Genomic DNA, 72,089 nt, shown 5'->3' on the forward strand with positions numbered 1-72,089 from the left:
ATTGAATCAATGAACTGAAGCATAATTCGCTGTTATGGAAACTCCCAGCGTACAGGGAGGCTGCTCTCCCACCAGCGAGCAGCAGCCAAATGGAAATAAAAAAGAATCTTGTGTAAAATTTGTAAACTTAATTTAAAATTGTGCATTTGGGGGGTTATTTTGCCATAGCTTACTTATACTATATACAACTCTTTTAATGTGCATTTTGCAATTATTTTTTTTGGTTAAAAAGAAAACAAAATACCATAAGCCATCTATGTATATTGGTTGGAATTTATTTTCTTATGATGTCATCTACTTCTGTATGTATTTTAGTATGTACCATTGTAAGCTATAAATACATACGTTTCAAGTGTCACTGGTGTTTGTAGTTGTTAATTATTATACCTGTATACCATGTATGTAACACTTCATTATATATTTGTTAATCTTTTAAAATTATAATAGAATTTCCTAACCCAATACACAATTTGTTTATAATTAATTGTTCGTGAATTCCTGTAATCATGCATTTTCTCTGGTACTCTTTGCTCGCCTCCATGATAAATAAACTCAACATGATTAGAAGTAGGCACTGAACACTTGAAGTATTATATGAACATTGTATATGCATACAGACTTGTGAAGGTGAAAGTGTGCATTGTACATAAAGTGTGTGTGTGTGTGTGTGGGGGGGGGGGGGTCTAACAACATTACGAAATACATTTAGGCAAAATCCATGTCAATGATCTCGATCACATTCCATCGCTGTGTGTCCTTGACACCTGTTCTTCATTCTTGTGTGGATAAGACACAGGTGTTAAAGCCAACGACACATTGCAAATCCGCAATCACCTAAGGAAACTTTATTGTAACATCTAATATGCCATTTTCTATACCAAGATTTCAGTTGTATAATTTAAATAAAATCTACAGTAGAGGTCAGCTGCCATACATTTGCAGAATTCAGACAGGCTATAGTTGCATTGATAATTTTTTTGTAGTAACATTGCAAATAATGATATATAATTTTAGCAATACAACAAACGTTCTGTAAGGTTACAAATTGTTAAAATGAGTGAATAAATCTCATTCATAAACACAAGTATAGAAAAGGCTAAAATATTTTCATAACTGCAAATATTGAATCATCTAGGTAGTCTGTAAGAAATTAATTCTGGTCTGTACTGTCAGCGTCACAGCCAGTCTGTTAAATTTACGTTTCAAGGTGAGTTATGAAAACCCTCTTTTTCTAATGCAAATTAACTCCTGATAAATTCTGACAATTAACACGGATTTGCTTTTAAATTCCCATGCAAATAAATGAAATAGTTGCATGAAGCACTGCTCGTTAAGATATGAATATTATTTTGTAAATCAACATAATTTCAGAAATCACATTAGGACGATTATTTAATAACGAAATTTGCATGACGTCTACTTGAAAATGCCAAAATGAATGCTACATACCGATTTCTTGATTAACACTGGAGTTCTCATTTATAGACTTTTGATAATCCTGCCCATACAGGCTTGTTATTTATTTTTAAAAATAATAAAACATTATCACATTACCAAATTCATGCTGCAGTAGCACAGCATATGCATCATTTATAACACTGATAATTAACTACGTAAATATGATCACCAAGCCCTCTACCAACATGCAAAGGTGAATTATATTCCCTCAAATATCTCACAGTCCTTGCATGTGTTGGCTCATCAATACAGAATGCATTCCCCTTGACAGGTTGCAAAATGCATACAGAAAGTAGAACATTCTGGAGAGCTTCTCTGACCAAATCCATTGCTTCTTTTGGAGGAAGAGAATATAACATTTGGTAGCCACATGTCAATCATATGTTGGTACAAGTGTAGCATTTCACGTATGCATATAAGTGTGTACAAAAGTAACACTGAAGCAGAGCAACTAATCTATAGTATCCTTCACCTATGTTAGTATAGTAGCCTATATTTAAAGTGTTTTTAATTGTTTTAAATGCAATTTATCAAGCATTTCATCCAGATTGATTACTATTTGGTGATCTAACATGTATTCAACAATTTATTGGGAACTAGAACTAAGCTGTTCAGGTGTATAATTTAAGTTATAACCATTTGCATTAGACAAAATTAATTACCAGTTTTTGGACCAAGTTGTCAAAAATGTCTCATTGAGCAATTGCAAAGTATTATTTCAGTATGTAAAGAAGATGTCAAAGTGAACTTGTGCATCTCAGAAGTCTGTGTTGTTAAGAGTTTGGAGAATCTGTGATTTGCTTGCAGCATACTGTGAATTTTTAAATGCAAATTTACCGAATGGGGTTGTTTAGTTACCCAAGAATAATAACCCATCAAAATAATAATAATTAAGCATAACCAATGTGTAACCAATCCATGACAGAATCCATCCATATTGACTGAATGACCACTGGAACACGTGGGGCCTCATTTACAAAAGTGCACTAGATTTGGAGTTAGCGTGCACATAAATTAATGAGCATAACGTGCACGATAAATCTAAATTTACTGCCCCATTTACTAACAGAGAACACATTAATTTCCATGCACAGTATTTGGCTAATTTACATACCATACCATATACACTACATGTAATGTGAGCAATAACTTAATGTGCATGATGATGTCAGAGACTTATCCGTGACCATTGTGATATTAAAAGCCCCAGCAGTCTTGTCGTATTTTTTGGTCAGTAGCTTATTGTTAAGGTGGAGGTGGCTTACAAGACTGAAAATTAGCGACCAACAGACACAACATTCAGCAGCAGGACAGGAAGAGGCAACGTAAAGTGAAACTGCACTGCTTACCTTTTACTTTTACCATGTATTCCTTGCCTAATTTAAAAAAAATCCTTTTCCTTTCTCCTTTAATGCATATGGCCTGCCCATTAGTTTCTAAAATTGCATTGTAAAATTCTTCTTTAAAACAACCTGCCTCTTTAATACAACATGCGCATTCAACATGTGCAGTATGCATTGTATGAGTGAAATTCCCATTAGGCCAATCACAGCTTACCGAGGTAATAAAATAACCAATCAAATATAACACAGGACCCATTTCCTCATGCACACAGCACACATAATTTTAATTAAGGCAGCGAAGCAAAGGCTTGTTTAAACTATTTATTTTATTTTGTGTAAAATTTAAAATCAGTAGCAACAAAGTAGTTGGAGATGTCATGGAAGCAAAAGGTGGAAGCAGAACACAGAATATTCCAAAATCATTAGCCAGGTGATTATTTGTTCAATGAATAATTTGATGTCAAGGCAATATGTCTGATTTGCAGTGCAACGGTTGCACTTATGAAAGATTAAAACATATGTCACTATGATACGCTGCACAATGCAACATATCTTTTGTTTTATTCTGAAAAGTGCTGTGGATGCCATGAAAAACACAACTACAGGACAAGACTTTTTAACTTCAAGAAACCATGGAAAGTGCAGAATTACCTTGGAAGAAAGTAAAGCAAAGATATAATACTGCATACAAGAAATGAACAGTAATTTCAATTATCACGGACCATACAGTTTAGTGCCCATGGCATGAGGCCCATGGTATGAAAAATGTAGTTTCTCTTTCCTGTTGGCAATTCCAGCAATGGTCAGGCTGAAAGTTATTTTATTTGTTTATATTTATTTATTGCTCATGATGGTTCAAGAGGCTTATTGTAGGTAAAAAAAGAAGAGGAGTAATGGTGCATCCTTCCATTTTTCCAATTTCTAGACATTATCACGAAATCTTCAGATTTAATAGGAAATCAAACGAAAAGCAGCCATATTCCTCACCGCTTCCGATTTTGGAAATTGCTAGGAGCTATATTTTAATTATGTCATTTTCTAACCCAGTCTCACTAGAGAAACGTTAACAGATTAACATTTCTGCTTTCAGGGGGAAAAACATTTTCACTTTCAACCACAATGTTTCGTAGCAGCTTTTGTCAAAATTCTCCTTTTATATTTATTTTCTGTGAACATTAGTGTATGAATAATCTTGTTTGCTTTTAAACCAATGAAATTGTTATAAAAAAAATGCTATTCTTTAGTCCATTTATTTTAATTCCGTACGTGGTCTTCTTGTACTAGTGTTCAAATATACACTGCCTTTTCTCTTTATATATTTAAGCAGAAATGTTAATCTGTTAACGTTTCTCTAGTGAGACTGGGTTAGAAAAGAAAATTAATGAGATAATTAAAATATAGCTACCTAGCAATTTCCAAAATCAGAAGCAGTTAATTTCCCAAATAAGAATATGGCTGATTTCCATTTCATTTTATATTAAATCGGAAGATTCCGTGGTAAGAACAACCATGGGCATTGTGGTAGCAGCAGGAAAACATGCTCCCAGGAATGTAAATTGGAAGAAAAGGCTCTACTGAGTCAAGGCATTTCTAGTGATACCAGGTTGGGCTTTCACTAAGTTTGTTATTGTCCTCGGTACACTGAAAAAATAAAATGCTACCCAAAGAAGTTCATGTGGTACTGAACCGTATGCATTGGCTAAATCAAGGAATGTCACATGGAGCTCCTTCCTGTCCTTTTTAGCTGTTTGAATTTGCTGCCAGATCACACTGTGCTCTAAGCATCCTGAGAAACCGGGAATACCAGCTTTCTGTACTGAACTGTCAATTAAACATTTCTTCAATGGGTAAGCTGACAATCTCTGACTAACCATGCTGAAGAAAATCTTTCCTTCCATGTTTAACAGGGAAATAGGGTGAAACTGACTGATACTTGTAGAATGATTTTCTTTGGGTATAAAGACCCCACCTTCTCGGCGCCATGCTCTTGGTACAACCTGTTTTTCCCATGCTACTTGCATCAATTTCCACAGGATTTGTAGAACACCAGGGGCACTCTTGTACACTCCGTACAGAACTCCATTAGGCCCAGGAGATGATGATAACCTTGTCTTTTTCACAGCTTGCTCTACTTCTTTCCACTTAGGTGTGCAGTCTCCATATGGTATTCTGATAGATTGATAGGTGAGATATCTGAAGGAATCGACATAGGCTCCTACCTTTTTGAATCTGTGTGAATTTCCTCTAGATATCTCTCCAGCTCAGACTTAGTTGCTTTAGTGTGCCATTTTACTCCCTGGTGAATAACTTCTTTGCAAATTTGAATGGGTCTTTATAAAAGTTATTTCTCACACTCTCCTTCTTTTTGCAGCATTACCGTAGGCGCTCAGCTCGCTGAAATTTTGCAAGCTTATCTTTTTTGACCCTTTGTAATAGATTAAGTGCCTCCTCCTGACTTTGTTCTGCTCACCTCCACTGCTTCCTCAGCTGCTTCCTTTCTCTAACTAAACGCTCAATCTCCTACTGCGGTCTAGACTTTACAGGAATTGTTTGTACTTTTTCCTTTCTTTTTTCAAAGTGACAAAATATGTAACCTTGAAATGACAGAAAATTTGAAATAAAAAATAAATTCTGGAAAATGAAAAACAAAAAAGTGAAAGTCGAGGTGACTTTTTAGACTATGTATGTGCTAATGAGAGGTAAGAAAAACAGTTGGTTACCTCTCCTTTAAAATCCCTTTACAATAAAATTGAAGTCATTGTTGTCTACAACCTTAAATTAATGTACAGTAATTGTTGTAAATCCGAACACCTGTTTTATGTACATGCTGGACATCCAGTGAGAACTCAGTACATTAATGTTCCAATCAAAAAAAAAAAAAAAAAAAAAAAAAGAAAATCTGAATGGCTTAGCCTTTAGAGGCCCAAGTTAAACTCTTTGAAATGTCCCCAGTAGACACTAAATATATTAGTCCAAGTCTTTGCTTGAATCAGACTGTATGCTATTTTCTGTCCCAGCTGTCTACATGCCTGATGACAGACAATGGTATTGTCTGTCCTCTCCACAAATAAATACTTAAAAAACAAAAATAAATATTGGAATTTTTCTCTCTGCTGCATTTTCCTCTGGGGAAACATGCCATATTTTGATGTATTACTGACAGCTGATTCTAATTTTGTTTCTCTCACACCTCCAACTTGACAGATTCCCATTAAGGTAACAGTGTTTCAGATTCTGTTTGGAAAATACACAGGTCTTCAGTGGTGACCTAGTAACCTGCTTTTTAAAAAAAAAAAAATATACACCTGCCACTTATCTAAAGCCACTGTACAGGGAAGTTTGTGAATGTTCAATGCATGGTCATGACTACAAGTTAATCAGGTGCTACATAATGTAACTGATATTTGACATTGTTTTAAAACTATGTATTAACAACAACTCCTCAGTCTATCCTGAAGCTTTGGTTAACACACACACACACACACACACACACATATATATATATATATATATATATATATATATATATATATATATATAGAGAGAGAGAGAGAGAGAGAGAGAGAGAGAGAGAGAGAGAGAGAGAGAGAGAGATGCAGCTGATGCTTTTGTGATCATCTTAGAATTAAAAAAAGCCTTCCACTTATAGACTGCATCATATGACAAGCCCAAGAGAGTGGCTTCCATTGATTGGGATGACTGCTATGCAATAAACAATTTCCATAGCACTCACAGTAAAAAGTGTAACATTGCTAATCTGGGTAAACTGCTGTCTGAATATTCTTATTATAATAACATTAACAGTGTTCTTGGAGAACAAGTCTTTCCACAAAAAAGACTGAGTTATTACTTTAAAACACATCTTTACAGTATGTCACATGTGTATAAATACTGTACAGTTCAATTAGATGTGAATGAAACATAGAAAGGGAGAAGGTAATCCTTGGTGAAATAAAGAAAGGAAAATGTGTTTGCTGTTACAATGGTAAGAATGATATGATGCAGTATAAATAAATACAGCAACAGGGAAGTGGTTACATATGTTAATGTAGTCAATTTGTGAGTAAACAGTGTCATGTTCCTTTGTTGACAGAGTATCAACAACATGAATAACTAGAAAGAAGATATTTGCATAATAGCAACACCCCTCCTATAATGTTGTTATAATGAGAAATTAAGTTCAAATATTATGTAATGGCACATACTGTAGAATGTTACAACATGGTTTATACAAAGCCCAATGTAAAGCTCTACAGCTTAGGGGCAGTGTTGGAATCCTTCCTTTAGCAAATAAGTTCAACATGAGGGTTTTCCTATCATTCTCAACAAATCGTGATGATTCACCCCTCCTGACACTATAAAAAGATATGCATTGTATACTGCTAACTGAGAACCCATGCTGTTTGTATAAGCAATTCCCCTTCTTAGTCTTAGCTCTAATTTACCTTAGTCAAAAATTGCAATAAATATGTTTATTTTTATTTCACTCACCCCTGTCTTTCAACCAAATAAGACCGATTTTACAATCAAAATCAAGCATTAACACTACAATTGTAAACTTGAAAGAAAATAACATGTGTTTTTGTAATTGTGTATAAATCATCTTTTTTACAGTATTTTGAATATATGTATGTATTATTAATTCCCAAAAGACTTATTGTGTGCTTGGGAGGTATTGGTTTAGCAATCCCAGCCATCCTCAAAATAATCTGATTTCATGTTAGGATTCAATAGAACAGTCATTTTCAACCTTATTTTAAAACTGTACCCTTTCTTTCAGCTCAAGTATCCCTTTACAATTTTCCTTCTACTTTATGGTATGTGACAGAAATATGAGTTCTGGTGATGAATCTTCCTCCTGACCTGTGAGGGCGCTAAACAACGAGAGGAGAAGTATCTGGAAGGGCTGGCCTGACAGTTCATTTCCGGGTCAGGGAAGTGGGTCAGCCTGGAAAGAAGCGAGACTCTGTTGTAAGACCATATTGATTTGAAAGGTAAACGAGAGGCAGCTGCAAACTTTTACCTAGATATCATGCAGGATTACATATAGGGGCCAGGGTAACGCTGATCTTTTCCTTCGTTTGGGTTAAACAGTGGGAGAGAGAAGGATTGAGAGAGGAGCTCTCAGTGTAAAGGATTTACGTGTTGTGTGTTTATTTTTGTCTGTGAGTCATTGTCTGTCTTTTGTCACACTATTAGACAGTTAACGCCCACCTCCGGAGCTGTCGAAAGGAAAGCACTATCCGGAGCACCACTGCACAGAGCACAAATCTGTGTCTACACCGAACACCTGCACGTTTGCACGCACCCAGGACTGGTGACCGCGTCTTGTGTTTTGTTTGGGACTGTGCCCCGTTTTTGTTATCTCCGTGCTATACACATTGGTGTGTATAGCCGGGGAGTTATTATTTATCGGTCACCAGACCTGGATTACGAATTAAAAAACCTTGTTCACTGAATCTCTGTTGTCTGTTCATCACTCCTGCACCGCTTCACCGCTACACCTGTTCCCCTTACCAACCACTTTGCCACATGGTACCACAGTTACAACAAAATAATCTGATTAACAAATTATTACTACCCTGTTTATTTAATATATAATTATGTCACAACAGCTTGGGACTGACAAAATTCTGGTTTAAGATAGAATACCAAATAGTAATTATTGAAACTAATTGCAAGTTTTTGGCTCATGTCAACATTTGCTTCCCGCCTCAGCATAATTATGTGTACCATTTCAAATGATATCAAAAAATATTAACCTCAAAAAAAAAAAAAAAAAAATATATATATATATATATATATATATATATATATATATATATATATATATATATATATATATATATATATATATATATATATAAATAAATAATGACACACTTTTCATTAAAAACAAATGTAAATTATCCAAGGGGACTCTCTATAAATTTCTGTTGCTTGACGTTTTCTTTGCTCTTTTGTGTTTTCTCGAGAAATGATACACAGGATAATATGGATGTGCTCTACCAAAACAATTCAAAACAATTGCTGTTTTACAAAAATGCTGCTGCACTTAATATCAGAGTGGAAGCCTGCTCAATGGAAATCATTCATGTGTACAGGTGGATGAGAATTTTCAATCACTTTATAACAAAAAATTTATATTTATGCATAGTGGTTTCGAGAAAATATATAATACTGCGTACCCTATATGACCCTTAGAAGTACCCCCAAGAATATGTGTACCCCCGGTCCAGCAGCAATAACATACAGTGGTCAAACCGACATTGTCCATCCCTTGCATGTTTTGTCACTGCTTATTTCTGTCCAACTATTACAGATAGTCCTCCTATACAGTTGCAGTGCATTGTTGTATGCAATCGTTCCGCATTGCTTTCCACACTCTCCCATTTTGATAATCTACACACAACATGGTTTTGTCAGTAAAGATAATAGGCCCTCAAAGTTCACATGGTCCCTGTCAAAGGTTACACAATTCTAATTTTGTTGAGTCTATTTTCCAAAAGCATTGCCTTTAAATTAGTCTTTATTTAAGATGCACTGTAAATGTCCAATGCTATTTCAATTAAGTCAAGCCATGTAATTAGACATAAATCTAATGAAGCATGATATCATGGTCAACCAGCTTGCATTCTTGGAGCCTGCTACCTGCATAACTCCGTTGAAACACATAAAATAGGTTGTTATTTATTGTTAATATCAAATATTTGTGTTTGCAATGTAGCATAACATTATCTCAGTGGTACACATGTTTGAATAACACTGTCAAAAGTCTAAGGAACTAATTGACAAATTAGTTCTGATTAACAGGAATGCAGTACCAGGGAAAATAGATGATTTACCAATAAACACAAAGGCGGCAGAAAATGAGGAAGTTACAATGAATATGTATGTGGTGTAAATTACATTCTCAATCTAACTGACTTGCAAAGCATTGTAAGTAGTTTCCTATTTACCCACCCACTGCAGAGATGATGAAACAGTTATCATGTTGTAATTAATTAATCACTGCTAAAATGTTGCCACATACTGTTGCCTAAAAATTTTACAATTCTGGTATTGGTTCTTGCAATATGTATAGCAGGGGACCCCAACCCTGGTCCTAGAGGAGCCCCAATCCTGCAGATTTTATAAGTGTCTTTATGTCAATGGTTAAAGATCTGGAACACATGTAAATCTTGACTAATTAATCCAATAATCGGTTCAATTAAGTAACTGAGAGCTCAATGAAATGTAAACCAGACGACCCTGTAGCTCTCCATGAATAGGGTTGGAGACCCCTGGTGTATAGCATAAACCCTGCTGAAAATGTTAGCAACTGCTAGTGAGCTCCCTACTGGCAACAGTTAGGAATTGGAACAAATATGGATTGGTTTCTACTGGATACTCAGCTGGTACTTTCTGATATTCAAACAAATTCAACTTGATGAAAACAAATATGATGGACGGGATATAAACTGCATTATGCAGCAGTAGGCAAACCAGATGCAGACGGAGAAAAACCTTGCTAACTCTACAGTATGAACTTCAAAAACATTTCCTGTTATTTATTTTTGTTATTTATTTATTTACACATGCTGTATCAGCTATATTTAAACAAAAAATATAAAGTCATATTTACTATCCAAACTTGCCTCACTATTTACAGACTCAGCCATAGTAGAAAATGAAATGCCCCTTGGGTAGACTCGGGCATTATAGCCCCCTGTCGGTAACAACAGTCTTCCCTCGAGTCAATAATTTTCTACTATAAACCTCCTCTGCAGTTCATATTAACTATATTAACAAAAGTGGCATTCTTGGTATATGTAGTAGTGTTTCAGGAAGGCAAATGAATATTTCATGCTCCAAAAAATGTTCGTAATTTTTTTACAAAAATAAATAAATAAAATAAAAAAAAAACATGTACACTGTGACCCCCCCCCCCCCCCTTCCCCTCCTCCCCCCTCCCCCCCCCTCCCAGCACATGTTTTGCATGCTTTCACAACAAGCTGATACTGTTTAATGGCCCCTAATGAAGAAGATGTATCTCAAAGACTGCTGTGTTGATGGTTCCTCCTCCCCACACCAATTGGTTCTCTATCGCTAGACATGAGATTGACAATCATCATTTAATTCAAGTCTTTTCTTTGGTGGCCCACTGACAGGCTTCTAAAAGCTGTCTTTAAAAAAGAAATGTCAATTCCGGCAGGGAGCAATCAGATTTCTTTATTTACTATGTACTGTCAATCTGCCTCAGCTGAACCTGTCTTTCCTCCTCACATCTCAGTTCAGCAAACCAGGATTTTCAGTGGACGCGCCATCCCTGTTGTGCACACTTCCAATCCTGCTCCTTCTACTTCAGATCACTAGCCTATTATTTTACCTAATCCTTTGTCTTCTCTTTATTCTTTCTTCAATCTGCGTCTCCAAATCACCAATGACATAAAGCAACTTGTTCAGCCTCTCAACTCTGCTGTTTCTTCAGTCACTGACTGCCTGGATGTGCTTGATAATAGGATTACTAGTTTGGAACCAGCAGTCCCTGCTCCCACATCAGCCAATCCAGCCACGGCTGTCTCTTCTGCAACTCCTGCCATTGATCTGTTAGTCTTCACTCTCACTTCTGCTTCTAGATCTGGCACCTCCTTTGCTTCAGTGGTCCACCTGTACTCTCCTCAATTTAGACGCAATATTATTAAAGATACAAACGTTAACCTGATTTCCATTCTCATTTCTACATCATATTTTCTAGATCATATGGTCCTCGACCTGTCTGTCACAGTTAATCCCAGGATCCTCAGCTCCTAAAAATGTTTACACATTTTCTGTTGTCTTTGATTTTCTTTGTGAAGTTTACTCCCACTGATGGCAGGAGCTGGACTGGACTAGATATTGTTGTCAGATACGATGGCACCATTTTTTATGAATATCATAAAGCATTTTTAACCAAAGCAGCATCTTGTCTTGCATTGGATAAAACCTACATAGACTGGTCCCAAACCCAATCTCTTCAATAGATTTTTCAGCGGCCTTTGAGCAAATGCTTGTCGTGTATGCACTTCCACTGCCCACTCTACTTTGTTCCTGCCCCAAAGCCGCCTCCTTATCGGTTTCTACTCCTCACCCGCTCTCAACATGCCTCCCTGCTTAAAGAACTGCTTCTCTGCTGCAATTCCTATCCACTCTTCAGCCCCTCCTGCTACTTCAGTTCTCAAAGATATCCATGAACGATCCATTCAATTATCTAGTGGCATTTAGTTGTGTAATAATTTCAATTTGTCCTTCTGCTCAGTCAGACAGTATTGTTTCATTCATATTTACAGCTTATGCGGTGACGCAAATTCCTGTTCTATCTGCCCACTTTTCCTGTTCTATCTGCCAACACTCCTAATCGCGTCTTGTCTACAGGTCTCCCGGGTCAGACATCTGGTTCCATCAGCTCTTCTTTCCCCATGCCAGTTCCCCAGTTCAGTGATCTGATATTCATCTAAGGTCATCCTTCTGCTCAGGATTACATGGCCACTGCCCTTGCTCCAGTCACCCGCTCGTCGTACGCAGCCTGCTGGTCTGCCTTCATGACCTTCTGCAAGCAAAATAGGATCTTTACCCTTTACCCTTCAATCAGCATGTCACTCTGTTTTTCCTTTTTCATGCAAAAGGTAATCTACACCTCTCCCTAGGAACTCTTAAAACATACCAAGCTGGCATTCAGTACCACTATTGTCTGTTCTTTATTTCTTCCCCTAATTTATTGTCCATCCTTGCTGTTTATCTTCTCTTTCAGGGGATTTATTTATTTATTTTAGCATTTGTTATAATGCCTTTAACCAAGGCACTTTTCAAGTTTTTAGAACTTTGTACAAACTGAAAAAATGAGTAAGAATATTGGGGTAGGGTGAAGAGATTAATAGCTATATGAAAGCAAGGGCCAGAGGCTAGGTCCATGTCGGGTAGGCAAGGTCATAACAGGAGTTCGGGGCCCAGCAGTAATGGTAAGTAAGCAACTTAAGAGTTTTAAGGGAGGAGCGAAAACTAAGTAGGTGACTGTTTTATGTTGTGGGTGTTTATTCCAATGGATGGGAGCAAGAAGAGAGAAGGAACGAAAACGGGATGGGCACAGTACAAGGGTGGGAGAGAAAGGGACAGTAATGATTGGGAGTATAAGGGACGAGGAGGAATATAATAGGAAATGGGTGCAGCCAGATAAGGTGGGGCAAGGCCATGGAGAGATTTATATACTAGTGTAAGGAGTTTGAACAGGCAATGGTGGTAAACAGGGACCCAGTGTAGCTGGAGGAAGAGAGGGGAAGTGTGGAAGTAGTGGGGGAGATTAAATATAATACGGGCAGCAGCATTTTGGCAAGGGATGGCAAGATCCCCTCCTCCTACTCTCTCCTGTTTCCCCATTATTATTGATATTCTCTGTCAGCTTATATAATCCTCTGTTGAAGTTGTTTTTCTCCTTTCTCACTTCTCTCCACTGTTTGAGTTTGTTGTCCCCTGTCCTTCCAGTTTTCCCTCCCCGGGCTTCTCCCTTGTCCTGACTCACTATCTCCTACGCTTCTCCAAAATGGGCCAGCTCTGCCAATGCTTGTAGCTCTGTAAACTTAACTCCTATTTGTCCTTGTTCCTCTCTGTCTCACTGTCTTTCCTGTCACAACCCTTCCAACCCCTCTGATCTCCTGTTCATCTAAGTTTCTTTTTTTGTATTATTATTATGAAATAGTATTGGTCTACAAAGCTGAGCCTGAAGGCAAAGTGAGTTTGGGTGTGTAATGTTATGTTTTAATTGGCATAACAGTGACATTGCAAGGGCATTAAGCAATCAATAAAGGGGTTTAATTATTTGTTACTATTATTTATTTCTTAGCAGACACCCTTATCCAGGACGACTTACAAATGTTACAAAATATCACAGTACAAAGTATTGTATTACAAAATATAACATTATAAAATATCACTTTACAGAGTATCACATCATATTACATTGCAGAATATCACATTGCAAAATATCACATGACAGATAAGAGCAGTTATAAAGTACAATACAATCAGTAGCAAATAAGATCAAATTCAAATAAGAGCAAAATTAAAAATACAGTTAATAATTTAATATAAGAGCAAGTTTGACTAAGAGCAGTTAACTTATATTAAGTATGATAAATGGGTGAGAACGATTTCAAATAAGAGCAATTACAAAAGACGTGAGTACGGATCCCTATAAGAGTAAAATCAAGTATAAGAGACAGGAAGCAGTTATAATTAAGAGCAGTAGCAGAATATGACAAGTTATGGAGCAGTTCAGTGCAAGTACTCGTACAATTGGGTGCCATATAGTCCAGTCTAGTGGAGAGTTGTGCGGTTTACAGATGCAATGTTTTGAGGGTGGTCAGGGACTGAGCAGTCCTGATATCCATAGGTAGGTCACTCCACCACTGAGGGGCAAGGTAAGAGAAGGAGCAGGCTCTGGAAGCAGGGGAGAGGAGGGGGGATAGAGCTAATCTGCCGGTGGTGGAGGAACAGAGGGGGCGAGAGGGGGTGTAGGGAGAAATGATGGTCTAGAGAGAGAGAGAGTGAAACTGTGCATGTCCTTTTACCATCCTCTTTCTGGCATTAATTGACCAACCAGCTGCTTCCCCATATAAGTGAGATGCTTTGCAGCCCATGGCATGCTTTGATATCAAAGACTCTGTTCATGGGAAATAACCTAGCAAGTGAAAAGTAGGTGAATACATGAGGTGAGTTTTTTTTTTTTTTTTGGCATAGTACTATAACAGATACTGGGTTTTCCCACTTTATTTAGCAATTTACTACTGTATCAAGACGACTATGCAATATTTTATCAACTGTAAATAAATTGTGTTTCTATTACAGATTTGCGTGCTAGGATTTCTTCAGGTTGACTACTGTGTGGGACCATATTGGAAGAGTATTTTTATAATAAAGAGTATTTTTTTTAAATAAAGTGTAGCCATTAAAAAGACAAGTGTTCATATTGTTCTCTGGTTTCATTTCAGACTGGCACTGTTGATTAAGAACAGAATAAAAAGAAAAACAGAAGGGACGGGCTACAGCACAGTAGCTTTTCAAATTAGAAATACCCAATTATAACGATGACCTGGCACTAGTTAAAGTCACTCTGTGAATGAGTGGGGTACTGATAAGTAGCAATTAGCTGGTTTATCACACAAATAAGCTCCATTATGACTATGAAGTGAAAATGTACCTGCATTGAATTTTCTTTGAGAGGGAAAGATTACAAACCTCCCAAACTGATTTCTAATTCTAATTGAAGCAGCAGTTACTTATTATTTGAATAATAATATATAATGAATTGGTTTAATTTGAAAACATTCATTTATAGTTTAGTCTTGTATGTAAGTGAATCTTGTTGAAAGTCTGATTTGATTAAAACAAGTTTTATTTGTAGAGAACATTATTGCTTCCAATAATGTTCATAGGCATGATCATGCTTCTGTTCAAAGATAAATGTCATTGGAAAACTCAAGAAGCAATCTTTATAGTGTTTTTATATAACATTTTCATAGGAAACAACAATAACACTATACTCATATAAGCAGCAAGAAACCATATTCTGATTTTAGATTTTATGATAAATAAATGCAGCTATACAGTTATAATTTCTGATACTGCACATCTCCACATATGTTTTCATGAACAAAGTGCTTAAACACATCTTCATTACATCTTCTGACTGTTGCAGCAACATCCAAGTATAGTTATTTGGAAAATGTATATGTAATGTGTTTTTATTTGACAACATCATGATTGATGACTGAAAACTGTTTTAGAAAATGCTGTTCTACTGGTATACTAATTATGTAGCATTCACATATTTTCAGAAAGCACAAATATTGATTTAGTATTCCTGTGCAAACCTATGATCTGTGATAGAACTCAAAAGGATAGAAAGTATTACATGAAAAATCTATACAGTAGATAGTACTTAATTAGTGCACATCTTTTATCATATATAATATAGGTGTGTGCAGATCCAAAGTTGCAAAAAAAAGAAATGTATGTGAGCTTTATATACACTCACCACCATTTTCTTTTCACACCAAGTGTGTTGCATTAAAGCATCAGCATCTGTTGTATTTTGACAACATCAACTTGCTTTCATACCAAAGGTGTCAATCAATCTGAAGTGCTGTCACTGAACTCAACATTTTCCTTAACAAAACAGAATTATATTTTTGTGTCTTTCAGTACTAAGCACTGTAATAGAAGTACTCTCATGATAACTAAAAAATAAAGCTCTGTGTATTAAATAATATAAAAATTAAAATATGTTAAGAATATTTACAGCATTTGATTAGTCTGCAGTGTCTGTTATCTTTGCTGCACAATATAGAAGCCTTCAGTGTTGAAAGTGAAGTGCCTTTCCATTTGACACAGACATAGAAGGACAACAATGAAATTGATGAACACTTGATTTCTACCTGCTGATCCCGCTGTTGAAATTCAAACCACAAGCTAAGTTTCCATCATCAAGATTAATACATTTCCAGCGAACGTGAAAAATTTTGCTCAAAAGTTCATGCAAATCTTGTAGTACAAAAACCGGTTTCCATCAAACTGGATTCTAGCGAACAAACAGCTGTACGTAATGATGTCACGAGTTAAAAAAAAAAAAATATCGGATCTTCTTTATCTGAATATAAATAAAGTTTGATGCATTTCCATCCATTTTTTCTATTTGCTTACAAGACTAGCGTATAATTTGTTGCGGATAAGCTACTTCGCTGAGCATTCTGACTGTAGCTGACTGTGCAACTTGTCTTTACATCACGTCTGAAAATGGACCAAGAAGGAACGACGTATTTTCAACAATGAACTGAACTTGGTCAAATGTAATGTAAGATAATGAAGCTTTACTGTCTCTGTACCCCTCATATGAAATTTAATTTATTGTTGTAATAATAATAATACTAGCAGACAGAATGGCAGTCCAGTATCAGATAACTTCCTGACTGGCTTGGATGGGGCAGTTAATTCAACTTAAATAACATTCATCATATGATACACCTGGGCTTCTCCAGCAAGTTTATATATATATATATATATTTAAAGAAAAACTCTGATTCTGGGATTTTATTAATATATTTTGTAGAAGACAGCAAGAGGAATCCAGGGACATGTGAAATGTCTTTTTTAAGTTGAGTTAACTTATGTGTCGGTGCTCCTTCAGCAATTTTTTTTTTTGACATTCCATATATACAGTAATTATGGGGGGAAATTATCAGCCTATAGAATTAACTAATTTTACTTCATAAAGTTGAATGAAACCACAATGTTTCGTTAACATTTGGAATTACATATCACCTTGTAGTTTTCCATATACTTAACAGAAAACTAACAAAAATTGACATGAAATACTGTACTACTATTATGGCTTCTGGTTTCTTTGATTATATGATATTAAATAACATATCTAAATTATGTACATATTTTTTTCTTGTAATTATGTTTCAATACTAAAATTCTAGGTGATACCAAACTTCTGGCCATAGCTGTAATTTAATTAGCATATGACATGTGTCATAAAACTATTATAACTATGTATTTTACTGTATGTTGCAAAGTTTTGTTAGAGTCAGGCATTATAATACCTACTAAAAACCATAACTAACTCAGGACCCCTCGGGTTATGTTTTTCCTCGCTCATTCCACTCAGGACCATCAAACATCCTCTGTAAACATCTCAAATGTTGCTTTTGTACTAAAATAAAATTTGAAGAATGTAATGCATTCGCATTATAGAAAAATGGATTTACCAATTTTATTGAGCCTGCAAAGAAGAAAGCAAAACAGACATTGTTACAGATGAAACAAGACTTTTTTTACCCTGTGGTTATGGAAGACCTTTCTCTAAATTTAGTCTTGCCCTTCACTCACTTTCCCCGTGGTTTCAGGATAGTGATGAACTGCTGCCAGTAATATTTTCTACGCTTAGCAAAAGAAGACTTCATTTGATAGTCTTGAAAAATGAAGTAATACAATCTTAGTGCTGAAATAAACATATGCACACATCTATTCATCACTGTTTGGATGAAATAGAAGGCTGCACAGCAAAAATAATCAGTGGAATTTCAAAGTAATTTATCAGTCTATTTCAGAACCCAGTTTTGCATTGCTTCACAAAGTGCTCAATGACTTCATGATTCATAACATTAGTAATTGGTAACCTGTTAAACTGTATGAAATGAAAACCAAGTCTCCTAATAAGAGTTCACTGTTGCTTTTAGAATCAGCCCTATCTGTAAATCAGCCCTATTTGTACATTTATTTTATCATCTAGTGTTTTTTTAATGTCACTGGCACACTGATTGCAGATCAAATCAAGTGTACACCTATAATTGGTATACAGCCCATTTTAATTCTGTAATTTAAGTTTCAGTCAGGAGCTAAGTCATTTTAATATATATATATATATAATATATATATCTATAGATATATATATATATATATATATATATATATCTCACAGTCACAAATTGGTTAACCTTGAAATATATAGAAGACTTTTGTTTCCAACAATGGCTGACATTTCAGGATTGCAAATCAGAGGAAATAAAGATCTCCTTTCAGGTTAACTATCTTGTTTTGAAGAAGAAAAATTGAGCGAGGAAACTAACAAAAGCTATCAAACATGGCCATAAGCCAACAGACTGTAGTTGGTCTTTGCATGGCATTGAGATATCGATTCTGCATGGTACACTAAGGAATTGATTCTGTAATGCACATTTTATAGAGTGAAGAGTAGCAAGCCACATAAGTTCAGCTCTGTAGATGTTATACATTATACAGGGGCCAATGCAAAAAATCTAACTGGCAGATTTCTCACAGTGCATACATAATATCAATATCCTTAAATACTAATAACCAAAATATTCAAATCTCTACCATTACTGATTTTACAACCAGCTGTGGGTGGAAGAATGGGGCCAGGTTTTCAGCCTACATCTTGTAGAGAATGACAGACCCCTATTTAAGAAGGCCTAGAGTGCAACAGTCCCCATATGCATGTGTAGCAAACCTTGAAATATACAGAAGACTTGAGTTTCCAACAGTGGATGACACAAATTAGTGGAAATAAAGATCTCCTTTCAGGTTAACCATCTTGGTTTTAAGAAGAAAAATTGAGCGAGAAAACTAACAAAAGCTATCAAACATGGCCATAAACCAACAGACTGTAGTTGGTCTTTGCATGGCATTGAGATATTGATTCTGCATTGTACAGTACTGTAATGCACATTTTATTGTGTGAAGAGTGTCAAGCCACATATGTTCAGCTGTGTGGATGTTATACATTATACAGGGGCCAATGCAAAAAAAAATCCTAAAATACTAATAACCAAAATATCCAAATTCCTATCATTATTGATATTGTAACAATCTGTGGGTGGAAGAATGGGGCCAGGCTTTCAGCCTAAATATTGCAGAGATTGACACCCCCCTATGTAAGAAGGTCTAGAGTGCAACAGTCCCCATATGCCTGTGTAGCAGTTCTGCTTACTCGCTCCTAAATGTGTAAACACGGGCTAATCCTCTTCCACTTTAGTTGATATGCACACCAGCAACACTACTTCAACTGGTGCTTGTGTGTAATACACATAACAGACTTCTTAAAGCAAAAATAGTCTATAAAAATAATTACAATCAATGCAATTAATAAAGACTGTCTGCACTATATAATATGAAGAATCATTTTTAATTAAGGTCAAAGTCAAGTTCCCTCTCCTTTGCAACACTGTCGCTGGTGTATGCCCACTGTTTTTTTTCTAACCCGTTGACCTCTAACATCACCCTCTCTAATCGATACAAAAGGGACTAAATTAACAATGGGATCCTTAAAATTTAATAATGAGGAGTGTGCCCAGGTTGGTTGATTTATCCTTCAACCAACCGGGCCTGGAAACCCAGGAACACTGCACTTACCCCCTGACAAGCTACAGGATTATACATATGAATTAAATGCATACACATATTTTATCACGTGTATCTGTGTATAGCAGATACAGTATATGTTTAGTCAACTTTCCTCAAGCCTATATCTGTATTCATCTTTAGATAACAATGACTACCAAAGATGAGACTCAATGACTCAAAATACAACAATAATCTTAAATGTGTAATTACAGGATGCTGTTGTACTGCAGTGTAATCTCACATACATGACAGCAAGTGTGTGCTGTTTCACTAAATTCATTCATGCACTGTAAATAGACATTTTTTTTTTTCTAAACATGCTGACACATTAATAGTGGTATTAAATATTGCATCTATTCACACTGACTTAATCGCACAATATATGTCTTACTTAATTGTATTACATTTATTGGTCTTTTACTATTTGGTCTTGCTTTAATAAAGATTATACAATTCAAATATAAACTTGTGAGCTGCATGGGAATCCATTCACACCCAAGTGCATTTCTTTTCTTGACAGTTAGACACTGACCTTTGTAACCCTATTGCCCAATCCTGATTTTGCTTAACTGAAGGCAAGCTGCATCCTTATACTGTATTATTCACTGCGTCAGCAGTGTTATTCCTTTCTATAAACTGGAAAAGACACAGTTCACACTCAGGGGACCCACTTAAACATTTTACAAAGCATGGCAACCCTATCTTTCCAGTGTGGGCTAGTGCACTCTTTTCCTTTATTTATCAATCATCTTGTTTTCATTGTTCTGCTGCAGTATTTTGCTGCATTATTGTTTGACTATTTTTGTGTGATATTGATTTTGTTGTTTTCTTTTAGAGCTGCTGTTGATAACCACTACTTCAGACAATGGTGCTCAATTAAAAAAAAATGGCATCACAGTGATGAGGTGTGTAACAGAGAAGACTGCCTGGGTCGTCACTGAATAATAATGAGTCAGACACAGGTGTGCAGATTTAATAAACACTGGTGCTGCCACTAGGGTGCCAATAACGGTAGCCCTAGTGTCAGATTTAATAAAGAAAACAAAACAAAGTTAGAAATAAGTTTGCCACACAAGGCAAGATGTCCTGCTCCAGGAAACTACTACACTATGTTATCCTCTTTAAACTGGTAGGGATCAACATCCACTAAACATACCTACTGCTGTTGCTCCTGAAGTCCTGGCCTCTCAATGACTCCTGGTCTTTATAACAGTCATGGCTGGGCAGAGCCTTCACCAGCACTATCTTGCAGTTGAACGGTTCCGTATTAGTTAATCCTGTGGAGAGGACACTCTCCTCCTCAAGAAGTTTTTCGAGATTTACGATTATACTGTAAATTTACAGTATAATCGTAAATCTCGAAAAACTACTCACATCTAAATCTTTTGTAGTCATTTTTGTATTACTTTAGTATAAATACATGTTAATTTGGATTCATATGTTGTTTTTTTCTGACTTTATGTGAATGAAAAGACACAAATTCGCCCGTTTTCTCATTGGAAATAGTGATATTTTGAAATTTACCTGTCCTGGTCACAAAAGCAAAGTTTGTGGGGAATAATAGCCGTTTTCTATACTTTTGAGGCATAAGCAATTAGGAAATAACACTTACTACCCAGGAACAAAAATTGTGTTACATAGTGTTGTTACCCAAGGCCACCAAATATCTTGTTTTAAACATATTTTTGTATAATTCATACTTTTGAATAGTATCCATCACAGTAAATTTAATGTACACTTTTCTGTTCTGTTCTAATTTAAGCTTAGCAATTGGGTCTTAGTATCAGCATCAGACTCACCGTGTTTTGTGACATTTAATAATGTGTTAAGAATGTAAATTTATGAAGTTCATAAAGTGTTATTTTGTGTTATTTAAATAAATGTTCTTATATTTGTTTAATGACTTTCTGTGTGAATGCAATCTAGCAGAAAATATGACTAATTAGAAAACCTAGCAGGATGGAGCCACAGTTCACCGGATGTTTAATAGTAATTACATTTATCAGCTTTTTTTAAAAATTTTGTTTTGAATTCTTGTTCTTAAACTATGCAGTCATAAGAAGCAGTGGTTTCTATGGCTCCCAGTTTATTGCTTTATTTTATTGTGCAATGCTTCACTGAAGGAATTTGCCCTGGGTGCAGTTTCTCTCTTTTAGCAATTGTGTTAATTCTGCAGAAGTAGAAGCAGAGAAAAAGCCCCCAAAACATAAGAAAGAACATAAAAAAGTTTACAAACGAGAGAAGGCCATTCGGCCCATCTTGCTCGTTTGGTTGTTAGTAGCTTATTGATCCCAAAATCTCATCAAGCAGCTTCTTGAAGGATCTCATGGTGTCAACTTCAACAACATTACTGGGTAGCTGGTTCCAGACCCTCACAATTCTCTGTGTAAAAAAGTGCCTCTATTTTCTGTTCTGAATGCCCCTTTGTCTAATCTCCATTTGTGACCCCTGGTCCTTGTTTCTTTTTTCAGGTCGAAAAAGTCCCTTGCGTCGACACTGTCAATACCTTTTAGAATTTTGAATGCTTGAATTAGGTCGCCACGTAGTCTTCTTTGTTCAAGACTGAACAGATTCAATTCTTTTAGCCTGTCTGCATATGACATGCCTTTTAAACCCGGAATAATTCTGGTCGCTCTTCTTTGCACTCTTTCTAGAGCAGCAATATCCTTTTTGTAGCGAAGTGACCAGAACTAAACACAATATTCAAGATGAGGTCTTATTAATGCATTGTGCAGTTTTAACATTACTTCCCTTGATTTAAATTCAACACTTTTCACAATATATCCAAGTATCTTGTTGGCCTTTTTTATAGCTTCCCCAAATTGTCTAGATGAAGACATTTCTGAGTCAACAAAAACTCCTAGGTCTTTTTCATAGATTCCTTCTTCAATTTCAGTATCTCCCATATGATATTTTATAATGTACATTTTTATTTCCTGTGTGCAGTACCTTACACTTTTCTCTATTAAATGTAATTTGCCATGCGTCTGCCCAGTTATAAATCTTGTCTAGATCATTTTGAATGACCTTTGCTGTTGCAACAGTGTTTGCCACCCCTCCTATTTTTGTGTAGATTAGGAATAGCAGAGGACCTAATACTGATCTAGTACTCCACTGGTTACCTCGCTCCAGAGGTTTCTCCTCTAATCAGTATTTTCTGTTTTCTACATGATAACCACTCCCTAATCCATGTACATGTGTTTCCTTGAATCCCAATTCTCAGTTTGAGAACTCATCTTTTATATGGGACTTTGTCAAAAGCTTTTTGGGAATCTAAATAAACCATGTCCTATGCTTTGCAATTATCCATTATCAATGTTGCATCCTCAAAAAAATCAAGCAGGTTAGTTAGACACTATCTCCCTTTCCGAAAACCATGTTCTCTATCTCCCAGGATACTGTTACCATAAAGGTAATTTCAATTTTGGATATTATTATAGTTTCCATAAGTTTAAATATAATAGAAGTCAGGATTATTGGTCTGTAGTTACCTGGTTCAGTTTTGTTTCCCTTTTTGTGGATCGGTATTATGTCTGCAATTTTCCGGTCTGTCGGTACAACCCCTGTGTCAAGAGACTGTTGCATGATTTTGGTTAGCGGTTTGTAAATAACTTCTTTCATTTCTTTGAGTACTATTGGGAGGATTTCATCTGGTCCAGGTTATTTGTTTATTTTAAGATCTCCGAGTCCATTTAACACTTCTGCCTGGGTTTTGCTAAAGTTACTTAAAACTGGATAGGAACAGGTTGACATGTGGGGCATGTTGTCTGTATACTCCTTTGTAAAAACTTCTGAAAAGTAATCATTTAATAATTAGCTTTTTTTTTTTCTTTGTCTATGATTTTGCCATTTGTGTCTCTTAGACATTTTACTTCCTCCTTGAATGTTCTTTTGCTGTTAAAGTAGATGGGGATACAAGCTAACAGAAGAATATATCTCTAGTATTTGGCCTTGAAAAATGATGATACCGCTTGAGGGCTTTATTAAATCATATTATTCATGAATTAGCTAGATATATAGATAAGATAGCTTGATACTTTAAGGTTATCCATATAACTAGAAATTCACTGAAGAAATCACAGTAGTAATGTTGTGTATATACAGTGGCTTGCAAAAGTATTCAGACCCCTGACCAATTCTGTCATATTACTAAATTACAAATGGTACATTGAAATTTCATTCTGTTTGATGTTTTATTTTAAAACACTGAAACTCAGAATCATTTATTGTAAGGTGACATTGGTTTTATGCTGGGAAAGATATTTAAAAAAAATAAAAAACTGAAATATCTTGCTTGCATAAGTATTTAACCCCTGTGCTGTGGAAGCTCCCAGTTTGCACCGATGAAAGAAATTGCCCAAACGAGGACACAATTACCTTACCATTGGCCTCCACCTGTGAACCATTAACATTGCTGTCACATTTTCTGGATAAAAACCCCACTGTTGAAGGATCATTGGTAAGGCTGTGAATCTGAAGGAAAATGAAGACCAAAGAGCATTCTACAGAAGTTAGAGATAAAGTAATACAAATGCATAGATTAGGGAAAGGGTACAAAATAATATCCAAGTGTTTGGATATCCCAGTGAGCACAGTTGGATCAATAATCAGGAAGTGGAAGCTGCATCACACCACCCAGGCACTGCCGAGAAAAGGCCGTCCCTCAAAACTCAACGCTCAAACAGAAAGGAGACTTGTGAGAGAAGCCACAGAGAGGCCAACAATCACTTTGAAGGAGCTACAGAGTTCAATGGCTGGGAGTGGAGTAATGGTGCACCAGTCAACTATATCAAGAGCTCTGCATAACACTGGCCTGTATGGGAGGGTGGCAAGAAAGAAGCCGTTACTCAAAAAGTACCATCTGAAAGCACGTCTGGAGATTGCCAGAAAGCATGAGAGTGATTCAGCTGCGATGTGGGAAAAGGTTTTGTGGTCAGATGAGACCAAGATAGAGCTTTTTGGCCAAAACTCAAAGCGCTATGTGTGGAGCAAACCTAACACTGCCCATGTCTCAAGACACACCATCCCTACAATGAAGTATGGTGGTGGCAGCATCATGCTGTGGGGATGCTTCTCATCAGCAGGGACTTGGCATCTTGTTACAATTGAAGGAAGAATGGATGGAGCAAAATACAGGAAAATACTGCAAGAGAATCTGCTTCAGTCTGCTAAAAAACGATGTTGTCCAGATGGAGAAAGTTTGGGACAGTAGTGAATCTTCCCAGGAGTGGCCGTCCTGCCAAAATCTCAGAGCAAGGTGTAAAATTGTCCAGGAAGTCACAAAGAACCTTAGACCAACATTTCCAGGGATCTGCAGGCCTCTCTCGCCTCGGCTAATGTCCTCTTTGAATGTTCTCTTACTGTTGTAATATTGAAAAAACATTTTGGAAATGGTTTTAGCCCCCTTAGCAATGTTCATTTCTATTTCTCTGTTGGCCTTTCTAACTTCCTTTTTTGACTTGCGTTTGCAGTTCCGTGTACTCTTCCTGTGTGCTTTGTTTTTGGTCCCTTTTAAAAGCTCCGTAAAGTGACTTTTTTTGCTGAATATTTTTTTTATTTGATCTGTTAAACCATTTTGGCAATTTAGTTTTACATTTAGATTTGTCTACTTTAGGGATGCAATTGTTTTGCACCTCTAATACTAAATTTCTGAAGAACAGCCATCCATTTTCTGTGGATGTTTTCTCTATTTTACTCCAATCTACTTCTGTTAGTCTGTATCATACCTACATAGTTTGCTCTTCTAAAATTGTAAACCTTAGCTTTAGTCATTACTTTTGGGGTTTTAAAAAGCACTTCAAATAAGACCATGTTGTGGTCTGAGCTTGCTAATGGTTCTCTGACCTCTGTTTTAGTTATTGTGTCTTCATTATTTGAAAAGACTAAATCAAGGCATTCCTCCCCTCTAGTCCATGCCTTGACAAATTGTGTTAGGAAGCAGTCATTTGTCATTTCCACCATTTTAATTTCGTCCATCGTGCTACCCACCGGGATTTTCCATTTTATATGGAAGGAGTTGAAATCTTCCATTAGTATGGCTTCTCCTTTGCTACACGCATTTCTAATGTTATTGTATAACAGTTTATTTTGCTCAATGTCTGAATCTGATGGTCTATAGCATGCTCCTATTATTATGCCCTTTGAATTTTTGTCCGTTATTCTGACCCATATTGATTCGGCTTTATTTTCTTTGTCCAGGTTTAACACCTGGGCTTCAAGACTGTTTCTTATGTATAGCGCTACCCCTCCTCCTCTTCTGTCCTGCCTGTCTTTCCTATACAGTGTATACCCACAAATATTATATTCGTCCCCATCACTCTCAGACAACCAAGTTTCTGTAACACCTATCACATCATAGTTACTTGTTAGTGCAGTAGCTTCAATTCTAAAATTTTGTTTCTGATACTTCTAGCATTTATATAAATACATATAAGAACATAAGAACATAAGAACATAAGAAAGTTTACAAACGAGAGGAGGCCATTCGGCCCATCTTGCTCGTTTGGTTGTTAGTAGCTTATTGATCCCAAAATCTCATCAAGCAGCTTCTTGAAGGATCCCAGGGTGTCAGCTTCAACAACATTACTGGGGAGTTGATTCCAGACCCTCACAATTCTCTGTGTAAAAAAGTGTCTCCTATTTTCTGTTCTGAATGCCCCTTTTTCTAAACTCCATTTGTGACCCCTGGTCCTTGTTTCTTTTTTCAGGCTGAAAAAGTCCCTTGCGTCGACACTGTCAATACCTTTTAGAATTTTGAATGCTTGAATTAGGTCGCCACGTAGTCTTCTTTGTTCAAGACTGAACAGATTCAATTCTTTTAGCCTGTCTGCATATGACATGCCTTTTAAGCCCGGAATAATTCTGGTCGCTCTTCTTTGCACTCTTTCTAGAGCAGCAATATCTTTTTTATAGCGAGGTGACCAGAACTGCACACAATATTCAAGATGAGGTCTTACAAGTGCATTGTACAGTTTTAACATTACTTCCCTTGATTTAAATTCAACACTTTTCACAATGTATCCGAGCATCTTGTTAGCCTTTTTTATAGCTTCCCCACATTGCCTAGATGAAGACATTTCTGAGTCAACAAAAACTCCTAGGTCTTTTTCATAGATTCCTTCTCCAATTTCAATATCTCCCATATGATATTTATAATGTACATTTTTATTTCCTGCGTGCAGTACCTTACACTTTTCTCTATTAAATGTCATTTGCCATGTGTCTGCCCAGTTCTGAATCTTGTCTAGATCATTTTGAATGACCTTTGCTGCTGCAACAGTGTTTGCCACTCCTCCTACTTTTGTGTCGTCTGCAAATTTAACAAGTTTGCTTACTATACCAGAATCTAAATCATTAATGTAGATTAGGAATAGCAGAGGACCTAATACTGATCCCTGTGGTACACCGCTGGTTACCACACTCCATTCTGAGGTTTTTCCTCTAATCAGTACTTTCTGTTTTCTACATGTTAACCACTCCCTAATCCATGTACATGTGTTTCCTTGAATCCCAACTGCGTTCAGTTTGAGAATTAATCTTTTGTGCGGGACTTTGTCAAAAGCTTTCTGGAAATCTAAATAAACCATGTCATATGCTTTGCAATTATCCATTATCGATGTTGCATCCTCAAAAAAATCAAGCAAGTTAGTTAGACACGATCTCCCTTTCCTAAAACCATGTTGACTGTCTCCCAGTACCCTGTTACCATATAGGTAATTTTCCATTTTGGATCTTATTATAGTTTCCATAAGTTTGCATATAATAGAAGTCAGGCTTACTGGTCTGTAGTTACCTGGTTCAGTTTTGTTTCCCTTTTTGTGGATCGGTATTACGTTTGCAATTTTCCAGTCTGTCGGTACCACCCCTGTGTCAAGAGACTGCTGCATGATCTTGGTTAGCGGTTTGTAAATTACTTCTTTCATTTCTTTGAGTACTACTGGGAGGATCTCATCCGGCCCAGGGGATTTGTTTATTTTAAGAGCTCCTAGTCCCTTTAACACTTCTGCCTCAGTTATGCTAAAGTTATTTAAAACTGGATAGGAACTGGATGACATGTGGGGCATGTTGTCAGTATCTTCCTTTGTAAAAACTTGTGAAAAGTAATCATTTAACATATTTGCTATTTTTTTTTCTTCCTCTATGATTTTGCCATTTGTATCTCTTAAACATTTAATCTCCTCTTTGAATGTTCTCTTGCTGTTGTAATATTGGAAAAACATTTTGGAATTGGTTTTAGCTCCCTTAGCAATGTTCATTTCTATTTCTCTCTTGGCCTTTCTAACTTCCTTTTTGACTTGCATTTGCAGTTCTGTGTACTCTTTCTGTGTACTTTCTTTTTGGTCCTTTTTTAATGCTCTGTAAAGTGCCTTTTTTTGCTGAATATTTTTTTTAATTGATCTATTAAACCATTTTGGCAATTTAGTTTTACATTTAGATTTGTCTACTTTAGGGATATAATTGTTTTGCGCCTCTAGTACTACGTTTTTGAAGAACAACCATCCTTCTTCTGTGGGTGTTTTCTCTATTTTACTCCAATCTACTTCTGTTAGTCTCGCTGGGAAGACTGCCTCGTTTAACTGCGTTGTTCTGCTGTGCTGTCGGCTCCTCCCCTCGCCCGTGTCTCAAAACGGCGCTGAATTTGAATCAGCTGCTCCGAGTTTCAGCTTGTTTGTTATCAGAAAAACACACGCGGCTGTGTTTCCCCAATGTCCTCTGTTTTCTGATTAAAGCAATTCAAGATGCAATTTCTCCTTTCTGCTTCGAAACTGCTCTGTACTTTTCCACGCTGTACTTCTCCCACTCGCTGTCGCTTCCACTCGCTGAGTTGTCCTTGTTTTTATGCAGTCTCCCTTCTGTTTTTTTATTGATTTCTCCCCCCTTCCTTTCTAGTTTAAATGCTTCTGAACCTGCTCGAGGATCTTTTCTCCAAGTAGATTGGTTCCCTTTTTATTTAAGTGCAGTCCGTCCCGTCTATACAGATAGTCCTTTTTGTAGAATGTGGTCCAATGATCAAGATAGGTGAAGCCTTCTTGTGTGCACCACGTCTTCAGCCATGCATTTAGATTAATTATTTCCAGCTGTCCATATGGTCCTTTGCAAGGTGCCGACAGTATCCCAGAAAATACTACAGTTTAGTCTTGTCTTTTAATTTCCTTCCTAGCTCTCTGAATTTGTTTTTCAGGGATTTTGGTCTGTTTCTTCCAATGTTGTTTGTATCGATGTGGACAACTGCTACCAGGTCATTGCCTGTTCGTTTTAGGAGCCTGTCCACGTTCTCAGTGATGTGCGTGACAAAGGCTCCTAGAAGGCAGCACACTGTTGTAGTGAGGGGGTCCAAACTACGAATTGAACTTGCTGTGTTTCTCAATATGGAGTCCCCAACAATCATGACCTCCCTTCTTTTTGCTGTCTGGTCATCACTGTTAATAGGGTCCTGGATGTTGTTCCTTTTGTTCTCTTGATGTTGGTTTTGCTCATCAAAATTTTGAAGTGGCTCAAATTTGTTAGATGTTTTGATTTCTGGTGGTTGTGTTTGACAAAGTGTCTTTTTTTCCCTGCTTCTGCCTACCTGAACTCAGCTGTTCTGACCTTCTTCTATCTCCCTGGTGGATTTCAGTCTGTTAGGGGTGGTGCAGACTTCCATGAATTGGCAATGTAGAACAATGTAGAAGAATCAACAAGTCAAGTGAAAGTCTGCTTAAATCTTCATAGCTTTGTAGCTATAATGTATGAACATCATTACTTGTTCATTATCTTCAGGGGCTCAGGTTTTTCATACTATTGATCCACAAAAAGGGAGACAAAACAAAACCAGGTACTACAGACCAATAAGCCTGACTTCTATTATATGTAAACTTATGGAAACTATAATAAGATCCAAAATGGAAAATTATGTATAAGGTAACAGTATCCTGGGAGGCAATCAGCATGGTTTTAGGAAAGGGAGAAAGTGTATAACTAACCTGCTTGATTTTTTTTGAGGATGCAACATCAACAATGGATAATTGCAAAGCATATGACATGGTTTATTTAGATTTCCAGAAGGCTTTTGACAAAGTCCCACATAAAAGATTAATTTTCAAACTGAACGCAGTAAGGATTCAAGGAAATGCATGCACATGGACTAGGGAGTGGTTAAACAGAAAGTACTAGATGAGAAAAAAAGAAAACTTGTTAAATTTGCAGACGACACAAAAATAGGAGGAGTGACAAACAGAATTGCAGCAGCAAAGGTCATTCAAAGATCTAGACAACATTCAGAACTGGGCAGACACATGGCAAATGACATTTAACCCTTTGCAGTCCATTTATTCAGTGCTTGTCAGGCGCGTCAGGTCCAATTTATTTTCACACGTACTGTTTATTTTACATGGCTGTTAAAATATTTTTCTCAGAGTAAAACAGATTTAAAAGGCATTGAATCGCAAAAGGACACAAAGTACTGTATCTACAGCCAAGCCCCACCCCTTTTTCACTGTATTTTTCACATACTTCTTTATAGACGTGCATACTGATAAATCTTCTCCTGATCACTCGTTTTATCACCAAACTCCTCAATAATGCGAGCCAAGCCATTTTTTTTATTACTTTAACATCTCCAAAAAGCTCTGCAAATGTCTGTGATATTCTCTGAGTGCTGGATGCAGAAGCAGCTACCTCCTTTGTCATGTCCATGTTATCTCTGTAGTGGATGGGACTACGAGATACGTCCTCTTTTTTCAGTTTCATTTGGCTCCTATCAGTCTGATTTGACCATTGAAAGGTTTTCTATGCTTTTTCCGGAGAAAAAAACGACTAGAGACCTGTGCTTTACGTCTTTTTGATGATGTTGGTCATGGGTCGACATTGGACGGGAAAGGGAAAATTGTAATGTCAGACCTGGTCCGACATAGGACCACAAAGGGTTAAACAAAAGGCAAAATCCCAAAGGGGTTTAGTATATATATATATATATATATATATATATATATATATATATATATATATATATATATATATATATATATATATACACATACATACACACACACACACACACACACACACACACAATGGAGACATGCACTTTCAGGTTGCCTCAGGGACGCTGGGAGGCACGAGACAAAGTCAAGTTCCTCCACCTCCCGAGAAATCTGTATATTGGATGTATACAGGCCTTATTGCATTTATAATCCAGGTTAAACAGTGGATTTGAAAAAATGTTTAAGACAAAAAATGATTAGTTTTTTTTTATTAATTATCATTGTGCCAATAAAGTAGGCTCATTTATAACTTTGAACTATTTACTAAGTTAAGCTGAGTAAATTTATTTAATTGAAACATGTAAAACTAAGTAATTCCCCCCCCCCCCCCACCATTTTGCTATCTTCCAGTTAATGTAATTGTTCTTCATTTAAATTAACATGTATACTTGCTACTTTTGGGATTTTTTTTTTCTTGGAATTGGTCACTCAGTTTTATAGTTACTGTACATTTGTAATTATTTGTACTTTAAAATATGTGACAAGGCTCCAGCTCTCCATATCCATCCAATATACAGAGAGTTGAACCTTGCTGGACCAATCACATTGCTTGTTTTACATTCCATTGCCAGACCTGAATTATAAAGATATACATCTAAGGGCCTTGGGCATGAGGGGCAGCATAAAGGAATATCCACTAAAAAGTACCCTCTGTGGACCAATTTGTCTCAAATATATATAAGTTTAGGAATCATTTGAAAGAGTTTATTTTGTTGTTTTTATTTTTTTATTTTGTACTTTGAACAATAAAGATTGCTCAACAATACATTAACCTCACCATTGACTGCAGCATGCTATATTCTAAAGAAGTCTAGATTGGTGGTGATAGTTCTATTAAACTAGCAAACAACAGAGGTATTAAGTCACATGTTGCAACGAGGATGCGATAAATCAATGATGTGGTTAAGGAACATTTTAAGCGCAAGAAGAGCAACAGTGAATTTATAACGCTGGTGAAGCTTAAGATAATTTAATGTGGGGGATATGGTGATTGTGTTGCTGCCCTCAAATATGCACAGATTCTTAGCCAAGTGGCAGAGCCCTTACAAACCAGTCAAAAAATTATGTTAAGTAAACTACAAAGCCTTTCTGGTTGGGATTGTACAAGACAGGGAGGTTTGGTTTTGGTCCTTAAATTTCACTAAGTATAAAATGCCTGGAAGTGCAGATAGGGATAGCTATTCTGCAAGCCCTGGAATTGTGTTAACTAATGAGTCAATGTGCATCAATACGGTTGGATATCAGATAATACAAAGTGAAGCATTTAAATGGGGAAAATTTATATTTTATTTAATCAGCATCAATGCCCTCTAATAAATTATGATTGCAATAAATTATGATCTCATGAAATCAGCAGCAGTGCTAAAAATCTTTTGATTACAAATTAGCCTGTTAATATTGATGTTGCTGACATCAGTGCAACACACGTATCGGTCAAGAGGTCTGAAGATTAGTGGGTAAAACTTAATCAATGGCCCAGCATGGGAAGTCTCCACCAGATCATTAAGTAAGGTGGTCGCAGAAAAATTTACATTTCAAAAAACAAAATCTGAAATAGATTATTACACCTTTTCTACCTGGTGGCCATTTTGGATTTGACTTATGCCCTCTACTGACTTTGAGCCTTAATAATTAAATAAAATAAAATATATATACAAAAAGATCAAGACATTACCAATAACAACATCTTCTAAGCTAGATGGTGTCTTCAAACTGATAGGTCAAAGGTCTTAAGTGTACACGACTCCCCAAAACACACCTCTCGCTGTGGGCAGACGGGCAAGAATGGCACGACATGGGCACCAGTTCTGCAAGTGCACTGTCCTTACAGTAGATATATGCGTATGTGCCACTTTAAAAAGCATGTTTTTTTTTTGTTTACTATATATTAAAGCACAATTATTAAAGCCTTATTTAAGATGTGATGTATTAGTCTATTAAGAAAATATTATTATGCTTGTGCTGCAATAATTTTTCTAAATATATTTTTTTAAAAACTTGCATCATAGAGGCAGCAATGGGTGAAGTTTGCTCGCTCTAAGTCACTGTTGCAAAATGATGCACTTGCAAATTTTCTGCGCATAATCTAAAATGCCATCCATCGATAAATTATAGACACCTTCAACAGCAAATAGTGTAAATCTTACTTTGTCCCTGGTTGTTTTTCACCTTTCTGGATGTCTTACGTTCAAAGGCCTACACAGTCAGAAAGCACAGTCTACTTTTCATGGATGATACAAACATGAATCAAAGTCAACAAAGACTTAAGTTTGAAAAAGGGTAGTGCTAAAAAAAACACAGTTCCATGAACCCGTGGCAAACGACAATTTCAAGCATCATCACCGACATTTTGACTGGCAGTGTTTTTAAATCAATCGAAGATACTACAAGTAAAAAGAAAAATAAACTGCACATAGAATGTCTTCTTCAGTTACTATACCATACTTAAATGTGTAATTTCGACTTTGCATTCAGTTTTAACAGTTTCAGCATACTGGGGATGAGGATAATTTCTGAAATGGTCGTTCTTTAAAGGGCAATGAAACAAAATAGTCAAAGTATGAGTATTGTGATTATTATGTATGTTTACCAGATCATGTATGCAGAAATATTGTTGTTCACTGATTAGCACCATATTAAATTACACATTGAGTGGAAAACTGCAAAATTCATGAGCAGCACAGCCCTCTGAGCAGAACTCTCCATAGACAGAATTGCCAGCTGCCTTATTTAAGATAGCTATCAGGTGAATTATTACCAGTCAATGAACATCTTCAGTTAATTGCCAGTATATTGTAGAAAAAAACTATTAAAAAAAGAACACAATTTGTTGTATTTATTTTTCTGTCAAAGTTCCTGAAATATGTCCCATTGGTTTTTACTTTTTGTTTCTGAAATACTGAAATGGATGTATTCTCCAAGGTAAAGAATTTTTCCTGTGCAAATTTTATACTTGGGGGAGATTTTAGCAGCGTCTGAGATATTAAACAAGACAGATCCCATTGATAGATATATAGATAGATAACACTGAGCCATAGAGGACCTTGCATAAAAAAACTTGATCTTGATATATGGAGACTTCTTAATCCAAGAAGCAGGGAGTTCACATATTTTTCAAGAGTTCATCAGACTCATTCAAGAATACATTGTTTTTTATCAGCAGAAAAGTCTCTAGAAAAAAATTACTAAGGCATCTATAGGAAACATCATACGAACCCTCTAATTATGAGAGCAATGTGTTCTCATGGCATTTCAGTTCCCATTTAGTTAAAGACCCTTTGTTTATTTCTTACATGGAAGAAAAAATGTCAATATTTTTAGAGACCAATGTCTTGCCCGATACTGACCCATCATTGCTTTGGGAAACTTTTAAGGCCTAAGCTAGGGGAATGATAATATCATACCCGTAAGAAACAAACAACGGAAAATACAAGAGACAGATTTAGAAAAAATAATATCTGATTTAGAAAAGAAAATGATAGCATCTCCTAATAAAAAGATTGCTAGGGAATTAACTGCTGCCCACGCTTCACTGGATTCTTTGATCATGCAAGAAGCAGGCTCAATGTTATTATATGCAAGACAGCGCTTCTATAAATATGGCAATAGACCAGGAAGATATCTTGCCAAATTCTTTTTCATGACATACAATGCCATGAAAAAGTATTTGCCCCATGCCTGATTTTCTGCATTTTTGCGTATTTTTGACACCGAATGTTATCAGATCTTCAACCAAAATCTAATATTACATAAAAGGAACCCGGAGTGAACAAATAACACAAAATTTTTATACTTATTTCATTGATTTATTAAAGAAAGTTATGCAACACCCAATGCCCCCGAACAAAAAAGTAATCAACCCTTAGACTCAATAACTGGTTACGTCACTGTGAGGCGAGAGTGTATTAAATAGAATGTCCAGACAGTAATTTATGTGTACAGAAATAAAATAATTTATTTTTATTTTCTATACACAACAAAAAGGATTAAATAACAAACGAAAAACAAAATGGTGTGAGGGAAGGAGTGCAGGGGTGGAATCCAAAACAAACTGTGATGACTCGTCTTTAATTTGTCTTCGTGGTGACCATACATAAACAAAAAAAAGACAAAAGAAATGTTAGTGTTTCAAAAAATCCCGCTGCACAAAACCAGACTCTCCCTCCACCCGTTACTCCTCCTACTTTACTTTCGGACCAACCCCGAACACAGTAGTACGTTCCCTTTAGTATGTAATGTCCCGCCTCTGTAGTCAGTGGAACACCAATCCCCAACCGACACGTGTCCTTCTCCTTCACTTGACTCCAGTGGCTGGAAGTTACATACTCGTACTTCCGCCCCTCACCAAGGTGCCGCCCCTCAAAAGATGACTTTTGCCATGGTCACGAGATCTTGGTAAGGGAAGTCCCGAGTTGGTTTGATGCCATCTACTGTCGGGAGGCTGAATCACAGACCGAAAACCCTTTGACTCATCACAGTCACCTTTAGCAGCAATAACTGCAACCAAACGCTTCCTGTAATTATTGATCAGTCTCTCACAGTGCAGAATTTTGGCCCACTCCTTCATGCAGAATTGCTTCAACTCAGTGACATTTGTGGGTTTTCGAGCATAAACTGCTCATTTCAGGTCCTGCCATAACATCTCAATGGAGTTTAGGTCTGGACTTTGACTAGGCCATTCCAAAACTTTAAATTTCTTGTTTTTCAACCATTCTGATGTAGACTTGCTTGTGTGTTTCGGATCACTGTCTTGCTACATGACCTGGCTGCACTTCAGATTCAGCTCACGGACAGATGGCCTGACATTCTTCTGTAGAATTCTCTGATACAGAGCAGAATTCATGGATCTTTCAATGATGCCAGGTCGTCCAAGTCCTGATGCAACAAAGCATCCCCAAATCATGACACTACCACCACCATGCTTGTCCGTTGGTATGAGGTTCTTACTGTGGAATGAAGTGTTTGGTTTTCGCTAGGACATAACGGGGCCCATGTTGGCCAAAAATTTCCACTTTTGACTCATCTGTCCATGGAACATTGTTCCAGAACTCTTGATGATCATCCAGGTGCTTTTTGGCAAACTTGAGATGAGCATTCATGTTCTTAGTGAGCAGTGGTTTCTGCCTTGCTATCTGCCATGAATCCCATTTTTGCCCAGTGTCTTTCTGATGGTAGAGTCATGAATACTGACCTTAGCCGAGGCTAGAGAGGCCTGCAGATCCTTGGATGTTGTTTTAGGGTTCTTTTTGACTTCCTGGACGATTTTACACCTTGCTCTTGGAGAGATTTTGGTAGGACGGCCATTCCTGGGAAGATTCACTACTGTCCCAAACTTTCTCCATTTGGACAATATGGCTCTGACTGTGGTTTGGTGGAGCCCCAGGGCCTTAGAATGGCTTTGTAACCCTTTCCAGACTGATAGGCATCAACAACTTTTTTCCGGAGGTCTTCTGGAATTTCTTTTGACCGTGGCATGACGTGCCTCTAGAACCTGTGTGCTGACAACTTCACTTGCAGAAAAATCAGACAGGGGAAAATACTTTTTCACGGTATTGTAGAGAGAGTAAGTTCATATCTTCTATTAAAGATAAGTATAGAAATAGAAAAATGTTAAAAAAGTACATTCCTAGATAAAATCAATATAGCATAGATTTCTGACGGTGAGAGATGTAGCCTGGTGGAGCCCCTTTCCAAAACTGAGCTTACAGAAGCACTACAATGTTTAAATAATAACAAATCCCCAGGCCCTGATGGATTTGAAATGTAATTATATAAAACTTTCTTTCTTCTCCTTAATCAGTCTTTTTAATATGTTTAACGATGCATCTCAGAAAGGTACTCTGCCTCCCTCACTCAGAGCAGCCGAAGACACTTCATCATATAGGCTCATATTCTTATTGACCACAGATGTAAAGGTCCTTGCTAAGGCACTAGCCCGACGACTTGAGCATATTTTACCTAACCCAAATCAGACAGGAGTCAAACAAAACAGAAAATCTAATAACAACATGAGACGACTATTAAATGTAATACAGCACTCACAAAACGCCAAAACAGAAACTGTTATAGTTGGTTTGGATGCTGAGAAGGGTGGAGTGGCCATACATGTTTGAAGTATTGCAACGTATAGACCTGGGAGAGAGGTATATTAAACGTAAGGTGCGATCCCAATATTGATGGTGTTCAGATTGGTGGAACACAACACCATCTGCCTTTGTATGCAGACGATATCATACTTTTTTTGACTAAACCTCATGCTTCATTACCTAGACTTGTGGAGGTGTGGGGTAGAATTTCAGCTAGATATTATTGAACAGGAAGACAGCAGGAAGAGGACGATGTTACTTGAGCATTACAGTAACATACCGCCTGCTGTTCTTAGAAACAAACACCCAGTTATACCTGAAGTTCAAGAATCTCTTATTAGAATGGACAGCAAGAGATTAAAGACTGCAATACAGGAAGAGAAGAAATGGCTCAAACACATGTCGGAGATAGCAAGCCAACCAGTTATGGAATAATAAATTTGTCCTGGGTGGCGTACCATGCATTCCAGTAGCATGTGGCCGGCATGCCTGTCAATAACTTTGTTTCTGCCGCTGTTTCTTGATTGTTACAAGTCTGTGTCTATGATCCCCCATGCCATGAATCTAGTCAAGGAAGCTGTTGAGTTCCTGAACCCCTTGCAAATACCTGTGCTGGCTATGGATCAGCCATTGTACACTATTACAAAACAGATTCAGTTGATGTGGCCCCGAGACAAATGGAGAAGACAAGTTTGTAATTCTGCTGGGAGGGAGGACTCTACATAGAGATGACAACTCTTAGTTTGATCAGAAACTGGCTTGAAGACTGTAAAAAAGCAGCATATTGAGCAGGTCATATGGGAACAAATACTAGTTCCACCTCCACCTCTGCCTTGCCTAAGTGAATGGGGCTAGTGCAAGACAAACAGTGGTTGCTGGCATCCTTTCAGGACTACACTCCCTGAAGCCATGGCCTCCTGTGTGGAGCTCTTGTGTTGTAGTTATAACAAGTCTAGTAGGTGCGGTCGTGAAATGGAGGAGGGAACAAAGAAGTGTGAAGGCGCCAAAAATGGACTAAAGTGTACTGGACTATGTCAGTGCAATGGATAATGTAATAACTGCTCTTAGTTTTAATGCAAGACAGTTTTCAGATATGTTTGCTTTTGCTGTAATACATTTTGGCTTTGTTCTAATACAGTTCATTAGTTCTAAAACAGTGTTTTAATAAAATATTCTGTGGCGGCCATTTTGATTGGCATTGGTGGCGACAACGATGCCCTATCATTGGATATTGATCAGCATGTCTCAAATACATTCATGTAACTCCACCAATGTCATTTCCAATCCAACCTTGGTGTATTTAAACTCCTGTATTAGAGCCAAGACTGGCAACTGCAGTATCCCTTTACCATACAGTCCCAGTCTGCTGAGGCAGTGTGGTACTCCTAACCATTTCCTGACATATGAACTGATTAATGCTTTCAGCTTCTCTACTGTTGTCAAGGAAACCTCGTACACAGTGAGTGGCCACAGAAGTCTTGGCAGTAGACCAAACTGAAAGCACCAGAGTTTAAGTTTGCCCAGTAAAGCGCTGCCATCTATGCTCTTCAACCTGTGCACTGCTTGTTGTCTCACTTTTCCCACATGAACTGTGTCCTTTATGACCCATTATACCATCTCTCAAGACTTTTCACAGGCTTCTCAGACACTGTTGGTATTGCCTTACTAATGTAGAACCTCTTATCCACTATTTTAACTTTAATTATAGAGATGCTCCTTGACTTAATGGGCTTGAATTGCATTCGTGCCCATTCAATGTTATTGATTAGTTTGCCCACTAATCGATTACTGTTGTAGTCATGATTGTCATGTCATCCATGTTACTTTAATTAGTGGCAGTTGCATTCCAGAAACCAAGAGTTTTCCTCTCACTGCCCATTTTGATGCCATAATAATTACTTCCATTGTCATGGTAAAAGCCAGTGGAGAAATGGTACATCCTACCATTATTCCAATTTCTAGACATTGCCATGTAGAGTTGAATTCTGAAGTTGAAAAACAACATTGCAAATCTCCAAAGTAGGCTTTCACCAAGTTTGTTACTGTCCTAGGTACACTGAAAAAATCAAATGCTACCCAAAGAAGTTCAGGTGGTACTGAACTGTAAGCATTAGCTAAATCCAGGAATGTCACATGGAGCTCCATCTCCTTTTTAGCAGTTTGAATTTGTTGCCCGATCACACTGATGTGCTCTAAGCATCCTGGGAAACCCGGAATACTGGCTTTCTGTACTGAAGTGTCAGTGGCTTGGTTTACATACATTTGAAAATCGACTCTACAGTCATGACTGTGTGACAAGGTCACGTGAATATATCGTGAAACAGCGAAAGGACGTCCTTTTGGCAGCATGACATTAAAAGACAGGGTCAGTCGCTTTCTCACAATAAAAATATCTGTCAAAACCCATGTAAACCAGAGCATGAATCGTGCATGGGGCTCACAAGGTTTCAACAGTCAAGAACTAATTTTTCTGACTTAATATCACATAAACTCCAGCAGAAAGACCGTACAAAACAGACACCCCCTGACACACACGCACTGTATATTAACAGACTACTTCAACGCTAGAGCCAGCGCAGTTATACTCATACACCTAAGTAATAAACATATATTTTTAGTATATGGTAGAAAAGTATGATCCTTATACTTTTCATATATAGAAATTGGCCCCTTTTATATATTTAAAATATTTTAGTCTGTAATCCATGTATTTATTTTATGTTAAAGTATATGGTGCCCCATATATTTTCATTAGTCTATAAACCATATAAAAAATATATGGATTGCAGACTACAATATTTTATATATTGTAAAAGATCCTTGCAACTCACATTGTTTGTTGCCCGTTTAATAATAGACCCAAGACTCAGAAATTGATTTTTATTTTAGATATGCAAGAGATCCTCACAACTCACTCTGTTCGTTGTCCCTTTAAAATAGACCCAAGACACAGAAAATTGATTTTTCAGCAATTTTGCGCACTTTTAATAAACAGAAATGAACATAAACAAAGCAAACAAAACAGAAACAAAAACCTAACTCCATTTTGGAGCACTGACTAAACATCAATATATTCCTGACTAACCCACAGGACAGCTAAGCCGTTTACCTGCCACAAACCAAAACTCATAGGTCTCACACCTTCCTTCCTTCCTTCCTTCCTTCCTTCCTTCCTTCCTTCCTTCCTTCCTTCCTTCCTTCCTTCCTTCCTTCCTTCCTTCCTTCCTTCCTTCCTTCCTTCCTTCCTTCCTTCCTTCCTTCCTTCCTTCCTTCCTTCCTTCCTTCCTTCCTTCCTTCCTTCCTCTCACACACAAGGTCAGGCTCTTTCCTCAGCAGCCCCTAGCAGGCTGGCTGCCTCTCTTAAATACCCTGCACCTGGCTCCAATTTACAATTAGCACCAGGTGCAGGGGATTAACTAAACAATAAAAACAATTAACACAATTCAAAACCCTTAGCCCATTCACCCACAGTGCATTTTCACATGGTTTTAGCAGGGAGGAATTTTAACCCCCTCCCTGCTATCTTACTATATATATATATATATATATATATATATATATATATATATATATATATATATATATATATATATAAGAAAAGTATTATATCCTAATTTTCATAAGATATGTATAAGGTAATTTTCTACCATATGTAACAAATATATGTTTGTTCCATAACAACCACTGATACATTTTAAACACCATTAATATTAAATGAAAGACAAACTATCGGATACAACTCAAAAGTTTTTTTCAAGCACGGCATATCAAACATCTGCACAGCTGAAACGCCATATTTAAATCAACAATTAGACAAAAAAGAGCTTTTATTTTCTAACGTACCACATATAAAGCACTAATTCAAAAAAATGAAAAACTATAATAAAATAAACATTTCAAAAGAAACTAGTGTGTAAACAGGTATATGCACATACAAAACTGTAAAAAAGTAGTTTTTAATCTAAAACGAAAGTAACATATGTTTTAAATTGCCTGTGTATCACTCGCAGCACAGAATGCAGGTTGAGCTGCAGCAGCCTGCAGCTTTGCAGTTTTCTGATTGAACTGTTTCTGCTGAAGCACTGTGACTAGCTTCAAGACAAAATCTCTCCTACCTTGTACGAAACAAAGTAATTGATGGCTGCCAGGTCCAGTAGAGATAACAACAGGCCTGTGTGTGTGTGTGTCTATATATATAATACTTTGGTTATATACAAAATAAAAACATGTATCGTAAAAGGTGGTTCTGGTATTAATGGAATGTAACTTTTAGATGTTCCACAAACACACACACACACACAAATATAACTAGAAAAACTTGTAGAAATAATATTTTATATAATTGTGTGTGTGTGCGTGCAGTGCATGTGTGTGTTGGAAAGGTAACCAGACAAGCAAGTAGCTAATGCGTTGCATAATTCAGAATGTGTGCTACAACACATTAATTAATTTCTCTTGTTAAATGTTTTAACCTCATGGCAATGCATGAAGCACTCTTCACGATAGTCAGAGTCATTCTTTTCCTACTAAGTAAGCAGACACAGATATTTAAATACACCCTCCCCTGAATGACTATGAATTGAGTAATCTGCATTGTTACGGACAATTTGTTTTTCCTAAATCATAACTGCATAGCAATGCAATTCCTGAAAAGTACGGCAAACACGTCGTGAGGAAAATTGTCATGACTTGTGCATGTAACAGTTCACAATAGGTAAGCTGACCATCTCTGGGCAACAATGCTGAAGAAAATCTTGCCTTCTATGTTTAACAGGGAAATAGGGTGAAACTGACAGATACTTGTAGAATCTTTTTCTTTGGGTATAAAGACTCCACCTGTTCGGCACCATGCTAGGAACAACCTGTTTTTTCCATGCTGATTTAATCAATTTCCAAAGGATTCGTAGGCCCAGACGATGATACTATTGCCTTTTTTATAGCTTGCTCTACTTCTTTCCACTTAGGTGCGCAGTCCTGCATTTGGTATTCTGGTTAATTAATAGGTGGGATCTCTGAAGGAATTTATAAAACTTAGTTCTTGCATGCTCCTTTTTGCAGCGTTTCCATAGGCGCTCAGCTCTGCGCATTGCAAGATTAACTTTTTTGTAATAGATTGAGTGCCTCCTTCTGACTTTGTCCTGCCCTCCTCCATTGCTTCCTTAGCTGCCTCCTTTCTCTAACTAAGAGCTTAATCTCCTGCTGCCGTCTAGGAATTGTTTGTACTTTCTCCTTTCTTTTTTCAACTCCAAACCTCTCTCTTCCATATGTGTAGGTGGTATACCAAAATTTATCCAGCTTCTTTTGAACGGTTCCACCTAACTTTTCCAATGCAAAACAGAGATCCATGTTTAATGTGTCCCACACTGTTTTCTCAGAAGTTCTTGGCTATTTAATTCCAGGCTTGTACCCACTGAAGTCCTTTCCTCTCTTTAGAGTGTTCATCTGGCAGGTTCATAAGGATCTAGGTTAATCACTAGCTGTGTTTATGCAAGTCCTCCTCTTATCTATGACCAGGGTGCTGATATCCTGCAAACTGTGGTTTGCTTCCTGTCACTGGATTTCATTCGACTGACTTAACTCACTTCATAAAAAGTACTGATCAATGTGAGTCCATTGTCCCTTCTCCCTCAAGCATTTCATTCTCCCTTGATGGATCTTCAAACCCCAACCCATTGTCACTTTGCTCCAGCCACAGACACAACCTGGAGTTCCATGTCTTTGCTAACTGCAGAGTTTGAGCTAGTCCTTTGCAAAGTACTCTCCTTTGCAAAGTACTCTCCATCATCCTGTTCCATTTGAAATCACAGAGCTCGATGCCTCCAGCTAGGGTGGCTCACCCCTGCCAGTCCCAATGGGGTCTATTTCCTCCTGTCAGCTGTCTCTCCAGGCTGTCACAAGGTCTTTCCCTTGTTGCCAACTGCACTATTCACAGCAGTCACTGGACGTATCTAGATCTTCATGACTACCATTAGATGAGAGTAGGTATTGAAACCTCATGCTGATATTCAACTCAGCTCTCGCCAAGATAAGCATCAACTAAGACACTAGCTTATTTTACTGTAAGCTAATTTGATCCATCTGCGTTTCCTTCCATCTGATGATGTAGATATCCGTCTGCCTGGTATTGATGGCTGAAGTGTAATGCTGGCTCCAGGAATCAGCCTATTTTGCGTCCCTGGCACATCAGCACACATAACAGTTTCACTGCTGGCTCCAGGGATAAACCACAGTGGACGTCTGGACTGAGCTGAGTAGGGTACTTCTCTGGGGTCTTCAAGTGGGCACCTTCCATCCATGGTGTTTCGTCGACTAGCCCACGACACCTTAAGAGGGCTCGACAGTGATTCTGGCGTCCCAGCATCACTACTGTCTTACATAAAACTGGCACACACATTTCATAGTGACAGCCACAGACACATGAAAAGTCTATGACTGATGATGAAAAATCCTGGTGTAGTCAAATCTGCAATTCTAGTGCAGTTTTCATGCTTCAGTTAGTTAAAAGTGTGAAATTATTTGAGTTAAAAGCAAGGACCTTATCCAAAAATGACAGCTTCTATTTTTTTATTCCTTTAAATAACAGCAAGCTTGAATAACACAATCTAGTGTACAACCTGTGTCAAAGACAACAACATACATTAGCAGATTTTCACCAAGAAGATATTTTCGTTGTAGCACAATACAGACATCATTGATTTGTTGTTAATTTATTTAATTCTCAATACACAACTCAAACACCCTTGTAGACACAGAGTATTATAATGATTGCCTAAAATTAGGACACAATGTGAATAAAAAAGCTGTCCCCATGAAATCAGAGGCATAATGCTTCTGTAATGCATGCCTTCTGTAATGCATTTCATTTTTCACTGACAGAGATAAGGGAGTTGTACCTAGCATCTTAAGCCTATTCCTTTGGTAAAACAACCAGTTGAAATATATGATGAATTGAAATGGCTTTATGATTTTCCTCAGGTCTGCAGTCTGATAAACATCTTAGAACACTTTCCTAAAAAATAAGCCTAGGGCATAGTGTTTTGTAAATGCTTTTAATAAATGAAGCATAATAAACTTTGGACAGCATCAAAGGTCTAATAAATATCAAACAATATCCCCTGTAATACACAAGAGCAGGATCACTCTAAATATAAATATGGATTATTATATCTAAAAAGAATTTTAAAAAACTGACCAAAGAAATTAAAATGTACAGTTTATGTTTTATATGTTTTCACAGAACCTTGCCTTGTTTAACATATAAAGAGCTGATACTGATAAACTGGAAACTCCATGACCTAAAAAGCTATTACCCTATTAAGAAAAAAATACAGTACTGGTATATTAATACATAAATATTGAATATAAATCTCTTTAAAATAATCCTCCTCCGCCCAGAGCTCCAATAATGAAATCTGATGCAGTTATCCCACTTACTGTGAAATATAAAACCTATAGGCAGTATTTACCTGAAGTCAAACAGCTATGCTTGAAACACAAACAATTTATTTTATTTTGTAGGCACAACTTATTTAAAAATACAATATCATGGTATTAAAATTAGGAATGCAATTGTTATACTTTAGAACAGACCCCTGAGAGTCCCAAAATTACAGAATATTCTACCTGCCTGCTGTGTAAATTCTAGACTCTTCCTCTCCTGTTCATACTAATTATGAACAGTAAGGTTGTAATATTTTTTTTTTAATTCATCTAGTATTGTCATAACATTTTATATAAATGTAATCTCTTGTAGCTTTCTACCTCCTTTCTGTTTTTCTTCCTCCAGAGAATACTATCACAGGAGGTATTCACATACCTTTACTGGAATCAAAGCATCTCTTCTGAAATAACAGCACTGCAGACTGAACTCATTAACATGGGGACTTGAAATGTTATTGTGTCAAGATTTTTAGTCAACTGGTGTACATTTTTGAAGAAACATAACATGTTGGGAACAGGGGTTAAACGACATATGGTAGCTTATTTATGATTTAATTATTTTAAATATTTTAAGAAAGGATGTGCATGCAGCCATGAATATTTAAGGTGTTGAGGTGCATAACTACTGTCCACTTTGCTGAACATGCTTTGGGTTGACTTACTGCAAAGCAGCATTAATTGAGATACATTGAACTTTATAACGGAACTTTAGAAAGGCTGTCGTTCACTAAACAAAATCAAACATCAAGTGAATACCTAGCTACGACAGAAATGACCATCATTTTTGAAAAGCCCACGATAACTCACCATAAACTATGATGACAAAGACATTCTGTGAAGCATGTTAGAGATGATATTTCAAGCCTAATTAAATCATCAGTGAATTGTATACTCCTATTGTGCCTTATTGATGTTTCAACACAAATTGCTTCACTGCAATGTCAGAGCATATATAGTAAAGAGTACAAAAGAACTGAATGCTAACTGATAAGTCTCCAAACGATAAAATCCAAACCAGCATGCCTCATGCAGCTGTAGACAAACACTTTGTCTATAATTACATGCATTCAGCCTACTTCACAAACAATAACCTTAATGCTGGAAAAAGCAGAGCTGAATAAGGCTTTCATGCTTGCTTGCATTGCTACCTCAGAATAGCATTACAAGGTCTGATAATTTGTATGTTAATAAGCACATTTTCAGTCCCATGTCATAATAAAACCCTATTCCTGGTAAGTTTTTCAAATGTGAAAATGGTTACTAACCACAGTAACACAGATCTTCTCATACACATTACACAAGTAATAACATAGCCAAAATAAATATTGATAGCTCTTACCTTGAAATATAATTCTTAATCCTACAGTCCATATTAAAAGCAAAATGAACTCACCAGCTTAGAAGTATTTCAGTCTGTATCTGCTTGAACACAGCAGCTAAAATCAGGAGATGTGTTAAATAATTTTAACAGAAATACGATGTGCTGTCCTTGCCACAGCCAGGACCACTGCCTTTTTTTTTTTTTTTTTTACTTGTTTTCTTAAATCAGGATTGTCTTCACACAACCAGAGAAAGTGAAAAGATATCAGTGGGGTTCCTCCTCTTTCAGCAGCTCTCTTTGTGAATGGCTAGAAAGGAGCTAGTCAGTGCATCCCACCTTGACAAATCACCCTTTCAGTTCAATGAGAGCAAACTTTGAAGCATCCAGCTCCGAGGCAAGGGAGGGCTGTTATTTTCTGCACAGCTTCTCAGACGCTATATGTTGAGGATAGTCGCCGCAAGTCTCTCTCTTGTGATAATTACTGTTACAGTATATGAAGTCATGCTGGAGATTAAGGTCTGTAGACCACCCCTGGGAATGCTCATAATGGTCTGACTGAATACTTAGCTCTAGCAGAAAGAGTAAATGAAAAGAAGAGAGAAAGAGACCCTTCTAGCTAACAAGGTCTATGTGTTTTTTTGGATATGCCCAGTTGGCTTGTACAAGAACGGTACAGTAAGAATATTGGGTCACAGCCAGCTGTGGTTGCTCTGTCAGGGAATAATTAAAGGGGTAGACTAAAATAGATACAAGAGCTTCATCTTAACTGTGGAATACAAATAACATACTACAATTACAATGTATGTAACTGTATTATAAAGGTATATTATCATTCCTATGACAATTTACCAACTTAAATTCCAGTTGAACATGGGGCTGTTTCCTATGCATTTCTGTTAAACAAATCATATATATATATATATATATATATATATATATATATATATATATATATAGATATAGATATAGATATAGATATATAATCAGTCATTTTGTTTTTGGGGGTCTGTCGAGCAAGGGGTAGCCTAATTAACAGCAACTAAGTACGGCTACTGCATGCTTTTAATGAATTTTGTTTAACCCTTTCAGGACCAAACACTTTTCAGTGGGATGCTCCCCCAGGACCAGGCTCCTTTTAGCTGTAGTAGACTCTCATCCTATAAAAATTCACTAAAAAACAATTTTTTGCAGTAGCACCTTGCAAATGGTGTCCTTTTGGGAACAATGTGGCTTGGTAACTTATTTTATACACTAAGGGCCAGAATTACCGCGTGGCAGGGGGAAGCCACAACACGCACAAAAATGAAGCAGCAATTGCTCTATTCACTAAGCTAATTATATGCACAAATAAATTGAACTTCATTTACAAGTTGTCACATCATGTGAAATTGTGCACAAGGTTTACACACACTTTTTTATAGTATATAAGGACAGTTGAAAGAAAAGGTAAGCATGGTTCTGAATTTGTCACAATGAGCGTGGGGCGGGGGGGGGTGGTCTTGCTTTTTTTAAAAACAACCTTGAATGACTGTGGCAAAGTGCCCGCCCCTATGCTATTTATTTGTGTTTTACGTTGTATGTAGTGTGTTAATGTTGGTTTATAGTCATTGGTACACAGGATATAATATGGGTTACGAGCACGAGTGTTTAACATGTATATTTGTATTTAGGCACAAGGATTGTACAGCACTTCACGTGCAGGTAAAATGTAATAATATGTGAGCACAGGGAATTGCACTTAATTAATTCACGTGCAGTTGTACCGAGACTCCAATTGAACGATTGATTAGCAATCGAGTCACGGTACAGCTGCATAAAAGCAGCATGTTTTCAGTCACTCTGGGTTGTGTGTTCGGTGAGTGGAGAACGGATGTGGAGAAAGTAAAAAAGTAAATTCAATTAAATTCAAGCATATAATTGCTATTTCGTGCTGGAAGGACCAGCACGATACTTGTGTGTTTGTTCGGACTCACCATGTTTTGTTTGTCTGTTCGTCTGCTGTTTGTTTAGTGTTAATTTGTTTTGTTTGTCTATTAATTTTGGCCTCAAGTGCCATGTCCTGTGTTTTGTTTGTCTTTCAAACCTTTTATTTTCTGTCTGTTTAATTATTAAATGCTGAGCGCAACGAAGCGCTCAGCTTCACCAAACTCCACGTCTCTGTCTGTTCTGTGTTGGTCCCTGTTTCTGGTCAGACATCACCCACTATAGCCATCTTTGTAACACGTGGTGTCAGAATCTGGTGCAACAGCGCCTTCTGGACCCAGGCCAGAGCAGGTACTGCATGGGGATATTTCTCCTGGATTAAAGAAAAAAAAAAAATGGGAAAGAACAGCAGAAGGCAGCAGCCCCAACACCAGCCAGAGGAACAGCAGCCTAGGTTTTACTGCTGCGCTAGGCTGGGGCATTCCAGCAACAACTGTCCCTGGTTCCCCCTCGGACAGTGACCCCAATTATGCCCCATCTGCAGAGGTGAGCACTACGTAGCCCGCTGCTGTCTATCAGGAGAGGAAGGAGCAGGGGTCACCTCAGTCTCCACAACCAGGGTGGTAGACTGCTGCTCCAACTGCCCCAGCAGCAACAGCCACAGCGGCCAGAGGAGCCAGAGAACCTGTTCCTCTGGTGCACCTAGAGTGGAAAGGAGGATCAGTGCTGGATGGTCTGCTCCGAGGTGCCACTGAGCTGGTGCAGGCGATGTGAAGAAGGGGGACACGACTGGTCACCAAGGGTCTTCTACAAGGCTTGGAAGGCAGGGCTTACTGCCTTTGGATGGATCGGTTTTACTGCAAACCCAACCTCTTCAGTGAATTATAGCACCTCCAATTTGAACTTTGTGGCACAGTTATGCCAAACAGAAAAAATATGGCTCAGGATTTTACGGAATAACAAAATAAAAAAGGGTGAAGTTGAGGCATGGCTGAGTGATAAAGAAAAAAAAAAAACTGTAAGTAGTTTGCTGGATGGATAAAATGGATATTGTTATGCTAATCACAATGCATAAATCTTCACTAAATGAAAATGGTAAAAGTCAATAAATAAATAAATAAATAAACAGTATGTGTTGTGGAATACAACAAAAACATAAAAACATGTGGAGAGTGGATCCAGGTGCAGTACTGCTCTAAAACTGCCCGATGGAGGTGTATTATTTTGTACTTTATATCTATATTCTGCATTTGGTACAAGACTTTAGGCAATATTTACAAAATGACCACAGGTCGCATAATAAATAATTTAAGAAATGTTAAATTGTTTATAACAAAAGAGATTCAAAGAAATTACGTCAGTGCTATTGATTAGGGAAATAGCTCACCCAAGTGTTGTTCTCTTCTGCTGACACGGTGGCAGTATTTGAGTGACAGGTTACTTCAAATGAGTTGAGCAGGTACATCTTGATTTAGCTTGCAGGCGCAGGGTCACTCTTACAGCTGCTCTTGAAAAAGAGTTTGTTCTGTTGGCTGGTTTCACAGACCCAGACTGGCACTAGTTTTGAACTTCCTTACCTAAAATAATGTCACGGATGGCTGAGTGGTGACATCACAGAACAGGAAGTATAGACAGGCATCGTACTGTAGAGTGGGTAACACCTGGCTCTAATGAAATGAGGGACACCTGCCTGTGATTAAGCAGGCAGGAATAAAAAAAAGGTCACAAATTGTTGTTTGGGTTGCGGTGTGGAAGCCAAAAGTCTGTGTGAAGGCTGGGAGAAACTGTGAGGTTGGGTATGCTATGTAAAACTTATAAATTGTGTGTAACAAAGTGTTTTTGTTGAACTGGCAAACAGCTTAGCCATCCTGTTAGTTAGGAACTGATAGAAGTTTAGTTCATCCTTCCAATTGGAGTTAGGCTTTTGTTCTGTTTGTTTTATTTGTTTTGTTTAGTTGTGGTAAATAATAAAAGTGCACAAAAGTGCTCAAATTTGCAGTTAATCGATTTGGAGATGGCCACATTCCACACAAGTTTAGATTGATGGGTATTTAACACTATCAATGCTGCCAAACAGCAATCGAAGACTCTTTCCTTTTTCTCTCCATCCGTCTGTCGATAAATCCACGAAGCCTGTTTTCTCTTCCACAGCCACAACCCGCCTGCTTCCCTATACCGCATTCCTTCCTTCTTCCTGTCCTTCCTTTTTATATCCCCCTGGATGCTCTCATTCCCTTGATTGGGTGTGGGGAGGTACTTTTTACTAATGTGGGGAAAGTGTGCATACAGATGGTAAAATACAGTGCACACAGAAAATAAAGAGTAATTTGAACCAGCAGGTTCCAAGGTGTAGAAAAGAAACAAAATATAAAAACAAATCAGGTACATAGAACAGTCCCTATATGGTCTGGACAGTCCCGTTTTCGTAGTAAGTGACTTACATCCCGACGCATAGGAAGAAAGTCCAGATATTTACCCATAGGAAAAAAAAAATTGTTCTGCACAGAAGAATTAGTGAAAACCACACGCTGCTTCATTATGTCTAGTTTTACCTCGATGATAGTCATGTGGTGTTGAGGGTATACGTCTATTACATGATAATGAGCGTTTTTTGTGTATGACCGCTCCCTTGTGTATGATGCATAAGACCCCCCAGTTGGTGCATGGAGCATTTGAAAAAACACATCCCATAAAATAATGTTGAACTGAACATTTCTGCAAGGTCACAGATCATAATCCTTATACTCAAAGTTGTTCTTTTGAGCTACTGCACTATTACTTAGTTCATTACTTAGTTTTGCAGAAATGTTTGACTGTGAATCAATATGATTTTATAATACATAAAGAAAGAGCAAATTTCATGTTTCATGGTTGAAATATACTATTCTCACATCGCTTCCTTCTTATGAATTGGAATATGACTCATAACAGTGAATAGCAACATAGCATTGGTTGGCTATCATAGTACTATAGATGAGGTTACATTTAATATTAGATGCAGTGCATAAAAGGAGGGGATGAGGAGATGAAACTGTTCACAATACAGTGTGTTAAATTTGTTTTGCTAAAAAAATGATTTTCAAAATGGATACATAAAGATGTTTTATGTAACTATCTCCTGGAATGCAAGACACTACATCAATTACTTAGAAGGTTGTGGCAGATGTAAACACAGCTTCATGCTCTGTTTCCATCCTGTCTTTGGGGATCTGGAGCTGGGCTACTCTGATGTAAAGTTGTTTGGTATTTCTGGAAAGATGAATGTGGTAGTAAACAATGACAGTGTTTAGATGGACAAGTCATGACAGTTTTCCTCACAATGTTTTGGGTGTACTTCTCAGGCATTGCGTTTCCATGTAATTATGATTTAGGACGACAAATCTGACCATGACAATGCAAATTACTGCAGTCATAGTGATTTAGGAGAGGGGATATTTAAATATTCCTGTCTGCATACTAATTAGGGAAATAACGACTTTTAATATCGTGAGGATAGCTTGCATGCATTGCCATGAAGACAAAAATATTTAACAAGATACATGAATTCACGTGTTGCCGCGCACATTCTGAATTCTGCCAATCGTTTGCTACTTGTTTGTCCTGTAACCTTTCCAACACACATGAACACAATTATATAAAATATAATTTTACTAAGTTTTATTACTTAGAATTTATATTTGTGTGTGTGTTTGTGGAACATCTAAAAGTTGCATTTCATTAACACTGGAACTTCCTTTTACAATACATGTTTTTATTTTGAATATAACCTACAAGATTCAATTTATTTATCAGTGTGCATGTCTGTAAAGAGGTATGTGAAAAATACAGCGAACAAGGGGTGGGGCTTGGCTGGAGATGCAGTACTGAAGTCCTTTTGCCATGCACAGCCTTTTAAACCTGTTTTAGATTTGAAAAAAATAAATAAACAACGCGTGTAAAAGCACTGTGACAAGCGCTGAATAAATGGACCGCTATGGGTTAAAAACTGAGATTTTGCTCTGCTCCATTTTGTGTACTCTAATGGGCTTCTTACCTGTTCATGTGCAAAAAGTGGACGTATCGGTATGCTTCAAATTGTGTCTTTATTATAATACTACCCACTTTTATTGTTAAATCATATTAGAAAACTTAACATTTGTGCATTGTCTTTGAAGTTGCAAAAACATAACCACTTGTACTAAATAGCAGGCCTACCACCAGTCCCTCAAAAAACATAAGCAATATTATTGTTTGATATGCTTGGTATTAATATATATATATATATATATATATATATATATATATATATATATATATATATATATATATATATATCCCTCTGCTGGGTAGTGCATTTCAGAGCAAAGACTCAACCATGAGCACCAAGGCACTATCAAAAGAACTACGGGACAAAGTTGTTGAATCAGATCAGGGGATGGGTATAAAAAAATATTAAAGGCCTTGAATATTCCTTGGAGTAAGGTCAAGACAATTATCAAGAAGTGAAAGGTATATGGCACCACCAAGACCTTGCCTTGATCAGGCCGTCCTCCCAAACTGGATGACCCAGCAAGAAGGAGACTGATCAGAGAGGCTACAAAGAAGCCAATGGCAACTTTACAAGAGATACAGGAATTTATGACCAAGACTGGTCAAAGTGTGCATGTGACAACAATATTCCAAGCACTCCAAAAATCGTGCCTGTATGGTAGGGTGGCAAGAGGGAAGCCATTACTCAAGAAAACCCACCTTGAATCCCGTTTGAAGTACGCAAAAAAAAAAAAAAAAAACACTCAGGAGACTCTGTAGCCATGTGGCAAAAAGTTTTGTGGTCTGACAAAACTAAAATGGAATTTTTTGGCCTAAATGACTTGAAGATTGCTGTTCATCAGTGCTCAACAAGGAACATGACAGAGCTTGAACAGTTTTGTAAAGAAGAATGGTGAATAATTGCCAAATCTAGGTGTGCAAAGTTGGTAGAGACCTATCCCAACAGACTCACAGCTGTAATTGCTGCCAAAGGTGCTTCCACCAAGTATTAACTCAGGGGGGTGGAGACTTATCCAATTATGATATTTCAGATTTTTATTTTTAATATATAATCTTCTCAATAAAACCTTTTTTTCCCCTTAACAGTGTGGAGTATGGTGTGTAGATAAGTGGAAAAAAAATCCTCATTTAAATGCATGAAATTCTGAGGCACTGACACAACAAAATGTGAAAAAAGTTCAAGAGGGTGTAGACTTTCTATAGGCACTATATATATATATATATATATATATATATATATATATATATATATATATATATATATATATATATATATATATATATATATATAGCCTGTTGTTATCTCTACTGGACCTGTCAATTCCTTCATTTTGTACAAGGTAGGAGAGATTTCATCTTGAAGCTAGCCACAGCGCTTTAGCAGAAACATTTTGATCACAAAACTCCAGCAGCTCAACTTGGATTCTGTGCTCTGAGTGACACATGCAAGATAAATCATATGTTACTTTCTTTTTAGATTAAAAACTACTTTTGTTTTTAAAGTTTTGTAAGTGCATATACCTGTTTACACACTACTTTCTTTTGAAACGTTTATTTTATTATAGTGTTTCATTTTTTTAAAGTAGTGCTTTGTATGTGGTAAGTTAGAAAATAAACCCTTTTATATTTAATTGTTCATTTAAATACAGTGTTTTGGTTGTGTAGATATTTGATATGATGAGCTTGAATAAAACTTTTGAGTTGTATCTGATAATTTATCTTTAATTTTAATATTCATGGGATTTAACATTTACTGGTGGTTATAGGTATAACTGCAGAGGTTCTAGTGTTGAAGTAATCCATAAATGTACAATGTGTGTGTGTGTGTGTGTGTGTGTGTGTGTGTGTCTGTGTCTGTGTCTGTGTTGGTGGGATGTCTATGTTTTGCACAGCCTTTCTGCTGGAGATTATGTGATATTAAGTCAGAAAAAAAGGGCTCTTGACTGCTGAAACCTCGTGAGCCACAAGCATGATTCCTGCTCTGGTTTACATTGGTTTTTACAGCTATTTTTATCATGAGAAAGCAATTAACTCTGCCCTTAAAGTCATGTTGACCAAAGGACATTCTTTTGCTGTTTTGTGTGACAATTTCAAGACTGTAGAGTCGATTTTAATGTGCATGTAAAGCCAGCCATTGTCTTTCCACAAGAATGCTTTTATGAACACAGCTTTGTCTAAGACAACCTTTCAGAAGCTGATAAACCATAAAACATGTTATCGGTGTAATTAATGACAACAAGTTTCATTATATACTGCTGTTTGAATTATCTAATCACAGTGGCAAAGAACTTGCCTGATATCAGACTTAATGGTACACATTCAAGGTTGCCTGTTCTGTTCTAGAAATAAGTCAATACTAACCTCACTAAAAAAAAAAAAAAAAAATTAAATAAAAAAAAATTAAAAAATTAAAAAAAATAAAAAAACAGACAAAAGACAAAAACAAATTGGTGAGATTTATTAGTGGTTAAATAACTGTAATAAATCAGGTCACTCCAGAGACAGCTTTTTGCATCTCAACAACTTACTTACAAACATCAGCACTGGCTTCAAGGGTTTTGCTATCAGGGGTATTCCCAGTTGTATTTTCACAGGTGTAGGACTTGAAAGCCTACATGCAGATACTAGGCTTCTAGCAGAGGCTTTTAAAAGCACTATTTGTGTTAAGTGCCTAGTGTGGCTTGCAGGAGGTTAAATGTATATGTATGTGAGAATCATGGAAGTGCTAAGAAGGCATCAGCCTGAAGGGCCAGCTATGAGATTTGTCAAAGAAGATAGCTTCTTTATAACACTTTTTTCCCATTCCCTTTCAATCTGTTCTTTTTGTCTCTCTATTGTTTTCAAACATACAATAATAAAAAATAAAAAAAATAAAAAAAAAACCTTCCCATGGCCTTACACCTCAGTATCAATAACAAAGAATTACATCACAGCCAGCTAATGAAATTCACATTACATTTAGCTTGCTTTTTCAGAGCAGCCAGCGAATCAAATAGCACAATATTTGCCTTCAAGTCAGGCTTCCACCTTCCACTCAGCTACATGCTGGATCCACATTACGTAATCAGTTTTGTATTGGCTTAAAATTAAGAGGTTCTGTTATTAACTTATTGTTAAATTATGTACACAGAAAACAAGCTGTGAAAGTATGTGTGGAAAGTGAAGTGCTTTGTTAATAATCAGAGGTTTGCTGGTTATAGTCCTAGACCTACAATGTACAATCTTTAGCTGTATACTTTGTTAGTCATAAGTGTTCAATTAATGTTTTTATGTAAATATGTTGCATTTTGTCATACATTACTAATATGTAGATATTACTATATTTAACTTAAAAATAATATAAGACTGTGACAGAAAGATAATGCATTCTGGTGATAAATCTCCCTCCCGACTTGTGAGGGCGCTAAAGAACAGGAGGAGAAGTATCTGGAAGGGCTGGCCTGACAGTTCGTTTCTGGGACCGGGAAGTCGGTCAGCCTGGAAAGAAGCAAGACTCTGTTGTAAGACCGTACTGACCTGAAAGGTAAACGAGGGGCAGCTGCAAGCAATAAGGCAGCTGCAACCGTTTACCAAGATGTCATGCGGGATTACATAAAGGGGCCAGGGTAACGCTGATCTTTTCCTTTGTTTGGGTAAAAGCTCAGCAGAGAGAAGGACTGAGAGAGGAGCTCTCATTAAGAGAAAAAGAGCAAAGTGTTGTGTATTGTGTTTTGTGTCTGTCTCGTAATTGTCTGTGTTTTGCACCACCAGACAGTTAACTCACCAATCCAGAGCTGTCGCCGAGGGTCAGCACGATCCGGATCACCACTGCACAAACCGTCACGAAATACCTGTGTCTGGACTCACCACCACCACGACTGCACTCACCCAGGACTGGTGACCGTGTATTTGTTTTCTGTTTGGGACTGTGCCCTGTTTTGTTATCCCCGTGTTTTACACATGGTTGTGTATTGCCGGGGATTTATTATTTAAACGGTTACCATACAATTAAAGAGCACTTTCTAAAAGGATTACAAGTGTCCACCTTTCACTCCTGCACCGCATCACCGCCACACCTGTTCCCACCTCACCAGCCACTTTGCCACAAAAACGTATCTAGTAATAGTTTTTCAATACTGCAACATTTTTTTTTTTAAGTTGTACATTTTAATTTAAGAAGACCAATTTTTAAATACATAATGACATCAGTTTTAGTTTTGTGATACACAGTTGCATGCCAAATTGTTAGTAATGTTAAGACAATATTAAGAGTTATTTATTGTATAACTAAATTACTTTGTTGAATTCTCAATCATTTAACAATTCATAATTTAATTGTTCAGTGTTTCATTTTCATTGTTATAGCCAAAAATATGTAGAAAAGTTGCATTGCGTGTACTGTACATGTTACATTTGTTGTATGTCTTACTGTGAAATGCATACTGATGATAACAATATCCCCCTTAGAGCTTCATGTTATTGATTACTTGGAGATGTTTTTTATGCATATTTTCTTTTTAAAACAGAGTAGCTCAGTAATAATAATAATTTTTAAAAAGCAGGTTATGGTAAATATATAATGCTTTAAAGAGCTGTTTGTCACTTTCTTTGGTATTACTTTCATGTACAACAGATGTGTAGAACCTTAGAAAATTTGTTTTCTGTTTTATTAAGTTAAAAACACCACAAAGTTGAAAGGTGGAACAGAATGGAGAAAAAAAGCAAGCGTCATATTAGATGGAGCCATGATCTCGATTAGCTGCAGAGTTTATTTCAGACAAACATTGCATTAAGTTATTACGTTGAATGTAAGGACACTAACCCACCGAGACAATTGTGAAATGTCGCTGTTTTGAATAATTTAAAATAAAATAAAAATATGTGTGAACTTGAACTGAGGCAAATGAAAGTTGCAATGCAGAAAAGAAAAAAAAAAACTATTCAGCCCTATAATTATTTTTATTAGTTTAAATATTATTTGTTTAAATGGTACTTTTAATCTCCAAGTGTGCAAATGGGCAACTGAAGTGATGGGTTCTGTCTATATTAGTCAGTTTTAGAAGGTATCAGGCATTTATACTATACCTGTGTTGATGTCTGTGTTGTGACCTTGTTGATTACTGTAAAAAAAATAATACAATTCCAATGATAAACTGACAAGTTATAAGTAGGCATGCATTTCTCACACAAACGGTCATTGTTATTTAGCTGTCTATAATGTTTTATGTGTTTGTAACTGACATGGGTGATAACCTGTGTGCTGTGGGAACATCACCCTTTCAGGCCTCTCTCAGAGAAATAAACCAGGGACTTTGATAAATCTCAGAGCTGGTCATTTATTTTCTTTTGCTGGAATCTTCTCAAATAGGTCAAGATATAGCTAATACTTTCCTCTTAAATTGTGCTGGGGTAAATGCCTCTGTGGGAGGCTGTGGGGTTTCATTGACCACACGGGAGACAGAAAGTTTCTTTGAGCACCTCACTGGCGTCCAACTTTTATTTAATACACAAGGGGGCACCGCTGTGCCACAGACAAACAATACCAACAATACTAATGTTTTGTCCACGGCAGCTTGCTGCAAAATACCAACAATGGTCATTTTTTTGTTATGGCAGTTTATCGTGCACATGAAGGTGCTAAAAAGAATATTCAAAACAGAAGGCAAAAGGAAAAAGGAAAACACAATAACAAAACTACGAACAAAAGGTGCTGCTTCTTGCAACGTCCAGCAGCCTCCGTTATCCGGTGAGGCTCAGGTTTTAGTTATGCTTTGCTGTTCCCTCAGTATCACTCACAGGGTTGCCCAGACTTCCCCTATCTAAATTGGCAACGTCCCACACGGGTACATAAATAATTGTTTACGGTTGCTGCCTTCCTCCGTCAGGTTTGCTGGGCCCTTTTTTCATTCCAGACACTGGCATTCCTATTCTGTTTATTCCAGGGTAATGATCCCAGCTCCCACTATCATTTCTCCTACAAGGGCAATATCGAAGGAACAGCAAAGGGTCATTTTTATTTACTCAGAGAGTGGGAGACACGACACCCTCACCCAACCTCTCTGTGTCGTTGCCATGATCGGAAACAGGATCATGCATGCGTCTCATAGCCAGCACAGGTCTCCCCTATCCCACATCCTCCCCCTTAGAATGGAACCACCGGTCATCAAAAATCCTACGCCCACATTCCTTCCTGACAGAAACAGAAACTTGGTACACAGTCTTCAATGCGAGAAAAGCCTCTGACACTGCTCCGTTCACCAAAGCATATTTGAGGCAGCCTTCCGGGTGAGGTCCGTCAAGGGAGCAGCGAGCGTGGAGAAGTTCGGGATGAACATCATATAGTACCCCACTAACCCCAAGAAGGAGCGCACCTGGGTTTTAGTCGTAGGAATCGGCCAATCAGCCAAGGCTTTCGCCTTTTCAATCCGTAGTCTCATCATTCTGCTCCCTACTCGATACCCCAAATACTCTTCCTAATTGCACACACTTCTTTGGGTTAGCAGTAAGTCTAGCCTCCCACAAGACCTGCAGTACTGCCGCTACTTTACACAGACGACTAGCCAAATCCTCACTGTGGATAACCAAGTCATCAATGTAAGCAGCGGCATACTGCTGATGAGGTCTCAAAATGTGATCCACCATCTACTGGAAAGTGGCTGGTGCTCCATGCAACCCATAGGGAATGGTGTTAAATTGTTATAACCCGAATGGAGTCGAAAACATGGTCTTCTCTCAGAATTCTGGGGTTATGGGTATCTGACAGTACTCATTCGTTAAATTCAGTGTCGCCATAAAATGAGCTGTGCCTAGCCACTCCAGCAACTCATCTACCCAGGGCATGGGATAAGCATCAAACTTAGATTTTGCATTGACCCTCCTGAAGTCAATAGAAAACCGAGTCGATCTATCTGGCTTATCCACAAAACCAACTGGACTATTCCAGTCATTTTGGAACTCCTCTATTACTCCAAGCCTGAGCAATTTGGCAATTTCCGCTTTTACTAACTGCTGTTTGTATTCAGGTATACAGTATGACATTTGGCAAACTTGCACCCCCAGCTCAACTTCAATGGGATGCTGGGCTATGCAAGTCTGCCCCGGGACTGGAGCGAACACATCAGGAAATTCTGTCACGAGCACCAGGGAATGATCAGGTCTCAGGTCTGTGACGTCATCTGCCTGTGCCACTAACAATGCCTCATGTTGCAACCATGGTTCAAGAGGTTTACAAGATCAATGTGCTTTTCTCTCAGCTGCTTTGGCTGGCAGATCTCATAGTCCACTGGCCTAAAAAGGTCCTTGCCATTCGACAGAAGTTTAGACTCAGAGCTGGGTAATAAATAATACAAGCACTTTATCACCTGGCTGAAACGTGTGCAACTGAGCCCCCTGTTATATTGTGTCTCCTGTCTGTGTTGAGCCTGCTGCAAATTGTCATGCGTCCACCACCACACAGACTCAAGACGTTTGCTCAGGTCCAACACATACCGGGCTGTATTGGTCGAATTGTACTGCTGCTCTTCCCACATCTCTTTGACCAGATCGAGTGCACCCGGGGTCTCCACCCATACAGCAGCTCCAATAGAGAAAAACCTATGGAAGCCTGGTCTGTCAGCATTTCCTTGGTAATCCCTACCTGGAAGAAAACCTTAACTAGCTCGGCAACAGATTTAGCAGACGTAGAGCGGGGGGAATGACCTCTGGATAATGTGTGGCGTAATACAAAATGACCAATGGGTGCATGTATTGTGCCGCACTCCTCTCTAGCGGTCCGACTATATGTGACCCAGGACATCGAAATCAGTCACTTGGTCAAAAATTTCAAAAACTGTTTTATTGTGGCAATGGATTGGACATATAATAAGCTTTAAAATAATACCACTTATTGATATATCTCAAATGGGGCCTGAGATATGACATTTTGAAATCAGCAAAGTCAGAAGACGCCATTTTGAGAAAATTAAGTTGAAACATGGGACATCTACTTTCCAGCTACTTCCTTAGCAACCATTATGTTAGAATTCTGACACATACACCAAATGTTCACCAATAACTCCTCATACCTTTCTGCAAAATACAACAAATAAATTATATGATACAAATATTTATTTTTCATTTATTGAAACATAGAAAAAATCTTTTTTTTTTTACAATTCATAGCTATTTTTTTTAAACAAAAATGTAAATGCTTTTAAATTAAAAGTGCTGAACTATTTACATTTACATTTACTATTTACATTTCACTTGGTATTTGCATATTCTGAAATACATATCTTGGACTACCTTACCTCAGTTAACATTAGCTAGTCCAGGATTAGTGCTAATTAGGTCATTGCTGATAGTGGCACTGATTTTTCCTAAGAGAATCAGATCCTTCTCGAAGTCTGGCAAAGAACCCATTGATGTCCTTAGGTCAAATATATTTTCTTCAGAAAATACCTCAACACAAGGTTTTCCGTCATTCAATTTGCAGCTGTATTTAGACGACAGCTGTAATTATGTTTTTTTTGCAACTCGGTTCTAGTATTGTTATAAATAACAATGTCAGAGACATGATTCTCCATCACCACAGCTACTTCATCAATGACAGCCACGTCGTCATCACTATCAGCACTGAAACGATCATCTTCGCTTATGCTGTCAACATTATCAGGGTCATCTACATCACCACTCTCACTGTCAGACTCAGACAAGCACACAAAAACATTTCGAAACCAGCAGCATCCACTGTCTGTCAGTCGCAGCAGATTCCATGTTGCTGGATCGTAAAATGTTAAGAGAATTTGCAACATCCTGTTCTTTTGATAAAGACATAATTTGCCTGTGATTTATTTATTTGTTTGTTTTTTGCTGGGGTTTAATATCACAAGTTCTCTGCATTCACAATCACGTCAATGCCGCTGTCCCAGAAGTCAAAGCGCATGGAGGCATTCAGCTAATCAGTGGATACTACAAGAAGCCAAATGACGTCACGCATAGCAACAGACAGAAATGTTTACACTGCAACCACTTCTTAAAACCGTTTTCATTGGCTAAATAAGATGTCTGTCTATTAATGACCTACATAGTGGGAAAGAGGGAAACTACAGCTTTCAAAAGATACCCAGATGATGTGTATGCGTGGAAGGACGTTGTTGCTGTGATTCCGTGAATTGTACGGATTTTAGTCTTTGTTTCAGCTAATTTTGACAAGCTATAGGTCGCTGTTGTTACCAAACTGTCTATTTACAGTATAATGGAGACATTATTTCACAAAATAAACTTGATAAAATGATAGTTTGGACTGTTAAGTACACAAAAACGTGTAAAACTCAAAATCGATAATTCATGACTTCATTCAGTAATCTGGCCACTGTGTAAAATCTACATATGCGACTTCCAACTGATTTTGCTGTCCCGGGTCACGTATTCACCACAATATGCAAAAACAGAGCTTCCACTAGTGGCAACGGCACCTGTGGGGCATGTGGAATGGCTCTAGGGCTGGTCAGCTGACACTTCCTGCAGTGTTCGCAAAAAACCTGCACATCACCATCCAGGCCCAGCCAATAGAACCGTGTCACAAGCCTTGCTTTGGTTTGATCCCTTCCCAAATGACCAAACAGGGGAATAGCCTGATCCAACTGCAATAAATCCTCCTTAAAAGACTGAGGAATGAGCAGCTGGTGAGGCCCTTCCCCAGTCTGGGGTAATTTTTCAACACAAAAAAAGAGATCTCAATTAATTTCAGAGTGAGGGTACATGGTGGTGCATCTGGGCTCGACCACCCAAGCATTGATCACAGCAGCTTGGTCAAAGAGCCTGCCCAGCGCATCGTTCTCCCTTGCTCAAATCAGAACTCATGGGAGAGAGCAAAATAATCAGCACCTATGGCTTCCAGCTTAGGATTAGGTCAGTCCTGAGTGCAAGCAGCTGTGCCAGACTCCTGTGCTGGCTTCGAATCCCCCGCCCATATATATATTCGTACAAAAATAAAATGTTAAAGAATGTGTGTTTTGCTTTGTTTAATATGACTATCTAGTACAGAGGAGCTTAAAGAGTTAATACAAATGTTATAAATGTATTGATATACATACAAACCTGTAAAACCTTTTTTTTTTTTTCTGAAAGTAATATAAAAAAGAATATATAAAATACTTTTAATATTAGGCACATAAGTTATTATCTTACCTGTCATTCAGTTTGCCATATGCATCTGAGTGCAGCTTGCCATATTCCAATCAAAATGACTACTTTCAAGATTAAATATTTCCTTCTGATATATTCTCAATTGCATTTGTGGAACAAAATGAAGGATTGTTGTCTCCCAGGTACATTGAAAAATAAGCAACTAGGCTTTCAGTGAATTGGCATCTTGACAAATCTACTATCACAGTAATCTCTGTCTCATAGTCAGAATGCAAACAAAGGCTTGAAAAAAACAAACATGTGCTAGGAGGAGGGGGCATGTCTTGTTTGCTACAGTTACAAAAATAATATATTATGTTATATTAAAAAAAGACATGTATTGTAATGCATAGGTCACATTGACCCACGTGGTGGTTCTAGGTAGAAGTGTTTATAACTTTATAATTTTTGCAATTCTCGCTATCAAACGCTGTCAGGATATTTAATTCATATATTTAGGAAAAGTCAAAAACGGACATACACATATGATTTACAATGTAAGAATACTTAACATTTTAAATGCAAAATGGGTCACAATGACCCGCATGGCGGTTCTAGTGTTAATGATAATGGAGTAGGCATTAAAAAAAGAGCCTTCCATTTTAACTGTAATATTACTTTGAACTACTGTATAAAAACTTAGTATTAAAATAAAACCAGAGACAACAGCTATTCTTATTCACTTTATTGACCACAGCCAACACGATTTTGAAGATAAGCACAGAAAAATAACTTCTATTTTAACATTAAATTCTTAAACTCAGTGAACATGTTTAAACTTTATAAAGCCATATACATAAATAAAGTATGGAAATGCATTAATATGTTATAAAACAGTTCATTTAATATTATAAGCACCTTTGTTTTAGCACTTGCCTCTGATGATGGTTCGAGTTGGATTTGTAGCTGGACTGGGGTGTTTATGCTTCAACCTGTGTAGCTTTGAATTGTTCTGTATTCTTACTGTGATTGGCTGCAAAGACAACAGGGCTAGCCAGAGATTGGATAATGTTTTGTTGGGCGGGTTTTAATTGTGCACAGTGTCCTAGTAACTGAAGCTATTGTATTCTGGGATATGTAGTTGTTAGTAGAAGTTTTAGGCGAGGCAGACAAGCTGTGCAGCAAAATTGCTATGTGCATTTTTACACATTAAATTAAAATTGATTGTGTATTTGGGATTGTGACAGGCTGGCGAGTGGATAGAGGCCCAGAGACAGACTGCAGTTCAAAAAAATAATGTTTTTATTATAAATAAACACAAAAATAAAAGTGCACAAGGGCAAAATAAAATATATTTAAACACAAATAAAGCAAAAAGCAAAACTCACAAAAATAAAGGTTTCCAGGCTGGGCAAAACACCGACACCAACACCAACACCAACACCAACACCAACACCAACACCAACACCAACACCAACACCAACACCAACACCAACACCAACACCAACACCAACACCAACACCAACACCAACACCAACACCAACACCAACACCAACACCAACACCAACACCAACACCAACCTGCTTCCTCAGCTCCCTCCTCTTAATGGGAAGCAGAGGCATCCTTTTATGTCAGGTGCCTGGGCGCTGATTGATCGTTAATTATGTTAATCAATTAATCAACCCCAGCCACCTGAACACAATCAACCCAGGCAGGTAAGGGAATTTAACCCCATCCCTGCCAATTTATAAAGGGTAGAGCTTTGTTTTGCCACAGGGATTTTTTTTTTTTAAATGCATAAAAATGGAAGATATGCAGCTGATCTGTAGCATGCGAGTCCACACTTATGCAGATGACATTTTGCAAATAAAAGGTACGCACAATGCGTAACATGCGTACAGCTGAGGGCACTAAAGTCTGGCAACATGCTGATTGGAGGTAACACATTCAAAGGTGTGTATGTACCATTGAAGATGTTAATCACTTCAGGACAAGCAATCACCAACTCTTTGAGACAATGACTACGAGATCACCCTTGCACCTCCCAGAAACAACATTATACCGGTTCATACAACCCCACAAAATACAGTCTGGCTACGTGAATGCAAAGAATAGTCTATAATCATTCAAATAGTATAACTTGACAAAGTATCCTTATAATATTAAAGATGTAAAGAGAAATTACTGACATTTCAGACTTCTGAACATCCTCCGTTCATGATATGTTTGAAACTAAGTTCTACTTTAGTTCTGTAGACTTGTTGGTGAAGAAATATTATCCAGTTATGGTTCCTCAGGTAAATTGCAGTATTTACAGTCTAAAAATGTCATGTTGGTGTATTGGGCAGTCTGCTTTCTGTTGATTGTAGAATAAATGTCAGTGGGTGTAAAAAATGTTTTTGCCTTCTGAGGCAACTCATCATCTTAACACTAAACCATAGTGTCAGTTTAGCCTTCCAATGCAATGCCAGCAGTGGCTAGATACAGATTGTCAGTTTAAAGTAGAAGTCTATCTGCCAGTCTCAGTTAATCCTCAATTGTAATGAGGCAAAAGACACTGCCAAATGACATTAGGAGGTTGTAAAGTCCCTGAGCTCTTCTATATGCTGTAAAGTTCAGACAGGTCTCAAAACAGAATCATTCACACATCCCATACTGTTTGACAGTCCCATCTTGTTCTGCTTAGACCACTGACTCTGTAAAGTTCCACCACCCATATTTCATTTTGGATACCATTATATGTGTACACTAGAAGCGGAATAATATTAATATAATATTAAATATTAATATAATATTAATACCAAGCATATCAAACAATAATATTGCTTATGTTTTTTGAGGGACTGGTGGTAGGCCTGCTATTTAGTACAAGTGGTTATGTTTTTGCAACTTCAAAGACAATGCACAAATGTTAAGTTTTCTAATATGATTTAACAATAAAAGTGGGTAGTATTATAATAAAGACACAATTTGAAGCATACCGATACGTCCACTTTTTGCACATGAACAGGTAAGAAGCCCATTAGAGTACACAAAATGGAGCAGAGCAAAATCTCAGTTTTTAACCCATAGCGGTCCATTTATTCAGCGCTTGTCAAAGTGCTTTTACACGCGCTGTTTATTTATTTTATTCTGAGTAAAACATGTTTAAAAGGCTGTGCATGGCAAAAGGACATCAGTACTGCATCTTCAGCCAAGCCCCACCCCTTGTTAGCTGTATTTTTCACATACCTCTTTACAGACATGCACACTGATAAATCCTCTACTGATCACTCGACTCCTCAATAATGCGATCCAAGTCATTATTTTGTTACTATAACATCCCAAAAAGCTCTGCAAATGTCTGTGATATTCTTTGTGTGCTGGATACAGTAGCAACTGTCTCCTTTGTGTCAGTGTTATCTCTGTGGTGCATGGAGCTACTGCATCGCTCAGATACACCTTTTTTTATGGCTTCATTCGGCTCCTATCAGTTTCACTTGGCCATTGAAAGGTTTTCTCTGCTTTTTCCAGAGAAAAAATGACTAGAGACTTGTGTTTTACATCTTTTTGATGATGTCAGACATGGTCTGGAAAGGGAAAATTGTAATGTCGGACCTGGTCCGACATAAGACTGCAAAGAGTTAAATCCCTGGAAAAGTTATTTCTTAACATAGTAAGAAGACAAATTGTTTCTGTCACATATGCCTGGTACACCACATAGGTTTTATATAATGCAATCATATGCAGCCCTAGTTTCTTGAACCAAGCCACAGATTTTCGGGTAGCATTATAATAGTCTAACACCTGGTTGCACTTGTCAGCTCCTCCCTTATAGTGATTGTAGTCAACCACACACTGAGGCTTTCCTGATTGTGCGGTCCTGCCCTTGCACAGGAACTGCTGCTGTCAACTTATCATGGAGAGTGGTGAGGAGGTACACATCTTGCTTCTCTGTGTATTTTATAGGCAGTCGTTCCTCACACCTCAGTTACGTTGTCTCCCCATGGGTCTGTTTTTTGTCCACCAATTGTTTGGGGAACTCCTTCCGATTAGACCTCACAGTCCCACAAGCTGGAGTGCCCAAAGCAAAGAGGGTTTTTGCAAAGGGGGTTCCTGTATAATATTTGTCAATGTACAGTTGGTGACCCATAATAAAGAAGGGGTACATAAGGTCCCATACAATCTTTTCACTGATATTTCTGGCCGGGGGACAGCTGGTGGGTGTCAGTCCCCAAGTACACCATGAAACACAATTTGTTCCCTGTGGTGGCCTTACAGCTTTGGTGGAATGTACTGCTTAAAAATTAAGCAGCCTTCTAAAGCACTCATCCACCATGAGTTGCTGAGTAGGGGAGCTCACTTAAGCAAATTTCTCACTGTCTAAGTGGCCAAAGTTTATGCAGCCTGACCTGATCGCTATGGTCTCTGGGGAGGGTAGTGTTACACTCGGCGTCGCTTTATCGGGATGCCTCGGGAGAAGGAAATATATCTTGAATAAGCGGCTGTCCCAGTTAAACAACAGGTAGTTGAGATGACCTTAATCACACTTTTTTTATTCTTAATGAAAACAAAAAATAACGAAATCACATCACATTTTAATTAAATGTTAAATATGTAATTCAAAATATGAGCCAATGTTTTTTTTATTCCAAAACAAAATGAATAACATCTGCAATGTTGACACAGCAACTTTTTTTTGCAACAGCAGCCTGAGAAACCACAGGAAAATTTATAAAAGAATTGCGCATGTTTTACAACTATAAAACGGGTGTTCAGGGTTCTGAATTCTTGGATGGGATTTATAAACACATGCAATGGCATAAACATGCAATTAATATGTGATTTGCGGGGGCAATGTCTCTGTGCTCTGTTAGCCCTTCATGCATATGTAATTCTGTATATGCAAATGTAATTCTGGGGCGTTTCTGAATGAAACTGCTAAAATTTGGAGGGGATTTTGCAAATGAGGTCTATTAAATATTCTGTCTAATTTATTAATGCTGCCGGTAATTGCGGGCCTCGTATTTGTGTAATTATTTTAAGAACTCTGAAAAGCAGGTGTTAATTTGCTGCAGTCAGACAGTAGGCTATATAAAAGGCAAGCTGATGGGGGAGGCTTGTCTGCAGCAAGAAGGAGACATAATTTTAAAGCACAAAGAAACATTTAATAACATTTTACAAATAGCTCATTTTTTTAACCCTTCTGATCAAGTCAGTTTGTAAATTATGGTTTATAATACCGGTAAAGTATTATTTTGCAAACTCCAATTTCTAATACATGTTTCATAGCTAACATAACAAAACAGAAAGTATGCAAATAGAGAATATAGAATCCATGTAAAAAAAAAAAGGTTCTTAGAAGCACCTAAAAATACCTCCACCCAGTGGCAAAGCAAAGTTATAACGAGAGCCTTTACTTCTTGGAATGATATTCTGAGGCGCAAGAAAGAACAAGTCTCATAAACAATGAGGGCTCATCCTCCACTGTTATTTTAGTAATGCCTGCAGAATGTGTTTTTTGTTTTTTGTACTATGGTATTCTGTTATTTAATAATACTGATTCAGGCAGTATTGTTAAATTCGAGTTGGAAAGAAAATGGTAAAAGAAAAATAAATAAAAATGACAGAGGGACAGGTGACGCAGTTAGTTAGTAGCTAGGACAAGTACAGTTTTTAAACCATATAAAACATACAGATATGATTTAAAATCATACATAGAGTAAGAAATACAGACAAGAAATAGGAGAGTTGTAACTGCATAAGACTTTAAGATATAAGTTGTAGTTAAACTGAAGACTGTTTGTATGAAGCTGTATGGGGTTATTGTTGCTGAATATGTTGCTGCACAACAATGGAAGGGTTATCCACAGTATGACTGACATGAATGAAAGTGTTTCCAGGTTTTACCTTGGATTTGTGTTCCTCAGAATCAACAACAAACAGAAAAAAATAAAGATTAAGTAACTTTAAATGTCAATTTCTTAAATGTGTATTTCCCCAAAACTAGAATTGGGGCCTGTAACAGGGGAGACCTGTGCTGACTATTATGGTGCATTCATAGTGCTGCAGGAAGAGGGCAGTCGCCTTACAATAGCCGTCTGTCGGTCATGGCAGTGACACGGAGATGGGTGTGTGGCTTTCCCTCTCTCTGAGTGGCTGAGACCGGGCCTTGGAGGTTTGCTGATTCTATAAAGATTACTCTCTATGTTCCCTCAGACTGCCCTCTCTTAGATGAAACGAGTCAGTCGGCAAAACAAACACGAGCAAAGTAAATAATAAATTGAAAAGAGAACAATTGTAGCGATTGGGGAATCCTTGGGCAGACCCCGAACGTGTATAGGTGGAGGGAACACGTTAGTGTAGAACGGAGACCCCGGCCGTGTGGTTAGCGGCGGATGGGGTAATGCTGCCGAGTGCAGCACCTTTTATTTGTAGTTTTTATTACTGTGTTTTCTTTTCCCTTTTTCCTTTCGCCTTTGTTTTTTGATTATTATTTTGAGCAACAGTCAAGTGCGTCCACTCTTGAACTGTACCGCCTTTGGTATTCCCGTGGTTTGTTTTTACCTTCGCTGGTAGGCAGACCACGGTCAACAGCGCCCTCTGTGGGCTAAAAAGTAAAAGCACCCTGTCAATAAAACTGGGCACCTGTGTGGTGTTTTCAAACACACCTGTCTGTCTCCGGTGTTAGTGAATTACTCACCACCCTTCCACAGGGCCTAGACATTAAAGAGTGTGAGCAGGAGCAGCACCAAGGTCGAGTCTGTGATGTCATTGAGATTAAAAATCTAATTGCAAATTTATATAGATACCATTTGATTACCTGAGATTACAAATCTAATTGCAAATTTATATTGATACCATTTGATTACCAATTCCTTAACATATTTTAATATTGTTTTATTTTAAATAACTTATAATGGCCATTCGTTACCCATGTATTTCTCCACAATTCAGAATGTCGAATTACACTCCTTCACCATTTGCCACACCAGTTCAGGAGGACTGAAGGCCTTTACCAGGTGAGCCACTCAAACCTGGAATAAAAAGGTTTGTGTTTGTAACCTTGTGACGGAAAGATGAGTTCTGGTGATGAATCTTCCTCCTGACCTGTGAGGGCGCTAAAGAACGAGAGGAGAAGTATCTGGAAGGGCTGGCCTGACAGTTCGTTTCTGGGTCAGGGAAGTGGGTCAGCCTGGAAAGAAGCGAGACTCTGTTGTAAGACTCTATTGATTTGAAAGGTAAACGAGAGGCAGCTGCAAGTAATAAGGCAGCTGCAACCGTTTACCTTGATATCATGCGGGATTACATATAGGGGCCAGGGTAACGCTGATCTTTTCCTTCGTTTGGGTAAACGCGTGGAGAGAGAAGGACCGAAAGAGGAGCTCTCATTATTAAAAGAAAAGACGGGTTACGTGTTTTGTGTTTGTCTGTATAATAATTGTCCGTGTTTTGCACCACCAGACAGTTGAAGCACAAATCCGGAGCTGTCGCCGAGGGTCAGCACGATCCGGATCACTACTGCACCACCGTCACGAAATACCTGTGTTTGCACTGACCACCAGCACGATTGCACTCACCCAGGACTGGTGATCGTGTGTTTGTTTTGTTCGGGACTGTGCCCTATTATTGCTATCCCCGCACTTTACACATTGTTGTGTATAGCTGGGGATTTATTATTTAACGGTCACCAGACCTGGATTATAAATAAAAGCACCTTTTCCCACTGGAAACTTTTGTCTGCCTGTCATTCCTGCATCGCATCACCGCTACACCTGTTCCCCTCCACTAGCCACTTTGCCACAAACCTCCACAAATGATTTTTAATCATTTACAAATTTGCGCATGAGAGATAATAAACAAAGCATCCTTCTCTAACAGAGAAGTGTAGCTTGGCAAGCAATGCTTGACACTGCATAATGAAAGATGAACCATCAAGTTGTGTAAAAATTTTAATTCAGCTTTATGAAAGACACATTGATGGAGAATGATAGAAAATATTACAGTAACTGGAAATCAAAACCATCCATCAATCAATGGTTAGGGAAGTTTGCAATCCAAACATTTTTTATTCACATATGCCCAGCCTTGATAAAAAAAAAAAGCACATCATTAAGACTGAAAAAAAAAATGGTGTGAACAAAATCCAGTACACTATAAACTTAACTTTTAGGAATGTTCTGGGTACTTGGTAGAGCCATGCCGAGTAAAAATCCAGCCCCCCCACCCCCCTGGCAAGTACAAGTGTTACTCACATAATTGAGTTATTACTCATTGTTTGGAGAGAAACCAAATATGTAAAAGAAATGTATTAAATCATCTGGCTCCAACAGGACAGTGATGACTATCAATCTCAAGTGTAGTCTTACAACAAATTCTGGCACCCAGAATGCTTTTTTTCCCCCTAGAATTTTGATGTCATCATACCAATTTTAGAAATGCATGTTCCAAGCATGAATTGCCTGGAGGGGGTAGACCAATGTCATTTTGGTACAATTATCGTTCCATGGGTCACAATGCATCAAATTCAAGAGACAAAATGAAGCATCGTCATGTTACTAAGAGCGAAATAAAATTCCTTATTTTCAGTAATATTATTGCAAATATTGTGTTAAGAAATCTTATCACATGACATCAAAATAAATAATGGTCAACCAGGAAAAGGGCACAGTGCTACATCAGTGCTTCTCATGATTGTCAAAAGTACATTGTTAGTAACTTCACAACAGACTTCTCTGAATAAAACACAGGTTAATGTGTTTATAATGTACATTTTTATACCTATAATGACAACCACCGGCATGGAACTTAGAAGTTTGTTGAGAACCCTTATGAAAATAAAAAAAGGACAGGGTTAAGGGATTTCAAAAAGGGATGACTGTTTGTGATGGGCATTGTTGGATACCTGTGGAGAGTATAGGACACTGCTGGTACTGGGGCATGTCCAACTCATCCACACCAAATGTTGTTTATATGTTATTCTACATGGTTTTACTGACTTTACACATGGCTGTCTATAGTCAGTATTATTAGTTAAAAGTAAATAAAGCTTTGATTTTCACCATTGAACTGCTATTGGATTGTTAATACTGAGCACTGAATCACATCTACACCTGTGCACTACAAACCACTTTGCCACAACACCCTATCGACTTAATTTATTAAATGTAAATAAATGATCAACAAAATAATGATATACCATTATGTGTGGTGGCTGGTGACTTCTAAGTCACAAGAGGCAGAATTACAAACCTGTTTTATTGATTTATTCTAGCACAGTAAAGGAAGTGGATGAAATCAGATCATTCTGTATGTTTTTTGACATTCTAGTTAAATATGTTTACTTATTTCCATGTTAGCAACAAGTAACTAAGAAAATATCCATTCATAACCAATAATAATCTCAAAGCAATACTGTGAAAAATCTACAAAGTGCAACGGAAAATCGAAACACTGCACACACTACAATGAGTCACCTGTGACACAGATTTGTTGTCTTCTTTGTAACCCATATTTCCATTTTCATAAACTAACTTAACAATACACATTAACATTATTACAGTTTTTATGAGGCTTTTCTGACAGTCCTACCTGAAGTATTAAACATAAAAAGGAAAGTTTTGAATATCATTCTCTAGCTGAACGAAACCTGAGGCAGCTCTGTGATTATAAACCGTATCCTACTCCCTGCAGGCCACTCTAGGAGACCCCATGGGCCCCGGGGAGTGCTCTTTATAGCACACTGGGTCTGTAACTGTACAGGAGTCAGGTCAGCAGCTGCTATCTACAGCACTGCGTTCCTAATACCTGACTGCAGTCTCATCATACTTTACTGTGTACTGTACACAATGTTATGTTATTTTATTTTGTATTGTGCCTACCATTCTGATTGTTATGTTTGCAATGCAATCAATACTGTTGTGGTTGCTAAGTTGCCTGATGTTGTGTAGTGTTTTGTCGTGCTGCCTGCTGCTGGGACACCTGATGCCGTGAGTGAGTGAGTGAGTGAGTGAGTGGTGCGTGCACGACAGAAACACCATCGTAAGTATTATGATAAATGTAGCACAATATACAAGCTAAGCTAAAACAACACTGTTTTGTGTCAGTTTGTACACTATAACACACAATAAAATAATAATTATTAAATGCATCTTGTTGATTTTCAATCTAGTCTAAATGGTCTTCAGTGTACATTAATCACCACTATAACACAGACATCCATATTATTTTATGACATCCATACAATGTTAAATAAACATTTAGCATTTTAACAGCACTTCTCCTGAAGAGTAATAGGTTCTCTGTGCATCCCTAGTACTTGGATCATACGAGTATCCGTAACAAACCTTGTCAAAGTTTACACTTTTTATCCAGGGCACAATATTTATACACAGCTCTGTTGTATCCCATATATAACAAGAAATTAAGCTGATGTCTGAATTTTATCTTGTTTCTATTGCAATGG

The sequence above is a fragment of the Polyodon spathula genome, chromosome 2 (genome assembly GCF_017654505.1).
Source record: "Polyodon spathula isolate WHYD16114869_AA chromosome 2, ASM1765450v1, whole genome shotgun sequence".
NCBI classification, from domain to species: Eukaryota; Metazoa; Chordata; class Actinopteri; order Acipenseriformes; family Polyodontidae; genus Polyodon; species Polyodon spathula.